Source organism: Gambusia affinis, linkage group LG17, assembly GCF_019740435.1.
Source record: "Gambusia affinis linkage group LG17, SWU_Gaff_1.0, whole genome shotgun sequence".
In the NCBI taxonomy this organism is placed as follows: domain Eukaryota; kingdom Metazoa; phylum Chordata; class Actinopteri; order Cyprinodontiformes; family Poeciliidae; genus Gambusia; species Gambusia affinis.
Window position 1 is genome coordinate 9,516,248 of NC_057884.1, and position 59,916 is coordinate 9,576,163.

General features: G+C 37.6%; 4 protein-coding genes across 12 annotated transcripts; 3 read left to right on the plus strand and 1 right to left on the minus strand.

The window, feature by feature from the left end:
- The first annotated feature begins 3,261 nt into the window (after nucleotides 1-3,261).
- On the plus strand, nucleotides 3,262-26,903 carry LOC122846850 (lysosome membrane protein 2-like). Of its 2 annotated transcripts, XM_044144064.1 has the most exons (13): nucleotides 3,271-3,729; nucleotides 12,289-12,446; nucleotides 13,196-13,343; nucleotides 13,509-13,694; nucleotides 13,884-13,975; nucleotides 14,993-15,112; nucleotides 19,950-20,128; nucleotides 22,446-22,564; nucleotides 23,205-23,278; nucleotides 23,377-23,428; nucleotides 23,574-23,726; nucleotides 23,880-23,921; nucleotides 24,732-26,903. In XM_044144064.1, exons 1-13 carry the CDS (start codon nucleotides 3,607-3,609, stop codon nucleotides 24,834-24,836), a joined length of 1,551 nt encoding a protein of 516 aa, XP_043999999.1. In that variant the 5' UTR covers nucleotides 3,271-3,606; the 3' UTR covers nucleotides 24,837-26,903. The 2 variants fall into 2 exon arrangements, with proteins under 2 accessions (XP_044000000.1, XP_043999999.1); XM_044144065.1 differs by lacking the exon at nucleotides 23,880-23,921 and having other exon boundaries at nucleotides 3,262-3,729.
- A 912-nt stretch (nucleotides 26,904-27,815) lies between these two features.
- Nucleotides 27,816-36,049, plus strand: nup54 (nucleoporin 54). Of its 2 annotated transcripts, XM_044144074.1 has the most exons (15): nucleotides 27,826-27,934; nucleotides 28,322-28,429; nucleotides 29,032-29,112; nucleotides 29,284-29,448; nucleotides 29,829-29,912; nucleotides 31,765-31,920; nucleotides 32,151-32,377; nucleotides 32,649-32,836; nucleotides 32,927-33,123; nucleotides 33,213-33,267; nucleotides 33,373-33,466; nucleotides 34,119-34,226; nucleotides 34,488-34,607; nucleotides 35,267-35,377; nucleotides 35,559-36,049. In XM_044144074.1, exons 1-15 carry the CDS (start codon nucleotides 27,892-27,894, stop codon nucleotides 35,685-35,687), a joined length of 1,866 nt encoding a protein of 621 aa, XP_044000009.1. In that variant the 5' UTR covers nucleotides 27,826-27,891; the 3' UTR covers nucleotides 35,688-36,049. The 2 variants fall into 2 exon arrangements, with proteins under 2 accessions (XP_044000008.1, XP_044000009.1); XM_044144073.1 differs by lacking the exon at nucleotides 29,284-29,448 and having other exon boundaries at nucleotides 27,816-27,934.
- A 996-nt stretch (nucleotides 36,050-37,045) lies between these two features.
- Nucleotides 37,046-44,717, minus strand: LOC122846851 (serine/threonine-protein phosphatase with EF-hands 2-like). 6 transcript variants are annotated; one of them, XM_044144069.1, is made up of 18 exons: nucleotides 44,443-44,717; nucleotides 44,120-44,189; nucleotides 43,998-44,015; nucleotides 43,589-43,716; nucleotides 42,649-42,703; nucleotides 42,347-42,522; nucleotides 42,106-42,223; nucleotides 41,954-42,000; nucleotides 41,714-41,880; nucleotides 40,861-40,897; nucleotides 40,622-40,771; nucleotides 40,193-40,540; nucleotides 39,751-39,957; nucleotides 39,503-39,645; nucleotides 38,750-38,856; nucleotides 38,515-38,648; nucleotides 38,337-38,424; nucleotides 37,046-37,554 (listed from the first exon to the last, which is right to left on the minus strand). In XM_044144069.1, the coding sequence occupies exons 2-18, from the start codon at nucleotides 44,169-44,171 to the stop codon at nucleotides 37,370-37,372; spliced, it is 2,160 nt and encodes a 719-aa protein (XP_044000004.1). In that variant the 5' UTR covers nucleotides 44,172-44,189; nucleotides 44,443-44,717; the 3' UTR covers nucleotides 37,046-37,369. The 6 variants fall into 6 exon arrangements, with proteins under 6 accessions (XP_044000004.1, XP_044000001.1, XP_044000002.1 ...); XM_044144066.1 differs by having other exon boundaries at nucleotides 38,515-38,678; nucleotides 44,443-44,713; XM_044144067.1 differs by having other exon boundaries at nucleotides 38,515-38,678; nucleotides 42,106-42,220; nucleotides 44,443-44,711.
- An 8,570-nt stretch (nucleotides 44,718-53,287) lies between these two features.
- gsdf (gonadal somatic cell derived factor) lies at nucleotides 53,288-56,605 on the plus strand. 2 transcript variants are annotated; one of them, XM_044144076.1, is made up of 5 exons: nucleotides 53,288-53,532; nucleotides 53,908-54,065; nucleotides 54,169-54,255; nucleotides 54,353-54,483; nucleotides 54,825-56,605. In XM_044144076.1, exons 1-5 carry the CDS (start codon nucleotides 53,411-53,413, stop codon nucleotides 54,972-54,974), a joined length of 648 nt encoding a protein of 215 aa, XP_044000011.1. In that variant the 5' UTR covers nucleotides 53,288-53,410; the 3' UTR covers nucleotides 54,975-56,605. The 2 variants fall into 2 exon arrangements, with proteins under 2 accessions (XP_044000011.1, XP_044000010.1); XM_044144075.1 differs by having other exon boundaries at nucleotides 53,289-53,532; nucleotides 54,172-54,255.
- The last annotated feature ends 3,311 nt before the right edge of the window (nucleotides 56,606-59,916 follow it).

Sequence of the window (59,916 nt, forward strand, 5' to 3'; positions counted from 1 at the left end):
CAACCTTTTGAAATTATATAGCATGACTACCATTTAATAACAGATATTCTAAGATATTTTAAGAAATTCAGCTTTCCACCTTTGTCCTTATTTAAAGCAGACAAATTCATGAAAAAAGCAATGTTTTAATGTGAATGTGTAAGAGCTGATTGCAACATAAATTAGTCACTCTGCTCATTCCTCTTTTTTTCCATAAAGAAGAAGTCTCATAGTTTGCAAAGGATTTAGTTCTAATGATTACAAAAACATATGCGACCTCACACTAATGATGATTAAATCAATAGCGTGTTGATAAAGAGGTGAACTTTGACCACTTTGAAAGTGGAGTTCTGGGCAGGAAAAATGTTAATTACATAACAACTTTAAGTGCGCGGTTGACCTACTGCTCACTAAAAGAGGGAACCAACTTATTTTTATCAAATAAATATTTTGTGCATTACCTCAACATTAAGGACATGTTCACTCCATCAGTTCTATCAGTGTCAAAGGTTTAGCCTGTCAAAAGGGCGTGGTGGTGGTCTAAGACTGGCTGAAACTTGTTCATTTCCAATATATCAGGAAATGGTGTCGACTAGCAGAGATGCATACTCAGCAATATGGAGTTTTTCATTTTATTAAAGTTCTTAAGCAATAGTTTTAAAAATTGTGCTTATTTTGCTTGAGGGTTTTTGTACCATGCTATTTCCATGGAAAATCTACAAATCTTGACATGCTCCTTTTAAAATGCCACTGTTAGGGGTTTTTTTGTCCTGCAGGGGTATTCAAGATCAGACCAGTTACCTTGAAACTGTGAAAAAACATGCACATGGCATACCATCAACATTTAGGAAGCATAATTTTGGACATAAACCCTTATAAAAGTGCTGCAAATGACCATTGTGTTGGTGTCTGATGAAAATATAAGTCAATGGAATTACCAATGAGATCAAAAGTGTATTTTCAAGAGAAAGGTGAAACCTTGGAGACCTGAAAATAACCCTGCAAAGGAATGGAGATCTTCACAAAATGAATGCATCTTGAGAAAAGTCCATTAATTGGATATTTACGCCATCACTGCTGCGATATTCTACAAGATTGTAGCAGTACAATTCTTCCTGACATTGTGCAGCCTTAACCCTAACCCTAACCAAGACATCCGACAAGAAAATGACCTTATTCATAATGCTAAATTAATTAGAAAGCAGTTTACAGACCACCATGTCAATTTTTCAGTCTATTTTATTTCTGAATTTACTGGAAACACAAGCAGAGGCACAACTACATAATTTCTATGCGAAAATATGCTTTAACCTTCTCCCTCTTCTGTGTTTTTGTGGGCACAAAATCTTTCTTTTCTGCCTCTCAATCTTTAGCTCCCTTTCAGTGATTCAAAAGAAAAAGTTGCGCCTCTGTGGGTTCTCAAAGGGGTGATGATGAAGGAGCAGAGAGACACCTAATAAATATTGTTCCACTGTTATTAATCACATAATGTACACATGCAGAAACAGCTTCTAAATACAGAAAATGTCAATTAGAAATTATTTTTGCGCCAGAAATTTAGAGCTTCCTCTGGCACTGTGCCCCATGTACAGTGGATGTCCACCATTTGCACCACTGCCTATGAACATGATTCACTTACACCAGTTCTGTCCCAGATGTTTAAAGTACTAGAATATTGCAGCTTTGTCCTTTTTTGAAAAAAAGGTTACAGTCCCATGGTCTAATAGGCTTTTTAAGGCCTGGAGTTTTGCCAGGGGTTATGTCGGAGCTCAAATAGTTTGGCATGCTGATTTCTGCATGGCTCAGTGGTAGTTTATAAAAAGATTTGGACAGTTGTCTCTGAATCACCAAACTTAAGGAACAGCATATTTTGAACAGATTATATTCAAGTGGAAATAAAGTGAACTGATCAGCAAAACAAACCTCCATAGCTGCAGGGAATAGACTTATTTTTGCATCCACAGGACACAGGCGCCGTGCACTCACTGAATCAGTCATGGCCTCCTCCGCTTCCCAAAGTATTCCACAGACAATACAAGGAAATGTAACTCAAAAATGATTCCAAACACACCATCAAATCTTCAATAACTCCCTTCATAAAAGTGTATAAAGGTGATGAAATTACCCACTCAAATTCCAGACTCTAACTTAAAAAAAAATATAAAAATCGGAACTATAGAAAGCAGTGATTTATCTTGTTCCCAATGGACACAACTTTCTAAAGTTGTAGAGAATGTGCCACAGTTCCATTAACATGACGTGTAGGATATCTGTCGTTGTTTTGCACATTTTCAGAACTTATTAGAGCATTGCAAACACTTTAAGCTGGGGGAAGATTTAGTTTGAAATGACAGTGATTGTGAATCTATCAGCAGCTGACAAAGTGGAAGACAAACATACAAACAAAAACTTTGAATAACACAGAGAGAATCACATCAACATTGGCCAAACAATTAAAAGTCTATAAAATGAGGACAATATAATAAAACAGACCAAAAACCAAGATGATGCCCAATTACATTTAAAATTACATCTGATATTACATTGTAAATGTTTTGAATGAAGCCTGAATGAGGATTTCAACTCACGCTGTTCTTTCTAAATGTACTTTTTATGCTTTGTACTTAGAAAAACTTTTTGTCTTTATAAGCATTTTTGTGTTTGGAAGACACTGAGATGTGTTGCTTTTTTTTTTTTTGTAGAGTAGTCTACATAATCTTTGAGTGCAGCATTAAGATTATGTATGTATTTTATTTCCTCTATTGTATAAAAGATATTCAGTTAAGAAAAGCAAGCCTTGCCACCGAATAAACCGAAAATGAGTTAACTCAGTTTTAACAGCTTGAGTGGAAATGAAGTAGGCTACTTGACTTCCTGCATTTACAAACTTATAGCACATATTTTTAGAGCATGACATGAGCAGTAGGCTACTTGCCGCTGCTGTTAAATGTTTTGACACCTTTTCAGAAAAGAGTCAAAACAAAACTCATAACAATGAATAAGAGGGATTCACATCTCAGTTGGGTACCGTCAATATTCTTTAATGAAAGCAAGACATAATCTCTAGATGAACTCCTGTTAACTGTACCAACTTAATAAAATTTTATTTTTATGTGTACCTCCAGTTCCTCTGATACCTTCACCTCTGTGAATCCGACCAGGGAAATTGTTACGGCGGATGAGGCGGGGGGATTGAAGTTTTAAGGTTATTATAGGTTGCGCCCGAGAGAGAGAAGAGCGTCCTCAGCCCACTGTGCTCCCACTGGTGGAACCAATCAGAGGACTCGTGGCTTGGAGGAGGGAGAAGCTCCCCAGTCCGCTACAAATACTCCGTGGTTCAGTTTTTAATTAATGTGATTCAGTCTGACACAGAAAAGGAACCGCGTGGTTTCTTTACTCATAGGAGGAGCTCCTTGCAAAGCCTGTAACTCGTGGTGGGACGTCTGTCGCAAACCCTTTTCAAAACTTTCCCTCAACTTTTCTACTGGGCAAAGTTAATTTTTAAAAAAGCAAGCGGCACATTTTCGTTGTGCTCTGGAGTAAGGGTGTGAAACTTTCTCGGTGAAAGGAAGTTAGCCTCTCCAACCATCCTTCCAGCGTTCAGTCTTGCTGCTTCATCTGCCAACAATGACGCGAAGGTCCTGCGCTATCTACACGGTGGGGGCCATCTGCGCCCTCCTGCTGGTCAGTGGAATCGCCTTGATGGTGGCTCAAGTATTCCGCAATTTGATGCACAAACGCCTGAAAAAGGTAGAAAACCTGAATCTTCTGACTTTCACGTTTATTTAGCAACTTTACAGTCTATATATAGAGGGAGAGTAAAGTTCACTCGTTGCCGCATGTGGGAAAAGCCTAACAATGATGTGATTGTGTGAACCAACCCTACAGATCCTGTACTGTCTTCAGTTATATACAGCTGGCACACAGGGATTTCAAATGACTAGATTGTAATCACACAATCATTATGATATGTTTAATTCTACTTAATATGAATTCCTTTTTAGTTTTTGGTTCAATAGATAGTCTTATTGAAATGAAAGCCAAATGTGAAATGATAGGGTAGCCTGACAAAACAAAACAACAAAGAAATGCCATATTTTCATCACCTTCCAACCCGAAACCTCAATATTTATCAATGGAATGAAAATTCCAGTCATTTGTATTTACAGAACTATCTTTTGTTGTGGCATGAAAGCTATAACCCACATAGGACACTTCTAGAGGCACATCGTGCTCGGCTCAGACTACGCCAAATCTTTAACTTTTTGGCCTAATGCCAAACAACCACACACCAATTACATTGGGAAACAAAAGGAGGTGGCTGCATCATTTGAGGGATGCTTTTCTTCCACAGGGAAAGCTGAGTATTTGTGGATAAATAGTGCACAAAATACCAGGGACTCCTGGACGAAAACCTGTTAGAAGTTGGAAAATTCTTGAGACTTAGTCAGAAGTTCAGCCTTGATGTACATCTAGAGGAGTGGTGCCCAAAGTCGGTCCAACATCCTACATGTTTTACTTTTCTCCCTGCTTTAGTGCATCTGGATCAAATGACGTCTCCTTAGAAGGTCGAAGAAGAACATTGACAGGCTGAAAAGGTTGTTATTACCACCAGGGAGAGAACTAAAACATGCAGGATGCCGGCACCTCTGATCTCGAGCAACAGTGGAAGGGTTAGGGTGTGTAATGTGACAAAATGTGGGAAAGTTCAATGGCCAGTAATATATTTGCAAAGAACTGTACTGTTTTTATCCTAAATTTATTAGAAAAAAAATAAACCTAAAAATTTAAATATCTCTGTGTTCTCTTTGCTTTCATGGTTAGCTGATAAGCATTTTGGCCAAGAGGTTCAACTTGGTTTAATAAAATGAAGCAGCAAATACATTAAACTTTTGCAACATACGCTTTGTAGCGACACATTTTAAGGAATTATAGTTGTTAAGCTGTTACCGAGTAGTAGAAGTTTTTACAAGAAGTTGCAGACGGGTGACTAGGAATTGTGGGTTCAGTGGCCAGCACAGCTCAACCAGCATTTCTTTATTCCTTTAAATGGTCTGATTAAAGTCCTATTTTGTACTCCTTTAGCACCCAGTGAAAGTGCTGTGTTGATACACTTTGCCATAAGCCTATTTTTGCAAAATAAGAGTTGTGTTGGCAGGTTTCTGCATGTTTTTTCTGGTGCTTCATAAATTTCTCATATTTCCAGGAGTTCAGTCAAACAGAGTCAGCAAATTGTCAGGAGTTTTTCTAAAAGTGGCTTAGTTGATTTTCTCAGTTCAACTTTTAAGATGCTGCAGTATGAATAACCACTTCTGTTACCAGTACATGTTTACTAACCATCAGATTACTTTCATGTGACAGCACACTTTATGGCATTTTGAATATCAAAGGTATTTTAGGGGCCTCTAATAAAATCAGAGATTAAACATACAATTACTCTCATTTATCCCATTACACTACAAGACAAGGTAAATTCACGTAAAATAAAAGATTAAAGACATAAACATTTCTTTCATTGTTACATCTGAATGGATTGCACCAAACATCAAACTACAGCTGATGAAATAACATTCTGACATACAATGGGTTCAGTAAAGGAATATCCTGAGCAGCCTCCTCTCCTGTATTGAGCCAAACAGACCATTGATTCTCCTTTGACTAGCTGACTAACAGACCTATGTGTGATTGTCCACCTTGGCCACAGATCTCACTGCTTCCCCATTACGGTCGTCAACCAAATGAGGAGTTGGTGGTGCACCTTCCATCTTTCCTACCTGCCTCTCTTTTAGTAATCAAGTGAAGAGGCAGCTGGAGAGACTGAACCAGAACAAGGTTATGGGTTCAGATGGTGTCATCCCAATAAACATGAAGACTTGTACAGAGTAGCTCTGTTGGATTTTTTTTAACACGTCTTCAACCTTAGCCTGAAAAGAAGAATGTTCCAGCACCATTTGCTTTTCTAAATAAAAGCCACCAGACAAGTTTTATTGTGTATTTGACAGAACTCGTATGTCACGTAATCACCAAGGAGTCTGTAGTTCTCATTTAGAAGATGTCACATTGGAGAGCCAAATCTAAATGTTTGTTTTTTTTATTTCTATTTTTATTATTTATTATTTTTAACACAACAATGAACACCATACAGAGACATTCAAGTCATACTTGAGTCTCCTACTTGAGACTCACTGAGTTCAGTATGAATTGCCATACTGAGTCCTACTGAACCAGAACAAGGTTCTGTCGGGTAAAAATTGATGAGGCGTGAATTTGTTCTAGAGCAGCTCACCATATCTCACTATCAATATCTATGTTAAGATCATCAGACCAAGTAGCGCGAAGATGACTTAGCCCAGGAGTCAAATTGGACTTAAAAGGTTGTATATTTTTGATATTGTGCCCGTTGGAGAGGGACTAATTTCTAGCAGTTGATCTGCCATAGTGGAGGCAAGAATTATTGGAAACCAACACTGTTGAACAGATTCTGCCTTGTTCCTGTACTAAATAAAGTTCATCCATTAGTCCTCCATGGCTGTTGTTACCCTGACATCCCAGATCCTGGAAAGACTCATGTTGGATCCTGCAGTTCGCTTAATGCCATGGAGTTAGAGCTGTAGACACCATCATACACCTATAATGCAAACCCATTACCATCTGGAAAAAGAAGAACTAAAAGGATTATGTCCTTTTAGTTCTTCAAAACTACTGACAGGGTCTACCAATGTTACAGATTGTCTCTAGTGTGTAATAGTTGTGAAAAGTAGGCCAATAATTAATCACTCATTAACCATCTTTTGTAAAGTTATTACAACTGCTTTGTGTTGTCTGCACTGCATGGTTTGGCACTTGTTTGTCCATCCATCCATCCATCCATTTTCTAATCACCCTTGTCCCTAATGGGGTCGGGAGGGTTGCTGGTGCCCATCCCCAGCTAACGTTCCGGGCAAGAGGCGGTGTTCACCCTGGACAGGTCGCCAGTCTGTCGCAGGGCAACATAGAAAACAGACAGGACAAACAACCATTCACACACACATTCACACACACCAAGGGAGAATTTAGAGAGCCCAATTAGCCTGACAGTCATGTTTTTGGACTGTGGGAGGAAGCCGGAGAACCCGGAGAGAACCCACCATGCACAGGGAGAACATGCAAACTCCATGTAGAGAGTCCCCGGGCCGGGAATCGAACCCAGGACCTTCTTGCTGCAAGGCAACAGCTCTACCAACTGCGCCACTGTGCAGACCGCACTTGTTTGTATTATTTAGAAATGATTCCTGATTTTAAGCAGGATGCTATATGGAAGTGACCAGTAGAGGGAGTCTAGCCGTGAAGCTGCTATATCCTTTTGTGATGAGATCATAAAATTGGTCAGACTCCTGTCATGTCTAATCTCTTCTCTGCCCCATCTTTTATTGTCTGGTTGCATTTTGATGTTGCTTTTGTTGTTGCTGTAATGCTTTACATCTCATACATTTCTAATCAGTTGTAAACAACTTGCTATCCAAGCTTTTCCTTTCCTCAAAGGCATTGAAGTAATGAACTCTCAGTTGTGATCCCCTCAGCAACTAACAATATCATTTGCTCATTGACAGGATCAGTGGCTGTAGCTCTAATATGAATTTTATCTCTGCTGTTCAAAGAAAAGAGAACATCAACGTTGCCATCTACACATATTTGCCTCCTTTGGCTTAACGTTTCCAACGCTTTGGTTCAAAGGGGTTTGCAGATGTTTGATCTCATTCCCAGAGGTGGCCGATTCAATGAACCATGTGTACAGAGCAATATAGGCCTCTTGTTATTGTTTTCACAAGATACTCAGATTCGCACACATGGGATGGCTGGTCCAAAGCACTTTCACAGGAAACAGCTAAAATCTTCAAAAATTATTCTTTCTGCAAAACAAAAGATTAAAATTATACAGAAAAGACAACAGATGTAACCCAAGCTATAGTCACCACCTGAGCTGGCAACTATGAAGGTACTGCTAAAATGCACTACTCAGGTGGAAGGAATCTGTCAGCAGAACTATTAGTTGTGTGTTTTACAAATTTTACAAAGCAGTCCTGGAATAAAGCCTCCGCCTCAGTGTTTTCTGAGGAGGAGGTTTTATTTTACAGCAGGACATCAACACAAAACATACAGTTAGACCTAATATGAGATGGTTTATGTCAGTGATCCTCCTTTAGGTGTTTCCCCAAATGTTTGGGAAACCCATAATGAGTAGTTGATTTACAGCCTACTAGCACTTGATGGCATGCTAAGAAAAAAAATACACTTGAATTAGATATACTGGTGCATCTAAAACATTTAGGGCAGTCGAGTTAGGCACCACAATTTTATTTTAAGGTATATTTATATGTTTGTGGGCTAGTCAGGAATGACACCTAAATCCAGAATGTGTGGCAAGAGGTGTTCTTCATGTTATGATAAGTGATCAGTGTCAGAGAAATATTTTTGTAAAATCAGAATAGTAATATTTGTTGAAAGTCATCAACCAATCACAATGGGCTGCAATGGAAATATTTCTTGTCATAATGGCCTAAAATTCCTTTTAAATCATAACATTAACAAAATTGTTACCCTCTGGGGGAGTGGCCTTAGATTTATGTGTAATTCCAGGAATAAGTGGAGTCATGGGAAGTTCATTCTGTTAAACTTTGCAATGTCTCCTGAAGTTACTGTAAATATGGATAAGAAAGCCTGATGGAATTTAAAATCATAGCAAAAACCACTAAAATCTTTACAGAAATGGCAAAGTGAAGTTGTGATTGTGCCTGCATTTGTAGAGGCTGAAAATTGATTCATTGCTTTGTCTACAGTTGACACACCAAAGTCCATGTTTTAGTTTCGTCTCCCACTAGGAATCAATCTTGATTTTCTGCTGAGAGACCACAAAACTAGTCATAATATCTTGAGGGAAAAACTGATACTCTTATACAATCTGTACTTTGAAGATAACAGTTAAGATGTTAAGTGACTCAGAACCAGTGAAACAAATACCTATTAATTGCATCCAGGCCGGACAATCAAGCAAATATACAATTTAAACTGTTTCTCTTACAGGTAGGCTTATGGAGCCACTAAAGAGACACAGAAGAAAAAAAACATAGGAAAATAAACTTTCTCGCACACATGAGATAGTATGTGGTGCACACATATCATCTTTATTCAAAAATGATACGTAGTTTTCATATAAATAAACGTTTCACTTAGAACACTTACCGGTAGTCATTTTCCTTACCCTTGATGAAAATTTTGATGACAGGTGTAAATATTTACGTCCTGAATTCAAAACTTACAATAGGAAGTAGAGGTGTTAGAATAAAGGAGGCGAATGTCACAAATAATAATAATAATAATAATAAAAAAACTTCTTCCACATAACTTCTCAAATTTTCTGCTACTGTATTGATAAATTGTCATGAACAGCTTTCCAATGTTCCTGACACCCAATCAATATTTTTTTAAGGGAGAACGTCCTCCCCGATAATAAAGTTAAAAAACAACTATATTTATGATATTTGTGTTGGGAATCAGTTCTAGATGGGCATAAATATGTTTGGAATCCTTTGGCATATATTTATTATCTATTTAAAATAAGAGTCCTCCCACCTTAAAAATTGAGCAGTTTCCCTGAGGTTAAAGATGCTGAAATGCCTTCATATTATTGTAAAACTTTCCCAGAAGGTTCACCTTACTATGATAACAGTGCAGCCAGGAAAATGACATTACTCTGATGTTAGTGTTATCACACACTACACCTTCATTTTTCGTTTCAAATCAAGCCTCCTTCTCCATTGCAAGGATCAGGTTGCTTTTAGGTGAGAAGTTTTTCAGCCATCCTTTGGAAAATAACAAAATACTAACATTTCCATAGAGTCAATAATGTAGGTTTATTAGCAGAATTATTTAATGAAATGAACTCAAGACATCAAGAAATGTATCTTTTGGTTTTGTCTTCAAAAGATTCGATTGGGAAATATTTTACTAGATAATTTTTATTAACTCTTCTGTGCCCCACAATTTTTACTTTTGGCAATACATTGGCTGTGCTGATATAAATGGCATACATTTTGGTTTTTTGTGCATAGGATGAATTTAAAATTTAAATTGTTCTGCTATTCTGTTTTTGTTTTAACAATTTTAATTCTACCAAAAGCTACCGGTTCATCTATATTATCTATGGGAGGAAATAAGATTACTTTTTCTGATGCTTTTTAAAAAAAAAAAAAAGAAAATACTTTTTATAAATAACACCCACATTTGAAGGTTAAACATTTTTAAGAAAAGTTGTTTTGTATGGTAAATACACAACTTAATTAAATATTAATTATGATATTAATAATATTAAATTATCTTGATAGCTGTTTTCGTGTCCAAGCGACAAGTGGAGCATAACATGAAGGGACCCCCAGTAGTTAGAGCTCTGTGTGTGAACTTGATGAGATATTCCTCAGTACTCTAAGAACAAAATGTGAGAAGAGAAAAAACATGGTAGTGGTATTTTCGAATAAGTGAAAATTCAGATTGGAAGTATTCAAATAATCACATTTTTTGTAATAATATATATATATATGTATATATATATAAATATAACAACAACTCTGACACATAACAGTGTGTGTAGGAAACTTGCATTCTAGCCCGTATGAAGTACTTCAACTGTATCAGGTTACTGCTTCACGCTACCAGGTGTGTAGAGGATTTCCTCCCACACGTGTCCTTCAAGCCCTAGTCTCTTGAAAGAAAACTGACTTTGTTAAAACATGCCTGCAACTCTGAAACACCAAATTGTGTAAAATAAAGCCTAATAAAACTCTAGGTTTCACTGTAGGTGACTTTTGTTCGGAAAGTTTTGTTCCAATACTCCTGCTCAATCTCTCTGTTGTTGTTGTCAGACCCCAAAGAGAAGAACGAATCTGAACCAGACTCATTATGAATTTGGTTATTTTACTAAATTTAATTTCCACAATGCTGTAGATTACTGTGGCTTGCAGGAAGAGCCAAACACTTTTAAAGAATGTAAAGCTTTTGAGGCTCGACTGGAATATTTTAAGAACTGCCTCCAGCTGTGTCCAGTGTTTTTCACATCTATGTATGTATTTGAACATCGCCACATCAAAGCACAGGTTTCTATGTGTGTTTGTGTATTCACCTGCCATGTGTGTTTATATACCGGGTGTGGTGTAAGGGTTGCGATGTACAGAGATGAGAGGGATTTTTTGTTCCTGTTTCCCTTATATTTCGTGTAGCATGCTGTGAGGGTTATACTACTGATTATTCAGAGTGTAAAAGGATGCCAGACTCTGTTCCTCAATTTTAAGCGATAACTTTGTAATCCTTGGCTACTCTGTTAAGGTTTTGTCCCATAGCGCAAGTAATAAGGGACTCTAAAAAGGAGATTTTTATTCTCTTGAAAAAGTTGCTTGGTGCCTACAATAAATTTGACACAATTAGGTCATATCATCTTTCTCCTTACTTGCTGTTTGGAAAAAGACCAATCCCAATTCTATTCTTATTCTTTGTGTTGTAGTTTGAAAAAAATACCTCTGTTTCATCATACTGTATAATCAAACAGGGTGGTCGGCAGTGCTCCTCCTCTGGGGCCTCAAAGAGCTAGATCCTGAGGAATGTGGCTCAGATAATCAAGGTCCCCCACAAACAGTGGGCATCAGGGTCCATGCATCACATGATCTGTCAGAGGCGCTCTCTCCAAGTGCCTGTCGTCAAGGGAAACGGCTGACAATGGGGTGGTGGAAGGGTCCCCTCTCACACCATTTATATTCTCAGCCAATGCTGCTGTCCGACACTAACGCAGCCATTCCCCCCTCCCACCCACACACACACACACACACACACACATTCCCCTGCACCCACCCAGAAGGATGTTTTTCTTCTTGGGGTTGTTTTTACTGCGAGCGTACTGGGAAAACTTCAGATTCAAAACATGTGCTTGCTGTGGCAAAGCACTGTTCATCGTGCAAGAACAGAATCGTACGATTAAAACACATCCAGTAGTCCAAGAATCATTTGTGTGCTTCAATGTGGAATCTCATTTATTTTGCTCAGAGGATATATGAAAAATTAAATGGTGTCTGATGTTCTGTTGAAAATGCATACCAAACTTGCTGCGATTGGGCGTAATGATCCAGAAAAGCAGCAGATGCAAAGCCATAACTACAAAGAAGATATTTTAAGCAGTTCAGGAATGTTTTTTTTTCCTTTTATCATTGGTTTAAACTTTCAGAAAAAGCTACAAAAAGCATAGTATAATTTCATTTTTGTGTGATTTTTGTTTATTCTTCTCAATAGGAAATTGTTTTAGTGGAAGGTAGCCGCGTGTTCGAGTCATGGAAAACCCCTCCCCCTCCTGTCTTCATGGAGTTTTTCTTCTTTAATGTGACCAATGTAGAAGAGGTGCTTAATGGGGAAAAACCAGAAGTCAACCAGATTGGACCCTACACGTACAGGTAAGTCAAAAAAGAAACAAAAAATCTTTTTTTGAAGAGCTTGAAATGTCTTTTTGCAGAGTGACATCCTTATAAATATTCTTTTTATTTTGTCGTAATAGGGAAAAAAATGAAAAGTACTGTGGACCATTTTATAAAACAATTTAAAAGATGCTGAGCAATAGTTAATGTGCAAAAAAAAAAAAAAAAACAGCAGTGATTTTTGCTTTTGTATGGAAGAGTTCCAAAAACAATCAAAAAAACAAAAAGTGAAAAAATAATCCGATTTTTAATCCCAGAATTCTAATCCCAGATGTCGATCTTCATTAAAGTTAGAATTCAGACTTTTGTTGAGGATATCCTATATTCTCTCCCATTGTTAGTATGCACTTCCTGGCATCAAGACGAATTAAGATGCATTTATAAAGATGTAGTTGACCCCTACATACCACTTCCTGCTGAGGTTCTGTGTCATGTCGTCCTGTACACCTTATGTCACTCTGTACATAATGTGTTAGATTAAAAGGTCTCAAGAATCACTGAACAACTTTTAAAAAAAAATAAAGTTAAACTGTAATTTTTATTATAGAGGCATTGTAGGATGTACTAATAGCTGGTGATTTTTTTAATTATTCCTAACTGAATGGGTTTTATTTTCTCTAAATTAATATTGATGTATTTGACAAAGGATTGATTTAAATTTCCAAGTTTTAATTCAGCAGAAAAGTAATCAGTTTTTTTTTTTTTTTTTTAAATGACTGTTTGTACAGAGAGTACAGGTATAAGGACAACGTCACCATGTTGGACAATAATACAAAGGTGTCGGCGTACAACGCCAAAAGCTTTGTTTTTCTGAGGGATAAGTCTGTTGGTGACCCAGATGTCGATAACATCACTACTATCAACATTCCCATCTGGGTAAGTCCTTATTTAAAGGTTGGAGATAAGTGGAAAAAAAGACTGGGAATCCAACTGGGGTAAAGGCGAGTGTGTACTACTCCCACTGCATTGCTCTGCTCACCACCAGGATATTCTGCAAAGTCGGTTGTATTTTCTAATGTCTATTCAAATTCTTGACTCCAGGCTGCAATGAACAAGGCGCAAGGATTCAAGAGCTTTTTTTTGAATTTTATGATAAAAGGCACCAATAGTCGTCTCTTCACCACTCGAAGTGTTCAGGAACTACTTTGGGGTTATGAAGATGCTTTGTTGGACCGCATTGCCTCATCCGGTACTGATGTGGAGAGGGTTTTCGGCCTCATGTACAAGGTATGTACAGGTTTGACAAAAAAAAAGATAATAATAATAATAACAACAATAATAATAATAATAATAATAAGAAAAGCTTTTCTGTACTTTAGCAATTTTAAAAAAGAGAAAGGACTTTTTTATAAACTTGCTCTTACCATCACACGAGAAAATGTCATTTTAATGAGCTCAATGTTTTGCTTGGCACAGAAAAATGAAAGCAGCGACGGAGAATTTGTCTTCCACACTGGAACGCAGAACTACTTAGATTATGCACGCATCGAAACATATAAAGGGGAAAGGTAACACTGATGCAGTCTCACTCACACCCAGGACACAATACAATTGCTCTTCTCATTGTGGCAGCATGTTGGGGTAGCTGGTGCGGCAGTTCTGATTTGTTCCTTTTGTACGCTTTTGTTTATAATTTCTTTTGTTGAATTTGTGCATTGTTGGACAATTATTCCCTCTGCTTTCGGCTGCTGTGCAGCTGGAAGAGGTTTTGCCTTTACGTTCTTACTTAGTGTTATGATGTGTAATCACGACAACTTTTTTTTTTTCACAACTCCAGCAGGGAACAGCAGAGGATCATCCAAAAAACTCAAATAATACCTGAATTACAACCTCATCCAGGAAGCCTATTTCCTGTATCCAGGAAGTAGAGCAGGACTAATGAGCAGAGAGAGAATGTGAATGTTCAAACATAACCCCAACCCAAACATCTCTCTGCCTTGCATTCTAGCCAGATGGAGTCAGAAAGAGGAGTAGGAAAGCAAGTGAGGAGGAATAGCAGATTTTTCTGTTGGGTAATCTCTGCCTTTCACTTTTTTTCTTGTTAGTCTTGCCTATAGCTCTTACCACAGAAAGCTGGACGGAACATCCTGCTACTTGGATTTTCTCAAAGGCTTTTAAATAGCCTCATCTTATCCAGATTTCTTATCCTTAAGTGCTATAATTACCCGTTCACACTAGGGAAACTGCGTTTTGAAGTGCTCTAGATAAAACCATTCTTGATCATTTCTAAAATGAGTATAGCAAACATGTTGACATAACAAATGAGGTTTTTGGAAAACCTCCTGTGCCTTTTCTTTTTTCTATGACCTCTTTTTGTCTGTGCAAAATAAAATAGCTCGATAAACCTTTCTCTATTGCTGGCAAGAAAGAGGTACTACATATAACTTCACAAATTCAACAATTAACTTGGAGCAATGTGCTGAATTTAACAAAAACTTAAGTAAAGAGGGACATACAGGCTGTATGAACAGTTGTGACTGGTTTGTTGGCAACAAAGAACAGTGTTAATTTAATTTGTGTTGTAGGATGCTCAAATACTGGTCAACTAATGAGAGCAACAGCATCCTTGGATCAGACGGAAGTGCTTTCCATCCCTTGCTAAACAAGAGCGAACGTCTTTATATCTTCTCTCCTGACCTGTGCAGGTAAAGTTTAGGACCACACCACCCTCCTGTGTGACCTTTTATGTTCTTTGATATAAAAACTTTGGCAGGATCTTTTCACGTTCACTTTCTATAGGGAAAAACAGCAAAGAAAATACATACAGTTTTTCTGTATGTATTGATCTTGAGCTGTGATGGTGATCATCATCACAGTTCAAGGTGATGTTTTCTAATGGCTTTATTCCGGAGTGAAATACAGAAGCACTGTACCAGGAAGACTTTCTATGGGAAAGAAAGATAATAGAAAAACTGGATTAGAGTGAACACTAGCTCTGGATAGATCCAGGAGAGATTCAAAGCTCATGAGATTCAAATCTCCCACCATCTCTGGTGGAAGAGCTGGTTCCACCAGAGAAGGAACCAGCTCTTATTTGATGTTTTGATGTTTATATCTAAACTCTAAACAAAAATGCTTTTTGAAACTGCAGGAACCATCAGTACACTTGCATTGTAGAGACATTACACAATATTTTCCTTTGCATAGTGACTTTTATTCCATTAAAAGCCACATCTCTTCTAATGACCGGAAATGTGATCAGCAGGAACAGATTAGGGTTGTACCCCATTGCTTGACACAATCTTGAGTTCAAATTATTGTTTGCGAGGAAATACCAACATGTTTTGTTCTTGGAACCGGTTTTGGATCCCATTTACAGCATCCTGATCACATACAAATAAGTCCACACCAAACCTCCTTTCATTGTTGGCATCCCATGCAGTGCAGGCATTTCATGTTTAATAAAATCCTAGTATCAATCAAAGATAATTTTTTTATGTGCTAACCTGACATTTACAGAACAAATGTTTTGGTAAACGAAGGTATAGATGCATCTCCGGGAGTTAAAATCTCTGTGTTAAAAGCTTGATCTGTGTGGAGAATAACATTTTACTTATTAACAGTCTAAGTAGTCCATTTAAGTATGATTTCACAACTGTTGGTCCTTGTTTGATGCAAAACATATGTGCCTTGTGCTTATTCGTGGTGAGACCCACATCTTCCTCTTTTTGTTTTGTGTGGAAAGAATCTGGTAGAGTAATAGAGCAAGCACCTTTGGCTCTGATTGGATGTATGCCAAAGACCCCTCACCCAAATTTTCAGAACTCTTTCACACACTTACTTTTTCCCTAATGGTGTCATTGTGTCTGACTGTGCTCTAATGACCAAAGAGGAGACTTGTTCCTGTTTTTTTTCTTTTTTTTTTTTTTTTTTTTTTTTTTTTTTATAATTTGAAGAAGAAACTTTTAGTCAACTAATGTTTTGACCCTTTACACACTTACTATGGCGTGACGCCTGTAAGTGAGTGGCTAAAACATGTGCTGAATGACATCTGAGACTGATCTGCTGGTTAAAAAAAGTGCCAGGATTCCCATCTGCAAGCTCACGGGGTAGTGACCCTTTGCTCCAGTAACTGACAGCTGACCTGCAAAACCTGCAAAGTTTTGACAAACTGCAGACAGGTGTTATTGTTTAAATACCATTCTTCCATCTGAAGTTAATCTTCCCCCATAGCCACTAAGGTCTTTAAAAATCCTGAATCAGAAATAACCAATTTAGAACTTTGTAAAGTGATGAAGTATGAATATTCGAAAAGAAATTCATAGTCCTTGAACTTGTTCACATTGTGTCAAGTTACAACCAACTTCTCCAAAGTTTTTTGTTTTTTTTCCCTACATCATAATTGTGAAGTGGAAAGAAACATTTTCAACATATTTGACTAATAACAATTTGAAGAGCAAGCGGGGGTGAACAACAATATTCAATTTGAAGAAGTGAGGGAAGGCTTGCACAGCTGCAAACTTAACAAGACAAGGTCCTTCACCTAAACTGACAGGCAAGGCAAGGAGAAGATTATACAACAGGGCAGCTTTTATCCACACACTTTACAGATCTGGACTTCACAAGTCCTGTTTAAAGTTTGACACAAGCCATATAGGTGGACACAAGCAGAATTTGCTCACAATTTACCCTGTTGAAACCTGGTGGTAGCAGCATCATGTTGTGCAGAAGCTTTACTTCAACAGAGTATGGTTCATGCTCCAGTAGGACAACGATAGTTGTGGAACCAGCATTGTCAGCACTGACCCTTGTAAGTGTTGTAATGGTGGAGTATAAGTCCAAACCTAAATCCAATTGAAAATCGGTGGCAAGGGTTGAAAATTCACGTTTGGAGATGCTCTCCTAACAATATGACTGAGCAAAGTTACCAAGAGGAATGGGCAAATATTCATATGTCTACAAAGCTGGAGATATGCAGAGCAAACAAGACTGCTGCAATTACAGCAAAATGTAGTCAACCGAAGCTTAAATGTTTACTCAGCTGATCTAAGCTTTCTTCAGATTGATGTTTGTTTCTCATTACGAATACAAGACAGAAATTCCCAGTCCAGTTCTGGATAGTAGAAACATTTAGGTGCTTTCCTTGGCTTCTCTCCCAAAGGTCAAGGGAAAAGGTCTTTGTAGTGTTGTTGCACTACTGGTATGCTGTGTTTCCTCCCAGTCAGTTGGCAGAAAGTGTATGGAGGGCTTTGTTCTCGCTGAGGATGGTCCAGATTCCCCTCACACTATATAACTGCAGTTATTCACAGCAGAAGGATGGGCCCCTCACAATAATATGATTCTCCTGTGAACTGTTGTAAAATCTTTAACATAAAGAAACAGAACTGAAATACAGATAAAAAAAAACTCTAATAAGATCAAGTAAAGGTTAAATATTATTCATTTTATTAAGAAACTTTGCTTTGGTTAAATAATTTTTGAGAATGGGCTCCGGCAAATGGTGTTTTTCTTTATTTACTTACGTATTAAATGCTAACTATTAAATCATTTTAAGTAATATATTCAAATATGTTAGAAATTTTAACTGAGACTCCAAAGGAAACCGGCTTGATGCTTGAGGACAAGCCTGAGCTTGAGAATGCTTGCAGGGTTTCATCCAAATGTACTTTTGGAGAGAATGATACAGTTTAGACATTTCAGATCCAGCAGGAATGTCACTAAACTTCAACAAATTCTTCTATAAAATTTGTTTTCTGGTGACACAACTATGTGTGGTGTCACACATTGTTGGGTCAAAGACTAAGTTGTATGCTTTATGGCTTTGTGAACAAGTTTTGGGAAGTGAATAGTTGCATTTGGTTTTGTGCTTTTTGTACAAAAAGTCACTACTCTGACAGAGAATAAGAAAATAATTTCATTTTTGTGGGGATGTTCCAGGCAGAGGTTTTTTGTTTGTCTTTTAAGCTCCTATACTCATCCAAGTCATTGAGGATGAAGAGTTTTCTAAAAGTGAGTTTTAGGTAAAGACTCTACCAGTTTTACTAATTGAACCACTAAAATTCTCCATTCTTCTTTGCAAAATGGCTTCAGTTCATGCAGATTGGATGGACTTTTTTTTTCTTGCAAATTTTTCCACAACTTCTCAAGTTAATTTAGATCTGGACTTTGACTGAGCCATGACGAGACGTGACTATGGTTTGACCATTTTATTGTAGCTAATGCTCATGCTAAAGCCAATATGAGGCTTGGAATCTGCTTTAAGTGTTTTTGGTCATTTTTACAGCTTCTTTGTTCCTATTGAAAAAATAAATATCAACAGTATGATTCTGCCACCACTATTTTTATTGCGAGAATGCTATATACAGCATTCGTTTTCAAACATACGGCTGATTACAAATGAAGGTTACAGTTTGCAGAGTTTATTAGTGGATAAAATTATACACAAGCCTTATCTTGTCTTCCACATCAGTTTCCCACTGTTTTTTTGCATAATTCCCCTCAAAACAAAAAATGTGTGGTTGTAACTTGGCAAAAGGTGAAAAAACTCAAGCCACTGCGTAGGATGTCATATAAAGATACGTATAATTGTTACAGCAATTCTTGCTACACATCACATTTCAACCCAGGTATAATGCCTATTCTGCTTTTTTTTTTTCCTGTGTGAAAGTACATCCATAAATAAATCGCACTGTTGTTACTGACCCTTGTATCTTTGAACCACTCGTTTTGTTGGAGCCCACACTAATGTCGCACTGAGCTTCTTCTGTTTAGTCTGTGTGAATTACCAAAAAGCTACAATAGAAGCTGATAAGCTGAAAGCATTTTCTGAACAGGGCTAAGAGAAAGGAAAGGAAGATTAGGGAGGATTTGGTGCTGTTGAACTCACTGCACAATCAGGCAACCCAGAGCATATTATCGATGCTAAGCTTTAACAAAGTGATTTTATTTTAATGTCACAGATGTATTTGCCTTCCCTCAGGTCTTAATAATAATCAGAGTAATTTTATCAGGATTACCTTGCTATTCTATTGCAGTCGCATGGAGGAATAAACCACATTTAAATCGATAATTAACCATACCTCTGGCAGATTGAGGTTTGAATGAATAGACACATTTAAATCCTGGTTAGAAATTATAGGAAGAGTTTGAATGCTTTAAAACTAATAAAGATATTGTCCATTAGTATTTAAGAAGGATATCAAAAGCTTCCAACATACCATATGAGTAAAATTAAACAAAAAGAACAATTTTGAGAAATAGCACTCATATCCTATCAGAAACAAAATTCTCAGCTGAAAGAAAATGATTTCAAATCTCAACCTATCAGGGGTATGAATGAATTTTGGGCCTATAACTCAAAATACCAAAGCAACATAATTGTTGTCATTTTATGTTCAGGCTGAATGCCTTAGAAATTGACTTTCTGATTACAAAACAGCAGGATTTGAAATATGTTGATCTTTAAAGCAATACAAAATAGACTTTAAAAGCATTATTTTCAGTTCTTATGTTTGAAACTTTAGCTTCTTCTCTACTCTCTAGGACTATCTACATGGAGTTTGAGAAGGATGTTGAGGTGAAAGGAGTCCCCGCCTACCGCTTCACACCTCCCCGCTCTGTTTTGGCCAGCAAGGAAGAGAACCCGGCCAACAAAGGTTTCTGCGTCACCCCTAAAGAGTGCCTGGGAACTGGGGTCCTCAAAGTCAGCCCCTGTCGGAAAGGTAATTTTCCCCCTGTGAGGCACATTTATCTTTAATAGTGTTTGAACTCCTACATGAGTCTGAAGAGCTTCAACTGTAGCTTTTGTTTCTTCTTTTATACTCTCCTTTTTGATTTTTATTGCTGTCAGAGGGGCTTAGGGTTCCAGTAATATCACCGGCAGTAAAATTAAGCATGAAGGACTCACGTGACGCAGCTCTGCAGCCCAGGCCACACCTCAGGCACCATCTGACCATGAGTGGGCCTGGAGCATGTGGCAGTAAGCTCTGTCACCTGATTGTACCCTTGAATCTGTTCAGGAATGACCTTACTGCCTTTGTTTCTGGACTCTTTTTTTAAAAAAAAAACAACAACAAAAAAAACCCTCTAAGTGACTTGTGTGTTGTCTTGTATTGGCATTGGCAGGCAGTCTATTTCAAAGAACAACTTACTTCACGGCAAAAAAATCTGAGTTAAACTGGACTTTTATATATTGTGTTCTTACGTTTCATTGTGTTCTCACATGGAAAGAAATGAAATATTGCTGTCAATCCCAGCAGTAAAAGTGGTGAAACATTAGAAGACATGTTGAAGGTTTACAAAAGTCAATGCGTGGCTGAGGTCAAGAGTTTTGTTTAGCCACCAACAAAAGGAGTTTTGGAGTGGAGAATTAAGGTCACCCATGGCTGTGCTGATTTAAAAAAAAAGGGGAAAAAAGTGAGTGCCGTGCTTGCTCCACAGTGACCTTGCGGCTTGTCACGGGAAGACTGCTCTCAGGTGACTGCGGGTGGGCCAGTGTTTTTGTCCAGCATCCACTGCCAAACACAAGAGAAGGAAATCTATCACCTCTGTCCCACTTTGTCATCGCCTCACCCTCTTCCCCCCGTTATTGTTGTCAGTAAACACGAGCAGTGCGCAAACTGTGAAATATATTCAGTTTGCTTAAAATTACGTCTAAGCAAAAGTAATACAGGCAAAAAAGATACCTTTCTTGTCTGTTCTCTTAACCTTGTTATCTAGTTCGGAACCCTGCTAACAATAAGAGGAAAGGGATAATTCTTTATCTAGACAGCCTTTAATTCATTATACAAGTTGATTTATGGCCCCTTTGTGTACTGCAATTAATTTTTTTTGTCTTGGACATTAACTTTCGAGGACAGATTTTATCTCTGACTTTCAAGTCTTCCAAGACCAAGTTACATTTTGATTTAATCAAGTGATAAAGAAGTAAGGAAATAAACACACGGTAATCAAGCTGTGTGTTTGTCTTTGTGCGTGTTTGTGCCTGTGTGCCTTCACTTTCATGATCTGTGTGCACACAAACATACAGAGCAAGATCAGCTTGGAGAGCATTCATATGACTTACATTTATCAAAAGACAATCTGATGCAGCTCAAATTTACAAATTAACAGTCATCATTTAGTCCATTTCTGTCTTAACCTGGCAAATACACTCACTTTATTAAGTACACCTGTTCAATTGCAAACAGAACGTGGAAGACTGATGTGACTTCGAATGTGGTGTTGCTGTCCGTACAAGACAAGTTGGTCTGAGTATTTCAACAACTGCTGATTTCCTGGAATTTTCGTGTATCGCTCAAGGAGAACGAGCCAAAAAAAAAGAAAGTATCCACTGGGCAGCAGTTGCGTGAATGATAGCTCCTTGTTGACATAAGAATGGGAAGACTTGTTTGAGATCATAGAAAGGGAACAATAGGTCAAATAATTCATTTGAATTAGACAATGCCCGGTTGGAAAAGGTGTTTCCTAGTGCTATCCATCCATCCATCCATTTTCTAATCACCCTTTGTCCCTAATGGGGTCGGGAGGGTTGCTGGTGCCTATCCCCTGCTAACGTTCCGGGCGAGAGGCGGGGTACACCCTGGACAGGTCGCCAGTCTGTCGCAGTTCCTGGTGCTATGGGTCTTGAATTCAGCTTCATAATTCAGACAGTGGGGATGGTCATAATTGAGTGAAAACAACATGAAAGAATGGATCTGTTCTGCCTCCTATGATCAACATCTTAGACTGACGGTGGCAGCATATTGCTGTGAGGATTATTTTCTTGGAACATATTGGTGTTTTTCGTGTCAAACAAGGATTGTTTAAACACCTCAGCCTACCAGTGTATTGTTGCTGAACATATCCACTCCTTTATGGCCACATTGCACCTATCCTATAGTGGCTACCTCCAGCAGGACGATGCACCAGAACTTGCAAAGTATACTGCAAAGTATATTGAATATATTGGATACCTTGTAATTAGTCAGTGAGTTTGCCAAAAAGCATTGTGGTTAAAGTAGTCCTTATTTGTCAAAACAATCATTTTTCCTCTTGTAGGTGCCCCCGTGGTTGCCTCTTTTCCTCATTTCTACCTGGGAGAGGACAAATATATAGCAGCGATTGGAGGAATGTCGCCTCAAAGGCATCATCACCAAACGTTTTTAGACCTCAACCCGGTAAGATACCAGCAAGCACAGCTGTCTTCTATTTATACCAAAAATATGTATTGCTACGCCACCTACTGGCTCAAAAGCAGTACTGCAACCATTTTATGAAACATCAGAGGCCATACCATAAAGCATTTTTCCCCCTCTTGACATAATTAGCATCATGCAAACAGGTTGAATTGAATACAATCTTTTGCAGGTTGGAATATCATTGAAAAACAATTTATTTCACTAATTCAATTCAATAAGTGAAAGTTAGATATTGCAGATTCCAGGCACAAATTTATTTCAAGCATTTATTTCTGTTCATTTTGATGATTCTGACTTAGGGAACATGAAACACCAAAGCTCAGATTTTTGGAAAATTTCAGTATTGCACAAGACAAATCAAAGGGATTTTTAATGGATCAATTTCATACTGAAATGTAGGTTTCTTTAATTTCTTTATATGATCTTACCTAACAGTCTAATTTTATAAAAAGATGAATATTAGGAGTTCAGTAGCTATGAACTTCAGTAATCTAGATTAACACAAAAAAAAAGTTTAGTCAATGACTGTGTGCAATGACTCCAAATAATTCAGGTTCACCTATGCATTTTATTTAGCATAATAATTATTATAAATATTTGGTCATTTTTTGGCCAACAGACAACTGGAGTGATTGTGCGTGCAAGCAAAAGAGCTCAGGTTAACATCTTGATCAACAGAATCTCTGGATTCCCGTGAGTATCTGAACCCCAGTTTAGACTAAACGCTGCAGTCTTTTTGCGCCTATATATTATTTGTGTGAATCTTTACATTATTTTCATTTTTTCAACAGAGACACTAAATCATTGAAAGAAACAATCTTCCCTGTTATGTTCCTCAATGAGGTAAGGGTACTGGTACTCTAGTTTAGGGTACCAGAATGAGCTCCCATCATGATGATAAACAGGTCATAGTTACTATCATAGATTATTTTGCCATATTCTTTTTTTTTTGTCATTTAACTCTATAACCCTACTTCTTGACTCTCAGAGTGTGGTGATCGATGATGCATCAGCAGCGAAGTTGCACAAGCTGCTCATGATTGTCAATGTGGGCTCCAACTTCCCCCTCATTATTGTGGGACTAGGCGGGATCATGCTTATTGTCTTCATCATCCTCCTGATCAGGGCCCATCAACAAAAGGTAAAACACAGCCTCCTTAACCAGGCATCTTTCTAACAGCTTGCAGTTTGCTTGATCCTAAAAAGTAATTTGTGTTAATCCTTGTTAATTCAATTTTTTAACCCCTCACCAATGTCTCTATGCATGTGTTTATCACCATTTATCTCTGTGCAGAAAAGAGTTAAGCGCATTGTGTTTACCAAGGCTGCCTATGCTGTAAGTCTTGCTGCATTGTTTCAATCCATTCATTTCTTTGTTGTATTACTTAATGCCTAAATGCATGATGCACAGTTCTAGTGAGAAGTCTACTTGTGCTCATTGTGGTGATAAATTTTGTGGTTTTATGTGGGTCAGTTACAATCTTGGAGTAAAATACCAAAACTTGAATTCATGGAACAGGTTCAGGTGTTTCATTCTGTTGCTAACATCTGTTACAACAGAAGGGTTAATTAATTAATAATTGGCGTACATGAGGATGTAACGTATACATAATAATAAGTAGATCGATATCTACATCCACAATCTATACTCGCTTACACAGACACACATAGGAGATACAATCATGCATGAAGAATTTAGAGAGATTATTGAATCTTTCATGTATATTTTTGGACTATGGGAGGAAGCTGGAGTACCCAGAGAAAACCCTCGGTCCATGAAACAGGGAGAACATTCTTCATGTACCACACTGAGAAAATCTAGAAAAAAAAGAAGAGTAGCATAAATAAAGAAGACCTAATTATAATTACATTTTTGCTCATGATGAGTGATAAAAAAAAAACTTCTCTCTGGAAATGCATTTCATTTTTCAGCACACAGTAAAGACCACCCTCACTCCTGGTTTTAACACTTTAACACAGCTTGGTTAACTGGAGCGTTGCAATAAATGTTAAATGCTTATCAGTGCAAAAGACAACATCAGCCCTTTGAGTCAAGGCACAAAGCATAAAATTGAAATTGAAGATATATATATATATATCTATATATATATATATTTATTTTTTTATCTTTCCATCAATAATGCAGACTGCAACTGAAGAGGACATCTCCTATTCACCAGCCAACACTAAGGAGAAGGACGATGGCCAGAATGGAAACTACATCGGCATGACTACTAAAACAGAGCAATGAACTTGGGAATGAAGGATCGGATGGAGCTGCAAGACAGGGTGGTGTGGCATCCTTTTCATTTTAAGCACAATGTATTAAATTTTCTTGGTTAAGCACATGCCACCTACAGTCCAGGTATAGCCATTGGAATCCTAAAAGCAGTTCTTTTTGGGTTATGTGCCACCAATCTGTTTTTAACTGGCTGGATTCTTGTCTTGGTCAGAGCTCAGTGCTGTCAGATTATGAAGTGCTCCTAAGCCAGGCACCAAGTGTTATTTAGGGAAGCAGCTCATTGGCATCTGTAAATGTAGTATCTGGAAGCCAGAGTCGTCACTCTCAGGGGGTCTCCTGCCAAGCTGCTGTGAAACATTATTAAAGCAGGAGAGACACAAAACTGCAAGTAATCTATTTTTTCTAAAGACATTTCAATCAGTTTAGTATGATTTTGTCCAATTTCCCTTTTATTCACTCAGCGTTGCAAAACATTTATTATTTTATATGTAGGTAGTCCATTTAGAACTACCTGCATATAGTCATGATGTGAAGTGAGTTTTTTGTGTAGGCTATGGGAGTTGAGCAAATTTTGTGTTGTTAGTGTGTGATCGGGACAAAACACAGACAAAACATTGTGTATTTGGATTGTTTAAATTTTGCAAACTTAGGCATTTCATGCAGTTTTTACTGTAAATGTTAATGTAGACGTATTTGAGTATAGAACATCTCAAGCCCTTAAAGTGAAAACTCAGGAGTTTTGCAGCAAAGTTTTGCTTAAAGGCTTTAGTTAATATGTAACCTGCAGTAGATAACTATCCTAATGTTTCCATTTAAAATTAATCCAGATTAATTAATGCAAAAAGCGAAAGGTAATGGCTAGCCCAAAAAACTCACGTCACTCCCTAACATTATTTTGAGAACTCTTAAACTGTCTTATATTTTACATCAGGCATTTATTTATAGAAAACTATACGATTAGTTTGACAAGAAATCAACCTAGGGATAGCACATTTGAAGCTTTTCAAGTAAAAATAGCTGTATAATAGAAAAGTCAGGCAGAGTGTAAAAACTTAGATTTGGTTTTTACCGTTACATTCTCTGTACAGTTTTTGCATATAGGGAGATCATTGTTGCTTGTACTTCTCATTCTCTAGTATCATTAAACTTGATTCATATTAAATGGAGACGCCATGAAGTATCTACTGCAGAAGCAGAGCTTCTCACTCATCCTGAACCATCCCTTTCATCAGAAAGTTTTTCAACTGCCTTTACTAACCGACATGTTATTCAGAAAATTATTTTAACTTCTGTAGTTGTGCCTTTATAAAGATCAGAACTGTTGTGTGCCTTCTATTGTATTTGTTCTTTGTAAATGGAGTATTATGCCATATGGATTTGTCTTCTTCCAGCTTCAAGCAAAAGTAGAACATGAGACTCATGGAAGTTTTTTTTGTTTGTTTGTTGTTGTTTTTTTGTAGTGAAATCAGAGACACGAGGCTGTTTTTATTTGATGTGAATTATGATGCAATCTTGAAAATGCTGTGGAATGATTCAAGTGAAACTGTGATGAGCCCCAGCTGTAATGACATGCCAGGAGGGATCTGAGTAGGAGTTCCCTATGCACATAAATGAAAAATTATGATGTACATATCAGACAACAGTGGAGAGCTTATGCTTTCTTCATTAGATTTTGTTTCTTTTAAAGGATAGATCAAACAAGTTACAAACAACTTAAAAAGTTAAATGGAGCTCCAATGCTGTTGCAATTTTTATTTCATTTGAGCAGTACATTTCTGGATAGACATGACAGAAATGTTGCTGCTTCTGCAATGAAAAATAAGCAGTGTTATACAACGGAAATCTGTCAAAAGGCTGAAGGAGTGTAAATTATTTTTGTTACACTTACAAAACCAAAACACTAACGATGTAGATACTAGTCTGGGATTCTCTGTGCCAAATTTTGATCACAATGTTCTGTTCTGTGAAATTATTGTTACTACTACAACTACATATTGCTCTGATTGTAAGCTTTTGAAATGTTGACTGTTAGCAATGTTTTTACTGTGTTCACAACAATAAAGCATAGTTTCAGTAGATGAGTCTCATTACTTCATGCCATTCGCTGTTTGCCTCTCAGTTTGGTCATTTTAAAGTAACAAAAATGAAGAGTCTATAGCTTACCAGATTTGAATGGAAATATGGAGAGATAAGTTGCATGGATTTGATGGATTGTTGCATAAAATGGATCAACGGATGGAAACATAGCCCTTTCATTTAGCAATGACTGTGAAATAGATAGCAAAATTGGGAGACATGGATTACTTTTGTTTGGGTATTGCCCACTTCCTCCGTGCTGTTCTTCTCTGAGTAGAACAGCATTCACAAGCAGTACAATTGAATAAAGATTAAATTATTCTTTAAACTATAATGGGTAAAAATGTTAAAGAAGACTATGAGTGTAAATCACTTTACAGAAAAAAATTGTAGATACTTGCAACATTAATAGACAAAGCAACAGTTTGAGGGCTGCGATATGAATAAATATCTCTGACAACAGAGCAAGACAAGTTCAAAGTATTGACTTTGTATTTTATAATCATATTCTATATTTTAAGAATAACCAGCAGAGATGTTCAGTGTCTCAAAGACAGAAACATTATGATGAATATTACAATGACAATTACTAACTCACAAATAAGAGATTGTAAATTGCATACAACACAACTATGACTTTTATTAAGAAATAGTTTGCAATATCTACATAACAACTCTCTCCAATCACAGGATTTTGCGGACTAGTGCCAGGAGACAGTGGATTTTTCTAAGTATATTGACATTTTGCATTAATGTGTTGTCATTAAGCCATATTAAATTACTGTCTATAATTTATTTTCATTACTATTCCCTATTTTATGTGAATCTGAGCGCTTCCGTATTCTGTTTCATTCTATTCTAGTTTGTTGTTATCGACTCATTTTTATCTGAGTTACGACCACAAGATGGCAGTACTTCCCCACTTTGTGGAGTGAATACTGACTGGAGAACAAGTCGAAGAAGAGTGCTTACAGTGACAGTCGTCAACATGGCGTTCAGTTTTGGCGGTGCCGCGACTAACACAGGGGCAGGTATGAGCAATATTTACTAAGGTTTTGAGTTTTTTGTTAAACTCAGGATATGTCACATGTGTGTTACGAACGCGGGTTGCCGTGAAACTAATTTATAACATGTTCATATAACTGATTGGCTGACCGTTGTAGCTAACTTACCGCTAACCCTCGACGTCTCTAGCAGTGTGATAACCAAGCTAACGATAAACCTTCTAGATATTTCTTGTGGCCTTTACACATATGGGTTGGAAAAAGTGTAATTTGTAGTAAAGATATGTATTGACTTCTGTTGCTGCTTGAGAAGGTTTAGAATGCGTCTTCATTTGCTCCGTACTAACCTCTCTTGAGTTTGTTCTCTCTTCTACCCAAGGTAATTGTAACTGAACTCTATTTGTTCTTCTGAAGGGACGTCCGGGTTTTCATTTGGTCAGTTTGGTGCCAAAACCACAGCTTCAACAACGTTTGGTTTTAACCCGACAGCGACCACTACCACCGCTTCTTCAGGGTTTGGCAGTAAGTCCCCAAAGCTCCTGAATTTTCTACAAAGACCTCCACACTTAAACTCATAATTAACTGGGGTTTACGTGTGGACAAGATGGCCAATCCACCAGCTTCTCACTTACATATGCATGCTTCCTGAACTTATTTATATTTTTGTCGTGTTCAAAAACAATTATTAATTTAGGCAAACAAAAAGCTTTATTCACACCTTTGCCCATATTTGTGTTCACCACATATATTGTGGCAAACAGGAGTTTTAAAGTTTTCTTCACTCCTCAATAAAGACATTTGCACAACAACAACTGTATTTGATATTGAGATAAGAAGTACACACTGGCGGACTTCTTATTTCTTCTTATCGCTTACTTCTAAAGCGAATTACTATTACTGGATTGTGAAGTAGAATGGCCGAATACAAAACCTTTTCAGGTTTTTCAGTTGAACAATTATACTCTGTGTTTGTCCATGACATAATCCTAATGCAACACATTTAATCTTACACTCTTAATGTGATAAAATTGATCAAATTTGTTATACGAGTTAATGAATCTTTGTCTTATTTTGTATTTACATCTGTGTATCATTTTAATTACCGACTTGTTTGAATTTCTCAGCTCTGACTGCTCCTGCTTTTGGCGCAGCCACGACTACAGCGGCACCAGCCACAGGATTCAGTTTTGGTGCCTCCAACACAGGTGATTTGAAGGTCCTATTTCAAGCATCACATGTGTTTATTGTTTCTTTATATCGCCCTCCTTGTAGGCATACAGAGGTTGTTAATAATACAGAGGAATTTTGAGCTTTGGCGTTGTCATTTATCTCCTCCGTGTTACTCTCTCTTTCTTCGCTGCCTGCTTTGGCTGCAGGATTTGGGGGGCTTGGAGCTGGAAACACCACAGCTGGTGGGTTTAGCTTTGGGGGGTTTGGTTTAAATGCAAACCCAGCAGCAATCGGCTTCAGTGCAGGTTGCTTCGGTACAGCAACCACAAGTGGCTCTGCTTTCAATTTTGGTAATAGCCTGGCTAGCACAGGTAGAGGATCTTTGTGATTCACTTCATTTTGTGCCTGTCAGTCATGCATTATTGTGTAGTTTTTCCACCTCAGTGCGGTGCAGTGATGTTTTATTTTCTTTCATCTCACTTGGTGATTCTACGTCCCAACATTTGCATGAAAAATTTTGAGTTATTCACCCATGCCTGTTGATGCCCATGAGGAATGTGTTTTTATGGAGGAAATTGATGGAAATCATTTGTCAAATTCTTCTCAAATTATTGTGAAAGTTTTGTCATGATTGCTCTTCTCTGCTACCCATCAAATATGCTGTGTTTTCTTTCTTGTTCTCTTGCTTTCCTTTCATCCCCTTTTTGTCATTTCTTTCATCTCACTTCTTCTCATTCCCATTGCTTCACAGGTACGTTTGGTGGCTTTGGGACGACTACAACAACTGCTGCCGCACCAGGATCCACTTTCAACTTTGCCCCCTCCAACACAGCAGGTCAGTAACGGAGCTCAAAACATCCAGCTTTACGTCTTCCAAATTAAAATTTGGAATCATAGCAATGGACAGTAAATTTAAGTTGTTTCTACAACGCTTTTATATTAAGTGGTCACTGCAGAGTAGGGGTTGAACCAATTAGTCGACTCTAGGACGTCTCGCGAGTTTTTACATTTCATGTCGACTAGTCGCAGTCACGTGATTGCCGGTGGTGACAGCCTGTGCTGATCTGACAGCACAGTATACGTCACAAGACACAAGAAAAATAAGTTAATACATTAGTTAAAATTATATGTAGATGGATGCATATTTGTGGTTTTACAGTGTTTTTAAAAGGAGATGGAGTTGCAGCTGCAGTCAACTACAAAACACGAGCCGTCTAAAACTCGCCCCCTTCCCGCTAAGGATGTCACTTAGCCGGCTCGCGAGTGTGTTTGTCACGATCTAACTAAAACATTAAGATGTTATGTTGCTGATTAAATAAAGATCTGTGGTAATGCCATCTAAAAGATGTGCGTTTCCTTTTGAATGTTGGTTTCCCAGCAACTTATTATTTATCATAAACTATCCCGATGTTTTGTTGTTTCACTTGTTGCTGTTCTGTGTAAATGCCGTATTTTTCCGTGAAAACGGGTAATAAAGCCTGTACGTTACTCCAAAGTTTGCGTCTTGCGTTGCTATGACATCACAACGACTAGACAACTCGACATCGACTCGACTTTTATCATGTTGACGTTGACTAGAAAATATCTTAAATCGTTCAATCTGCTGAGTCAGCAGAGCTTCCTGCCGCGCATCGGGCGGAGGAGAAGCAGGTAGTTTTGTTGAATTCAGCTGTAACCAAACGGGATCCGTTCATAACAAGTTTGGCTTGTGATGTTCCAAAAGCACCATGTAGTCAGTGTGATAATTTGACTCCTATAGTAACTATCCAGAGATCATCAGCATCAGCCAGTGTTTAGAAAAAAAAGTCAGACCCGACTTTGTGCAACAAAATTTTCCCCGCTGCTCACGAAGAATGATCTGTTTATTGCTCTTTTAATTCTCCATAACAGACTTAGTAAAAGCAGGAGAAGGGGAGTGTGTGTGTGTGTGTGCGCGTGTGTGTGTGTCAATATTTGCCGTGAAAATAGCTAATAAAGCCTCCAAGTAGTTGTGAAGGGTTTTTGCGCTTACGTCACTATGACGTCACCGCGACTAGTCGACATCGACTTGACTATTATCATGATGTAGTCGACCTTAAAAAATATGTAGTCGTTCAACCCCTACTGCAGAGCCAGTCAAAAGTAATGGAGCGGTCCCATTGAGCAGTACACCTGGTTTCAGTGTTTAGGCTACACACACACACACACTTCATTCACACATGTTTGGGTGGTGTGATGCTGTGGGCCTGTTTCTCTTCTGAAGGCCCTGGGAACCTGGTTAAACTGGAAGGCATCGTGACCTCTTAAAAATATAGGGAAATGTTAAATATATACCATATAGCATTTAAAATTTGGTCAGGGTAATAATCTAGAATATGTAGCTGTGTTTATACAAAAACGGTGCACTTGTCATAAAATTAGAGGAGCCAGTACTCTAATTTTGTATCCCTCTCTCTGAACCAGCCTTGTGAAATTATATCAGAGGAGACTATGTTGTTATCACCAATCAACCCTAGACTCTACTAAATATTACTAGCTGATGAATTACACTAACTTGCCACTAGATGTCACCCTTTGTCTCCCAGAACATGGGACAAAAACTTGACTGATCTAGTGATCCTCCTGCAAAGCTAACATATTTTCTAAACACTTCCGACCTTAAAGACGGTTCTCTTGTAGGTGATATTTTTCTTGATGTTGTTTTTCAGGAAGCTTGTTTGGTAACACACAGAACAAAGGGTTTGGATTCCCATCTGGACTCGGAGCTGGTACCACTGCTGGAGCGATGGGCTTTGGAACTGGATTAGGAACAACTGGCCTCGGTTTTGGATGTTTTAACATCCAGCCGACACAACAGCAACAAGGTCAATAATAAAATAAATAGGTTTTGAGAATATCTGTGCAAATGCAGTTATTATAGCTGCACCTTAACCGTAGCTTTTTCAAAATGTTAATTGTTTTTTTGTAAGAAATGTGGATAAAATAATTTTATTAGAATGTATTTATTTGTTCATTTTTTTAAAACTAGATTGCACATAAATGACTTGACTGTGGTGTCCCCTTTTTTTTTTTTTATTTACTATTCCTGCTACAGGAGGCTTGTTTGGCCAGCTGGCCCAGCAGCAGGGTCAAGCTCAGCCAAACCAGCTTTACCAGCAAGTGACCGCTCTGTCAGCCCCCACTCTCCTGGGAGACGAACGCGACTCCATACTTGCCAAGTGGAACCAGTTGCAGGCCTACTGGGGAACAGGGAAGGGCTACTATGTTAACAACAACCTACCAGTGGACTTCACTCAAGAGAACCCTTTCTGCAGGTTCAAGGTAAACTAGGGATAATTGGTTCACTCATTTTCTACTCCTTACTAATCATACGCAGTTTGGAAAAATCTAAAATTTAAGTGTTTTGCAGGTTCATATAAATAAAAGTAAAAAGGAAATATCCAGAGACTGGAGTGGGGAATGAAACGATATTTCAAAACACAATATGTCCATGTTTTTATGTATTTCATTGACCATTTTTGTCTAACGTATATAAAAAAAGGCCTATCTAGGCAGCCCTAGGATTCTGTATTAATCTTTGGTCTTTTTGCAGGCAGTGGGGTATAGCTGTGTCCCAGTAAGCAAGGACGAAGATGGTTTAGTAGTGTTGGTTCTGAATAAAAAGGAACCTGATGTTCGTGCTCAGCAGCAGCAGCTGGTTGAGTCACTGCACAAGGTTCTGGGAATCAACCAGACTCTGACCGTCAATGTAGAAGGTGTTAAAGCTCTGCCCAACGATCAGTAAGTTTCTCTAACTTTACATGGTTTCCTAAGTCCTGAGGACTGTAAAGCCATTCTGAACAATTACCTCCTGCTTCATCTGTTCTCCAGGACAGAGGTGATCATTTATGTGGTGGAGCGTTCCCCCAATGGCACCTCCAAGAGGATCCCAGCTTCCACACTCTTCACCTACGTGGAGCAGGCCAACATCAAGGCTCAGCTCACCCAGATTGGAGTGGTCATGTCAATAACACGCACAGAGCTGGCCCCAGCACAGCTGAAACAGCTGCTGCAAAACGCTCCTGCAGGTAAATATGTGCACATATGTTTACCAACAGGTTGGTCATTTTGTTGTTAAAATCTGCTAACCACGTTACCTTCTTTTTGCCGTCACCAGGTGTGGATCCCATCATTTGGGAACAAGCTAAGGTGGACAACCCTGACCCAGAGAAGTAAGTTGGAATGTGTTTTTTTTTTAGTTTTTTTCTTGCTTCTATCCAAAGAGCTCATAAATCATTCCAGGTTTTGTCCTTAAACCGCCTTCCATAAATGTTCAGGTTAATCCCTGTACCCATGGTGGGTTTCAAGGAGCTGCTCCGCAGATTGCAGATCCAGGAGCAGATGACCAAGCAACACCAGACCAGAGTGGATGTAAGTAAAAATATCCTTTGCTTTTTGTTTCTACATTTAGCAAAGGTTTAGAAGAAAAGGCAAGAAAATGGACAAAAAGCCACCTGGTTATCAGAAAAGGAATTCTGAGGCAGGCTTTTGGTGTCAAGGACGGTATGCAGATGTCCAGTCAATCCTCACTGCCATCTGCTTGTTTTCATCATGAGATATTAGAAATACCAGAGCAATCAGCGGGAGGGAAAGTGTTTCAGAAAATGTTTCCTTATTGAAGACTTCAAATGAAAGCCTTGGATAACCTTGGGTCCTTGTGTTTGTAACTCCAGTGTGGTTTAATTCGGATGCGACTTAAGGGAAAGAACTACGAAGTTGGGTTTAGCTACAGAAGATTTAGGTTTTTACTTTATAAACCTAATTTGAAGCGGAAAAACATTCAAAAAGCACCTACATAGATGGGATTAGAAAATTTTTATTTTTATATCCAAATCTAGGGAATTTTCATAGCAAACATCTTTCCAAGAGTTTTTCTGTAACTCGTTATTGCACAAGTCGAAAGCAGTGAAGGCCACAATGAGGGAAGGGTACAGATGCAGGGAGGTGGTAAAGTCTAACGGTAAAAAAAAAGAATACATCTCTTAATGAGATGTCTTTGTTTGCCGCCTTTGTGCACTTTCAGATAATCTCCAATGACATCAGTGAGCTGCAGAAGAACCAGGCAACAACTGTAGCCAAGATCGCTCAATACAAGAGGAAGCTGATGGATCTGTCTCACAGGGTGCTGCAGGTAGTTTCTGCATTCAATTTAATTAAAAATGTGTGTGTTTCATTTGTCTAGTTATAACAAAAACATAAAACCGTCTCCACCCCACTTTGCTGACCCATATTCTGTCAGGGAGATTTCAGATCCCTTCTTTCTCCCACAAATTGAAAACCGCGTCGAGCAGCATGTGTAAATTATATCAAGTTGGAATGTCCTGGCGCAGTCCACTTCTCTCGCAGCTCTATAAATTCATCTTCAATAACTCTCTGATATTTTTCCTGGAAGGTACTAATAAAGCAGGAGATTCAGAGAAAAAGCGGCTACGCTATCCAAGTGGATGAGGAGCATCTGAGGGTGCAGCTGGACACCATTCAGTCAGAACTCAATGCACCCACACAGTTCAAGGCAAGTGTGTCCTGTCCAATAAGAAGCCTTATTTCTTTAAGTGTTTCATTTTAAGTAGACTTTTAATGTCGCTTGGATACTATCACATTTGTAGGTTTTACAATTTGATCAGTATTGGTTTGGAACGATAAATCGTGATTACTCAATTACGGTCAACTAATTTATTGAATGATGAATCATTAACTGAAGTATCCAGACTCAAAAGAAGGCCATTTGCTGAAAGAACGACACTGTTAGAAAAGTAATTACGGCAAAAATCCATAATTTCCTATTAAGCATCTTTTGGCAATTATTCATTGATTTATGTTAATGCTCAAGTGTTCACTGAAGGAATGCTTTCTTGTTGCACTTTGAGCAATAAGCTATATGTTTTCTTATTGAATAAAATGAATTGGATTACTTATTTGAATCTCTTTAATGCATTTCTAATATTGTATAAAATCTTAAGTGAAAATCTGAAACAGAATGTGTTCATTTTTTTTTTATCTGATTAATTATCTGAATAATCGATAGAATAATATTGTTAGTTCCAGCTTTACAACAGTCAGTCCAAAGTAGTGTATTAGTCTTTCTTACTCATAGGGATCAAACGCCTGTTTTAATTTAGACACACTATTTTATTCCATGTGTAATTTGTGTTTGTTTTTAATCCTATCCAGGGTCGATTGAATGAGCTGATGTCTCAAATTCGAATGCAGAACCACTTTGGAGCCGTGAGATCAGAAGAGCGCTACAACGTCGACGCAGATCTCCTCCGAGAAATCAAACAAGTAGGATTTCTTTTTGCCTGTTTATAAGTCTAAGGCTTTTATTTATCAGATTGGTAAGAATTACTCAGAAATATTTTTGCCTATTTTACACCGACTGGATAATATGAGTTAACGCTAGATGAGATGTTTGATTTTTTTGTTTTTGCAACTGAAACACTCTTATCTTGCCTCACACTTCCAGCACTTAAAGCAGCAACAAGAAGGGTTAAGTCACCTGATCAGCGTCATTAAAGATGACTTGGAGGACATCAAACTCATAGAACATGGCCTAAGCGACGGCGGCCACATGAGAGGGGGCATTCTGAGCTGAAGACGCCCATCCACCCTCAACACGTGTTCAGACCCTCTATCAGTCTGAAAAGGGACGCTTCTCAACCAGACCAACCTTCATCACAGAAGGATATTAAAATCTCTTTTTTTTTTGCAGGTGTGATAATTGAGTGTTTGGATGAGTGGTCATTCTCTGCAGTCTGGGCCGATTTAAACAGCTTAAAGAAGACTCAACAGTGTCTAATAAAAGCAGGCTTCCCTCATGTTAAATCAGATTATGGAACGCGTCTAGCAAGTAAGCTGTGGGAGTACACAGCATGATTCAAAACTATGTAAATACATATTTGTATTTCTTTTTTTATGCTAGTGGAATATTAATAAATCTTTGAATTTAAACAACTATATCTCCTTTTACACACTGGTGCAGTAGAAGCTATTTGTTGTTTTGGGTTTTTTTTGTCGTAGAGATTTCTAGATGCGTTCTTTACTCGTGTGTTTGCATTTATTGATTTGGATCATTATTGTAATAATGTGGGTTCATTTCTTGTTTACCTTTTTAGATTAGTGCTTTCCTACATCTCATCAAAGCAGGGCTTCACTTGATAGGTTTATGTCCTGGATTTGCATCCTCTACTGGAATGAAAAGGCTGATTGGCAGTTGAACTTATTAGTCTCCTTCAAACCGATTACATCCCCTCATGCAACAGGGTCACCCACATGCTAAGGGTCTGTAGTGTTATCCAGCGCACACGAAGATGTAAACATGTTGTCAGATGTGTAGAAGAAGCAACAAATAACTAGAAAGCCTTCTGTGTTTATAAATAAAAACTTCTTTTTTTTTTACAGAAACAGATTAATAGCAACTAAAACATTTCCAAACAAAAAAGCTCCAGTCAATGAGAACTAGACATGAGGAAGGTCAATCTTTTTTTTTTTTTTTTGCATGAGTTGCTATTGATATGTTCAATGGTGAACCTTACAAATGGGATGTTTGACATGTCCAACAGAAAGTCGGTTCTGATCCTCGAGGGTAAGAATTCTGGATGTTTTATATGAATATTTAGCAGGTTATTCTAAAATGGTCTTCCAAGGTTGGGGAGAAGAAACGGGCCCACAGCATCACAGATCCTCCACTGTGTTTAATGGGTCAGAGGTTTGTTTCCTACTTGTTTTCTGAACTGTATACAGAACTGTATAGCTAGGTGTGCAGCTATTGTCAATGTTTCCTGATTTATTGGTGGTGTCTTGTTCTTCCCATTTTGAAGAGTGACTAAGAGAAATGGGTCTCTGTTATTGAATGAACAACGTGAAAAAAGTAAATGATTTTGAATAACTGCTGGCATGGGTAAACATTTTAAGTCATATTAGGCATCAAATATTGGCACACATATACAATGGTTGATTAGAGAATGTCTTTATTTTCTTTCACCAACTAAATAGGCAATATTTAAGTACAAAATTGTGGTAGAAAATCACAGTAGAATTATAGTATGTAGGAAACACCTATGATACAGATGGAGAAATAATAATGCACCCAGATAACCTACCCATTAGAAAATGTGGGTCCAGATGATTTAACTAACCTAACACTGTCAAACGTCCATTTTATTTACGCAGCACATTTGAAAACAACTAAGGTTGACAAGGTGTTTGGCCTGATCTTTAGACTGGTGGTTTTCAAAAAATAATAATAATCTAACCTATCACTCCAACTTCTCTCCATCAGGCGTGTGTGGAGAGGTCGACCAGGCGAAAGGCCTCCATGAACTCATTGATATCGATGCTGCCGTCCTTGTTGAAGTCCATGCTCTGGGCCAGGTCAGTGACGGCCTTATCACTGATTTCCATTTTAAGATGAGAGCTCAGGAGCTTCCAAGTCTGACGAAACTCCTCGAAAGAGATCAAACCTTTAAGAATGGGAGAAGTGTACACTTTAACCATTGTTTTGATCGGGCTGGTGTCTCGTTGATTTGTACTAGTAGGAGTGACTCAATAACATCAGGTTGGAAGCAGATTCATTTAAAATCCAGCATGTATATATCTGAAAGTTCTTTCAAATAACCTCTGTAGGATTTAAGTAAGTACAAATATTTCAGTATTTAAGAACATTGGTTCTTCTGCAGGGAGTATTCAAATATATCACAATTAAATGGTGATTAATTGTTTTGGAATGCTTAATTTTCTTAAAATTGCAAACTACAGTATAGTTTATTAAACATGTATTAAAAAAAAAAAAATCTAGTGAACAATTATTTTAAGAAAATTATGCATTTTTATTTCCAAACCGGGTTAAAATTTTGGTGATTTTGAATTGAATTTGATTTAGTTTGGGTATACTTTTTCAGGCGGTTTTGCTGGTTTTTCTATGGCCAGTTAAACAATTTCAGTAATAATTTAAAAGTCGTAGCTAGTTATACAGAACTTGATAGTGGCAACGCACCACAGAAACCAGGAAAAAAAAAACTGGTTCAACATGATATCAATGACCTTTATATTTCAATTTAGTGATCAGCTGACGAATGTAAATGATTGGTTACAGATCTATTTAGTTTATTTTACATGTTCATTTATTTCCTGTTAAAATTTAACTATGAAGGATCAGAGTAAGAATATAATAATTTATTCTTACATTTTAGCATTTCTTTGGCCCGCCACAGATGGAAAAATACGTCCACTGCGTCTTGCTCACCTGAGTGATCTGTGTCTATGATGCGGAAGATGGTCTCCAGGTTAGAGTGGTTTTTGTACATCGTCTCCATGATGCTGGTATCCGACACCTGCCAGGAGTTTGAAATTACTTTCTCGTGTTTCAAGTAATGGTGAGAACAGAGTGAGCAGCGAGTGGAAGATGTTTTTAAAGAGGACACCTCTGGTTTGGGCTCAGTGATGGAGAGCTCTCGTATCCACTGCTGGTAGTCCACCATGCCGTGCTGGGCCCTGTTGATGAGCTGGGGGCGCAGCACCCTCCAAGGCAAACCCAGCTTCAGCACTCTCTCTGTAGCTGTCGCCCAGTGGCGTAGAGAAATCACCCCTGAAATAAATAAGAGATACTTTTCGTCACAGTAGCTGGTACTAAGATCAGTGGCTCTGCTACTTCTGTACCGGTGTTGTTTGGGTCAAACTCCTGGAAGGCGCCGATAAGATCCGACTTGTGTACAAACAGTTGCTGCCTGAGCGCTCGCAGGGCTGATCTCTCTGTCCAGCCAACACTGGTGGAAGAACAGCCGAAAGCCGTCAAAAATACTTTTTTTTCAGTTTGCAAATAGGAGTAAAAGACTTGAGATGCAAAGAAACATAATTTAACTAAAACCTTTGTTTTAGTTAATTGAATTTCCTTTGGGTATTTGCTTGAAGATGCGAATCTGTTTAGTAAAATTCAAATGAATTAAATAATGAAAAGAATCCATAAAATTGAAATTTCGACACAAAAATAGTTTTGTTTAGCATATTACCACCGGCTTAGACCAAAGTCATTCTTAGCTATATAAAAAAGATAGTTGTTACAACTCAAATTCATGGATAAATATTTACAACACAGCATTTTTGATGTCAAGAGGGTTGTCGGACTTAATCTGATATTATTTCATAATATAGTATCAAATAATATACATAATAGCAAGAATTCTTGCTATTAGTAGTAAGAAGCGTTTTACTTTATCGCAAACTTTTTTTAAAGTTAGATAACGGAATAGAAAGCATCAAAGCCATTTTTACTACACTAAAAGTAAAATAATCTGCTTCTCTTATTCAGTGACAAAATAAATTGATTTTGTGCTGCTTAATAAGTCCTCATATTCATAAATTTGAACCTCCATGCCAAATAATCTAGTTGGATTATTTGCTAAAGCTGTTCACCTTTGTCTCAGGGTCAGCTCCCTGCATGTCCTGCTGGCCTGGTACTGAATGAAGTGAGGGACCAGATCGTGACCCATTCTGATGTAGGCTCCTCTGTTGCTGCCCACCTCGTAATAATTAGAGGCTGAAAATATGGTCAGCACCTGTGGTAACAACGAAGGTGGGGAGGGGGAGAACACTCTGAGCTCTTGTTTTTCCCTCCAGAACTTGAGTTTTTGCTTTTTTTTTTAATTATTATTTGTCTCTACCGTGTTTCTTTCTGTGCTCACCCTGCGATTGTGGCAGAACTCGTAGCCGTCCTGTTTGCACTCGTGGGAGCGGATGAGAAGCTGAAGGTTGTGTTTTCCCAGCACCTCCTCAGTCACATCTGGCCCCCAGTAGCAGCCGCCGCCTCGCACCTCGTTGGAAAAGCAGCCGTTTTGAGGTGTCGGATCGCTCCACAGAAGGTCCACTATCTGAGTGCGTACATCACTTGTTAGATAAAAACGCATTCACATAAAAAATACCATTGAAAAAATAGGACACCGATTAATAGACATATTTTAAAAATGGAAAAACAAAAATGAAACTCAGCATTTTGAAGCAACATGTAGTCTGGTGCATGCCTGAATGAAGACCATGCAGGAGTCATGGGGCCTTTAGAAAGGCGATTGTAAAACATTAAATTGTTGTATATGTCTACAGTCTTACTTGTTTCCACTCGTGCCCTTGTGTTTCTGTGGGTTCTCCAAACTCCGGGTCTGAGTCAGAGTCCAACGTCTTCATTTCTCTGTAGGTCTGATCAAACCCAGCCAGCCTGCGCCTCTTCTTCAGCTCGTCCTCCACCGAGCAGTTCAGCTGGGCGCCGCTGGTGGGCAGGTTGTGGAGGGAGCGACGCGGGATGTTGTTCCTCTGACCCGGGACCGAGGTGTTGGTCAGGGATCGCACCCGGCGGCGGCCTTCTGCTGGTCCAGACGCGTCTTCGTTCCTGCCGCTCCCTGCTTTGTTGCCGTTGAGTGTGGGACGGATCACTTTAGGAGGCCGTAGAACCGAGACGTACTGCGCAGTCACAGGTTCAAAAGTTTTAGCTTTCCTGGGTTTGCATTGTACAAAACACTCTAATCTGACTTAAACTCTCACTCTGTGTCTGTCTATCCTGGCGACCATGTCGAGGTCTGTTGAGTCAGAGATTCCTCCATGTACAACCAGGACCTTCTGGTTGATCACTGTGGCCAGGGGAAGCCAGCTGAAGATCTTTTGGAGCAGCTTTAGGATCTTCTTGCCGTGCACCTGAAAGTCAATTCAAAATAAGGGATAATCTGCTCTTAAATCCATGGTTTCATCATGCTGCTATTAGCTGTCTAAATTTGCATACTCACTCTGTATTTTCCCAAGACCTCCTTGGTAAAACCATACCTGGAGAGGACACATTAATAAAGTCACACACATAGTTCAAAGGACTATGAACTCTAGTCTAGTGCAAATTATATATGCAACGTATTCATTTAAAATCTTTAAAGGAGGTCAGAAATGAAAGTGTGGGCCTGCAAGCAGTAACTCCACAACGTCAGCAGCTTTCCTACAGTCATTGCTGAAGGTCAGCATCCCCACAACAGGATGCTGTCTCTACCATGTTGTACATGTGCGCAGGTAAACAGTGTTTTTGAAAAATATTCCATTTGTACCACAATACAAATGGAACCAGAGCACCATCTTCCAGCTGTTTCCTTTATCCCCTGCGTGACACGTGTCAACTTGAAAACAGGTCTTGCCATTTTTTCAACCATTTCTGTCCTCTTGCCACTACAATGGCCATTTTTGGATCAGGGCTTGAACAATTCTTTACGAGGTATACAAATATTAGAATATTGCTTTATAACACAACCTGGCTTTAAATTTCTTCACAACTTGTATCTGATTTGTCTTCAATGTTTCTTCACTAGAAGACCTCTGACCGCCTTCACAGAACATCTGTATTAAGTGAAGTCAGTTATGTGATTTAGTGAACTTTGTAGACTTTATTTGTGCATGTCAGAGTAAAGGGGCCACTTTTCAGACTTTTATTTGTAAAAAAATAAAATATATATAATTCTGAATTATTTTTCTTCTACTTCACAAATGTCTGCAATGTTGTAAAAATATATTGATGCTTATGCTTGCAATGTGACAAAATGTTGCAAGTTCAAGCAACATGAAGGTATTGGGAGTGTAAAGGTAAAGTGAAGATTTAACCTCAAGTTAACAATGTGATCTTCATGGTTCCCTCTGTTCAGATGCACTTCGTTGGGGTAAACGAGCAGGAACCCAAACAGGATGAGCAGAATCTCTAAAGAATTCTTGCCACGATCCACAAAGTCTCCATTGAAGATGTAAGGTTTCTCACATGAGGGTAAACCATTCTGATAAAAAAAAAAATAAAGAAATTAAGATGGACTTCCTGAATAAAGATATATTTTATATATATTTTTATACCTTATAGAATATCAATAAAAGATCTTCAAGCTGCCCATGCAAATCTCCTGAGAACAAAAAGAAACAAAAGACATTTGTGGTAAACAGAATGTTACTTAAGCAGTAAAATAAAACGTCAGTGGAAGATCCTAGAAAGAGCCGCTTCAGTGTACCACATATTGTAATTTCCTTAGTGTGGCAGACCGACACATGATTGATGTTTGGAAGGATTCTTAGAAGTCGCCAAGTTTCTCCAAGAATCTGCAGAACATAACGAGCGTGGAGCTGCTGCTGGGAGAAAAACGTATAAATCCTCCAAGAAAACCTAGAAACACCTACTTTTATCTTCTTTTCTCATTTGTTTTGTTTTTTTTATATATACTACCTTAGATCTTTGTGAACCAATGCACCTACTTGTTTCAGCTTGAAAGCCTCCATTAGCTTGGACACCCCACAGAACGTCATGGGGAAAGTCAGGTGGGGGCCGCAGTAGCTGTCCGGTACCTCTATGTCTTTGTAGCAGAAATATCTTTCCCAGTCTGCATCATGGCAGACCTCATTCTCACGAAAGATGTGAGATATTAGGTTTCCTTCATTAAACACAGAGAGGAAGTCAAAAGGAAGTGGATCAATATGAAAGTGAGTCTAAATCTTGGAATAAGGAGCAGATTGCACAGGAGGGTTAAATTATTTACAGCTGACAATTACTCTCTTACTTTCACTGCTGGCTGGGGTGAAATGGTCCATCAAGAAGCCAAAGAAATGATACAGCTGTGAGAGGAACCACATTTTTAAATGTTTTAATGAAGAAAATGCCAAAGTTTAGAGTTTATTTACATGAAGATAGCTCTAAACTTAAACTCACTGATTGTAATGTGCAGTCCACTAACATCAAGGCAACCAATCGTACAAAGAGCATGAACTTGTTTACAGAACACATGTTGCATACAAATAAAAACAGTTAAATGCACTTATTATTGTTTTGTTTCCTTACACGTTCATAGCTAACCCAAAACAGAGCATGAAGTAAGCTGCTGCTTGGGTTCTCCGAACCACCAGGGGGCCCCAAAGAGTGCTTTACTTCTTACAACAGACATCTCAAAATTTATTTATTTATTTTTTTATCAATGCTGAGCCTTTTTCATTATTATCCGTTAGGCCAGAACTCGTACTTCCACGTGTCATTCATGTGGTTCATTGCAAACTCCAAAAATGAAACTTTTATGACTTTCTTTCAGTACTGCCATTCTGTCTTGCTATTTCTTTCCAATGAAGTTCAGATTTTTGGAGTGTAGAAATTATAGTTACCATCACAGATTCTCCAATCTAGGTCTGTGGATTGCTGCACCCTCTCAAGAGTAACTACAGGCATTTTGGCTACTTCTCCAATGCTGGGAAGCCATATTTTAATTGGTTTGTGATTGTGACGTTCCCCTTCCATTTTCTGAGGATGGATGTAACGGGCCGCAGATTATAGCTACAAAATTACGCACCACTTTGTGTTTTTCTATGACATAAAATTTTGATAACATACATTAAATTTGTGGTTGCACAGTGACAATGTTCACAAGGTTTCTTCTTTTGCAAGGTGCTTTATAAATATTTTTACTCACACGTTGGAGGCTAATGTTTTCTGTGGAAAAAGTTTGACCTCACCTTTATTTGATCTTGCTCGCCTGCATATTCAATAGACTGGAAGATGTTCCACGTGCACCTGCGTCTCATTTCCAGCCTGGCAACATACTGTCGATACCAGCGCTGGATCAGCAAAGCTGCTCTAATTGCTGAGAAACAGCAGAAGGTAACATCAGGAACGTGTCTGTGGCATTGTTTCACTGAAATTGAGCCAAGGGGATGTTCTTCAACTAGTTGTTCAGGATATTTAAAGTGTTAGGCTTCAGAAGATAAAACAATAAAAAAAAATTCTGGAAAGAAAATGACCTACCCGTGGCAGCTATTCCGAGTGCATGGAATTTGGGTTAAGATTACAGCAATTAAACACAAAATAAGAAATCTGAGTACAGATTTGAAAAATGAAGGTTTTGACAAAGGTAAATAAAATTACCTGGAACAGAAATGCTCACTGAAAATGTCAAAAAGAAAAAAAAAATTATTGAGGTTCAGAAATAAAAGAGAGGACTTATTTAAAGTTGTGTTCAATTAAAAGACTAAAGAAAAACTTTGCACCTCTGTCACATTTGTTCGGCTGGATTCTGGATTTTCCCATGGTGCATCCCATGATCTTTTGCTGCTTTCCCTGTCAGAAAAATCAAGTCTGAGATATGTGACCTTGGGTTTTGCAACCTCAACTATTCAGCAATAAATTATCTACACACAAAGTAGCACACTCCTCTACCATTTCCAACTCATTAAACAGATGCTGAATGAAATCTCTAAACAATGTTAGGACCAAAGATAAAATTATTATTTCAATGCATTCAATGGACATATTGTTTCTCATGTCTTGCTTAAAACAGCCAATATGACTTAAAAAAATAAAATAAACTCACCTATAGGAGTCACCCGTTTTTCATTACCTCCCCTGACTTCCTCAGCTTGTAGATATGTCCATTTTGTTTAAAAAACTCCTTGGCTGCAACGATACAGCCATAAAAAAAATTGATATTTGATTAAAATATGTTATCTCATTGTTCGCTTCCTCTGCAGGTTTGGTGTCTGTAATATTGTAACTCTTCTCAGCTACACATCCATGCATCAGTCAAAGCCCTGGGGCGTATCAGAGCCAGGTGTCTCGAACAGGCTACTGTAATCACTCACTCAAAATGAAATGCAGATGGATTAGGATTAAACTTTACTACAGCTCACATCCACCCTGAATAAACAGACGAGGGCTCGGTTAAAGGGCAGCAAGCTCTTCAAAAGGATCTTACGTGGTCTCATGTAAGGCTGAGTTATTATTGTGACTCACTGGACAAATCTGGGCACTGATCCCTGACTTGTCTGATACGTAAATAAAAATAAAAATGAATATAATAAAAAATAATATCCATATGTGTTTCAACAGAAAAAAAAGCTGCCTTTTATTATTAAATTATTTTAATGTGTCTTGAAGTGTTAGTTTTTGTTGTTTTTGCTTTTTTTTTCACCCCGTTTTAATTATAAAATTCCCACTCTCCCCGGATCTCTTCTGCACTTCAAGTTTCATTGCGATGCACCGATGAATACTCCCCTCATTGGGAATGTGTTGAAATACATTTTGGGATCATCCACCGCTGGATCCGTTAAAATATTTTCTCTCTGTAAGTCACTCCTCAGCCTAGAAAGGCTCTCTGTGACCCCAGACACCGGCGGCTGGCCGTGCTCTGACTCCCCGCTAACAACGGTTCTGTGGGAGGCATCTGGCCTTCAAGGACTTCGTTTATTCATGGAAGGCTGCAAAAGGCAGAAGGTGCACTATCCCTCAGAGACGTGCACGTGTCTGATTGTGTGTGGGCAGTCTGATGCATTATGTGGGTGGTTTGTTTTCCTTATATGGTCAAAAAAAAAAAAAGAAAAAAAAAAAAAGAAATATATATAAAAAGAAAATCAAGTCAACCAAAAGTTTAAATATAGCAAATTTAAAAACAACCTCCACTGATTGAAGTAATGTGTAAAATGTGTACTGGCCCGCAAAAGTATTTGTGCATTTTTTTTTTTTACATTTTAAATTTATTTTACATTTTAATGCATTGCAACAACAAACAGTTTATTTTATTTGGATTTTATGTAATATGCAACACAAATAGAGCAACAATTATAAAGTGGAATGAAAATGGTGAATTGTTTTTAAGATATTTCACAAATTATAATTGTAGGGTGCCTTTGTCTTGAACCCACTTTAGTATGATGCCCCTAAAGAAATATTCAGTGCAATAAATTTTCTTCAGAGCTTGCCTAATTAAATGCAGTTGTGCATAATTCATTGTCATTATGGCTGAAGTTCTTTCGGGGAAGGCTTCAGGGCTCCGTCAGTGGATATGAGTGAACAACCAGTCTTGTGAACAGAGAGGACAGGTCAGGCATAAAGTTGTGAATTTAAGGCAAACTTAGGTAATAAAACAACATCTCAAGCTTTGAACACCTCACAGAACTTTGCTCAATCTATTGTTTTAAAATGACAACACTACGGCACAATTAAAAACCTTCGCAGACTGAGGATATCCGTCCACTGGGCAAGGAGAGCTGAGAAGAATCAAAGATTCCCGTTGTAACTCTGGTTCCAGAGATCCACTTCTCAGGTGGGAAATATGTTGACAGGATAGTTATTTGTGCATTCCACAAATCTGGCTGATAGAAAGAAGGCCACAAAAAGTCCAAGTTTGGATTTTGTTTACTGGAGAGCACTGCAGACACTTGACAACACCTGGACTGAGTGGTCAAGCCAGATTGAATCTTTTGGCTGACAAAACAGATACATCTTAGTAAATTAGCGTATGCATTCCCATTCTGCTTGTTTGTAATATTAATAGTACGATTTGAAAATAAAACCCCTGAAGCCGGTTTCTCAACATACTTTTCACTCTGTTTGTTTTTTTTTTTTTATTTGATGTAATATTCTAAACTTCAGTGTCGTGTTTTTGTGAGTTGGAAGCAGAAAAAACATCCTCATTAAGAGAAATAAACGTTTCAAAACATGTTAATCTAAAACAAACAAACTGTTCAATAACATTCTAATTTATTGGTGCAATGAGTGGAGCATAAGAAAAGCTGCTCATCACTCTAAACACTTCATCGTCATCCGTCAGGATGTAGGAACTCCTTTCTGCACAGCACGAACTGGTCCGAGTTGATGAGAAGATGGAATCCCAGAAGAAAATATGTTACAGGCTGCAAAAGCCATACAGGCTGAGCTACAATGGAATGGTTTACAAAACATAGTCATGTGTTAGAAAGGGTCACTCAGTTCAGGCCTAAAACCAGATGAGAGTCTGTTTGAACATTGCTGCTCATAAGATTTCTCCGTGCAGCCTGAGCTTTATCTGTTCTGCCAAGAAGGATGGGAAAAATTTATTTCTCCCAATGTGTAGCGCTGATAGAGACGCAGCTGGAAACACTTGTAGCACAAGTGGGACATACAAAGTACTAACTCAGGGTGTCTGAAATTCACGCCACTTTTTTTGTTGCAAAAATTAAAAACATTTTAAAAACATATGCTATATAATTTTCTTTCAACTTCACAGTTGTGCATAACTTTACGTTGGTGTATCGTACAATTGCGACAATTGCCTTTATACTACACTTTGATATGGCACTGGCCATATCAAAGTTACTAAAAAACTCAAAACATACTATACAGTTTTCATACTGTATGAAAAATTGAAGTGAAAGATAGCAGCTATGGACCATTATCTTAAATAATCACCATTAGTTTTTGCTCGTCAGAAGACTTACTGCAGAATTTTGAACGTCTTTCAGGCACCAAAGTGACAACAGGTCAAGACCAGGTTACAAATACCTACAATGATCAGAACAAAATGTAATTAAGGCATAAATAACTGCCTTAAAGTCTTGCAATGGGATGTGGGCCATAACTGTTTACATGGTTGGACTGTTAAAGCAAAATCTATTTTGTTAAGTTAATGATGTTTATGTGCATTGATATATGTACATGCATTCTAAAACAATCCAACAACGTCTGAGTAGATGAGTCTTTGTTAACTGGAAAAGGCAAATAAAGTCTAGATAAACCAGCACAACAACAGAAGGCGATCTTGTGCTTTTTAAAAATGCACTTTGAAGAACAAATACTGAGAAAAGACCTAATATGGAGCCCTGAAGGACCCCATGGCAAGGAGAGGACTCAGAAAAATAGCTCTATGTGTAACAAAATGCAGTTTTTCACTATTACTTTTTTTTTTTATAAACTTCAATTATAAAATCATTTTTAATAAAACAGAAGACTTATTATTCAGTTTGTGTCAGATCTTAGGATTGCTAAACTTTATTGATCCATTAAAAAAAAATTTTTTAAAAACCATTGCGACAAACAACTTGCACTTAAAACGCAGACAGACCACCCCTGTGCCCATAGACAAATACATTCAATACATCAAGGTCCCGGCTGGAATTCGAGCTCAGTATCTTTCCGCTGCAAATAACGGCTCGGACGAGTTCAGAACATGCATAACTATTGCAGGAGCCTGTTCCCATTTAGAATCACTTTTCACTTAGCGGATTCTCACCCTCGAGCTGTCAAGGTTTAAGGAGGACATCTCAACATAGGGGAACATTGGAGTTATGCAAGTGAAAAATAAAATAAACTTTAATTACTACCTTTCAAGAGCAGAACAAAAGATGCTGCAGGGGAGGAACAATGGAGGCATGGATCTGGCAGGAAGGGAAGCATCGGGTTTCCTAGACATATTTTTTATTAAAAATGCTGTTGAAAACATGGCTTTGAATCTGTGCAAAATACACAAACAGGCATAGCTTGAGCAAATAAAGGAGAAACTATTTTGAAAAAGAAAAATAACATCAGTACTTGCAAAACAAATATTAAATACATATTTGTAGTATTATTCATTTGCCATGAGCTATATAGATTACATCAGATCCTACTTGAGGCATGTTACACAAATTATGATGTATGCAAAACAGAGCTCTGCATACAATACTGATGTCTGATGACAGGACTATTATCACTTTATGCACAAGAAACTGAACAGACAGATTTTTGTACTCCCTGATTAATGTTATAAGAAACATATCCATCCTAAAATTGCCTTTTATGTTATTTTAAAACCCCTCTTTTGGTGCAGAGAATAATAAATATGTAACAAAGTATGCAATTGTAGGAAATGTTACCAAACCTAAAGCAAGGAGTAACGCCATCACACGCACTGTTTTGTACATACGACTGAATGGAATTAAACATATCAAACTCACTACTAAAAATATTAATAAAACAATATGTATCCAAGTAAGGATTGTATATATAGTATGTATGATGTGCAGGGGCATTGTATAATTATAGGTGAATATATGGGTATCTGTACAGATGCAGATCATACACATGTACATGTATGTATGTATGTGTGTCTATTTGTATATCTATGTTTGAAACGTGATGTGTATAATTTTACAGAATGTATAAAATAATGATTGCAATTTGTTGTGTAAATGGAAAGTACATAAAGCTTTATTTTTTGTTTTGTTTAAGGTAGGTGTATACATTTGTTTCTTTTCTGTAAATATAATTCTGTTGGACCGCAGTAAGAATAGCTGTAGTTCTACTGCAGCTAACGGAAATCTTACTAAACAAATAAACATCTCTTGTATTTTTGTATGTGTGTACGTGCTAACAGTCATACAATTAGGACAGTCATGCCAAAGCTAGGAGAAGTTCAGACCTGCAGATAATGGGACATATTGATACCTGTGACTGTGACCTCAGCAGGTATTGTTGAGACTTGTTGAGCATCTCACAAATGTTTTATAGTACAAATCCATGAAACAGGTTAAGGATGTCACATTAGCTAAAGGATTTATTCTCTTTAGATGGGTAGAAATGGCAAAATAGCAGCTTGAAAATATTTCATTAAAAGTAAACATCAAAAACTGAATACATACAGCTGTGGGGGGAAAAACAAGAGACCACTGTCCTGAACCTCATTGAAAACCTCATGGTTATTCCAACTCCTTATTAGTATTGTTGTTCCTAAATGAATATGAACTTGTTTTCTTTGCACTATTTGAGGTCTGAAAGCAACAAATATTTTTGTTATTTTAACCAGTTTTCATTTTCTGCAAATAAATACTAAATTTCAGAGACATGTTGTCAGTAGATCATAGAACAAAAGAACAATGTTAATTTTATTTACAAATATAGCTATAAAAAGTTAAATCAAATAAACTGATCCTTTTAAGAGGTGTCTTAATTTTTTCCAAAGCTGTATGGATAACAGATCATATAAAAAGCATCTCAACTGTCCCAACCTTTACTGAATACTAAAATAACTTGATCAAATAAATGCTTTGACATTGGTATATAAAATATGCATTGTAAAATTTACATTTAGATAGAATATGTGCAATAAGAGTATGCCAATAATTTTTTTATACTTAAATTGCCAATCACAGAGTTTTCTTCTTCATCCAAAATACAGAAGTATTTTGAATCTTGCATTTTGAGTTATTTCTATATTTTCTATATTTAGCCCTGTTTTTATTTGATAGATCTCATCAGAAAAGGTCACTTTTTGCTGCAGTTACATGTGTAAGTATTTAGAGCTATGTCTCAATCAACTATACATCTCTAGAAAATTATGTTTTTACTCATTATTCTTTCCAAAGTTCAAGGTTCTTCTGCCCAACTCAAAGCTTTTGCAACCTGCAAAAGCATCCCCAAAGCAGAAAGCTGCCACCACCATGCCTTAGAGTTGGGATGGATTATGTACAGTGTACAGATGATGTATTCCTTCATTGTTTGTGGCAAACTGCAACAGGACGTCTAATGGCCTGATTGCTATAGAATACCTTAAGATTTGAGTAAAAACAAGCTGTTTAATTTAATGAATTGATAACTCTGAAGACAGGATTTTATTTAGGGGTGTCAAAGTAAAGGTGTCTGACTACAAATGCATGCTATTCTTCAAATATTTGTTTTAGCCTCACAAAATGTGTACATTTATAGGGCATAAACAGGGTATAGCACTGTGATACACAAGTGTTAACTGCTGCAAAGCTTCCGCTGGTTTTATTTCTCCAGGTCCAAATCTAACACGCAACATTCTGATCTTGGTCGGCACTTAAAATTCCTCTCATGGTTTCTTCTGTCTTGTTTCTGCTTGTAGCAGACATTCCTCTGGCTCTCTGGCGAAATATGGTTTGATATCAAGTGCACCTGAGAAATGCCTCTTGAGAAAGTTTTTACTTGTGCTTCGTTTTTGGCAAGGGGACCTTATTTGAGGGAACCTAAGGACAAAGCGCTACTGTGTACTGCAACTCTTAACCCCGAGACGTCTTTTTTTTTTTTGTTCCCCACTTCCAGATAACATCACCTGCAGCAATTTTTCGGATTTGTTTGTTGCGTTTTTACCATGTCCTTGATAAACGACTGGAGAGGAAAAAAATGATGTTGTTGTGTTTTATCATGTGAGGCAGCCCACTGTTATTTCAAGGCAAGAAATGAGAGACGCATAAAAGCAGATAATTAACCATATGCAGACATCATGGTCCACAGTTTTGTGCAATTCTTAGCATATTTTAAATCTAGATTGAATCCATCACAACATTATTTTATATTTTTGGTTTAACCCAGACATATACAAGGGATCTGGTTGTACATTCACACAAAGGTGCACCTGCAGACACCCCCGCTCAGGGTGGCACAGCTGCCCCTCAGCCTCTGTAACCTCTTGCGTGTCTCCCATCCAAGTCTTGCACAAGTTTGACCCCGGTTAAACTCTGAGACAACACAAGCTCGAGCTTGTTCAAGCGGTGTGGCTAGGAGCCATCATCAGCACATCGGGGTGGATCCCAAACTGGAAAATAAGAAATTAAATAAAGCTGTTGTGCTTCCTGTATGGTCGCTGTTTTTTTCTTCCCATTTAAAAAATATATAACCATATGTTTTCTGCATTGTTAATCGAAAATCACAGCATCCAATTGTGAACTGAACTTTCTCTTAAGTTCCATTTGAAATATAGAATTTTTATAACACCTTAATTGTGCACCAAAATGGCACTATGTGCCTGGAAAATACTAAATATTGCCTCTACTTGAGTTATCTTTGATTTATTTATTTTTATCAGAATCTTACGCAACTTAACATGATTTTGAATATTTGCTATTGGCTAAAAAATTCACATATAGATGTAAATTCAGTAAGTTATTAAAATACAACTAACATTCTGAGTTAATAATCAATCAGGAAGTTCAGATAACTTAGGCTAATATACAAATATGCCTTTCTGATTTAGGAAAAAAGTGCCGTAAAGCACAAATAACTAGAAGGAGATTCAGGATGGACGTTTAGCTGCTAATGCTCCTTAAACAAATCAATCTCAAATTTCACAACTATGACCACTCTCACCTAAACTAAACAAACTCCAGGTATTCTTTAATCTTTAACTCCTTACATAAATATATGTCACAATAGAAAACCCGAGCTACTGTTTTTTATCTGTATCTTTTTTTAATCTTTTTTTCACCCACCCACACACACACACTAATAGTATGTATTTCTCTCTTCAGAAAGACTTTACATTGACTTACATTCATTTTTCATTCATTTCTGTAGTCTAACCCCGATACTTACCCTAACAATTACCATTACCATCAGCCTAAATCTAATCTACACTCAAGTCACATAACCACTAACCCAAAAACAGCACTTCTTCTTATGGGGCTCCTTAAGGAGCAGTTGGTACCCACAATATACCAAATACAAGGCCAGACACGCACACATCCATTTATACAGCTCTGGAAAAAATTAAGAGACCACTGCTCTGAACCCCATTGAAAACTTTACAGTGATTCCTCCAAATATTGACTTCTGGACTCCTCCTGAGTGAAAACATTGGTACTATTGTGTCTAAGTTAATGTGTACTTGCTTTCTTTGCATTATTTGAGATCTGAAAGCACTGCATGTTTTTCGTTTTTTTGACCATTTCTCATTTTCCGCAAATAAATACCAAATTTATAACTAGAATTTTTGGGACATGCTCTCAGTAGTTCATAGAATAAAAGAACAATGTTCATTTTACTCAAACATATACCTATAAAAAGTTCAGCTGATCATTTTAAGTGATCTCTTAGGTTTTTCCAGAGCTGTGTGTGTAAGTAAGTGTACATGTAGTACATCACCCCAAGCACATGAAGTCAGCATCATTCTCTAAGGATGCTTATCACCTTATAATCATGTTTGTGGTACTTTGCTTTGGTTGTAACATAAAAATTTTATTGAAATATATATGTATGTGTGTGTGTGTGTGTGTGTGTGTGTAAAGCAAGGGGAAATGAACTTTTGCTTCATTCCTTGCTAAACTGTGAATACTTTTGCAAGGCAGTGTAATTACACTAATTTTGGCAGAACAAACTCCAAAACCTCAAAAGAGCATCACTTGTAAATGTGACTTCAGGAGCTGATATTATATTAAGTCACTCAGCTGGAACGGTCACATCTCTGTTCTGTGACATTGTTGTACTTTCAAGTGCATACTGCAACATGTGTGGCTTTGTTAATTTTGTCTTCTTCCCACCTTTCTTTCTGGTGTGTTTGTCTTGAGTCTACTAGTCTTCCTCCTGTTGGACCGTCCTCCTTGCACTTTTTCACACAGAGTTGGGACAAGACAACAATGTTAAATATCTCAAGGCCACACTGGCTTGAATGAAAATAAAAGCTCAGGTTCCCAGACCCGGTGTAACAGTACCTTGCGCAGCATCCTCGTCTCCACACCTCGTCCAAGAAGACGTCTGTGAAGAACTGCCATCTTTATTCTTTTGGAACCAGCCTTGGCCTCACTCCACATCCCAGCATGTCTTTTGCATTCATTGGCATGATGATACTTCTTGGATTTTTGAAGACGGCTGCTTTTGTCTTGCATCCATCCCATGAGGAGCCTACAGCCCCTGCTATTTCTTCATTGTCTTATCAAAGGTCAGTTATAGAAAATATGATTTAAGTCTTTGTGATTATTTTCTTCTGTGCACATAGAATATGATCTTCTATTAGTCTTTCTAAAATGTGAAACATTGTGTAAGCATTTACCATAAATGAATAACAGATTTTATTTGTGATTCAGGGTAATTTCTTTTTACATTTTTACAAACATTTTCTTTTCTCTAGCTTCAACCCTCTATGATGAAATACCACACCACTCCCCTTTCAACCATCTCCGCTGTGCTATTTTGTTTCATTTATTGCATAAGTTCACTTAAGCAATGAAATAAGAAAATAATTTAAAATGCTAATCAAAACCTTAGTGGATACATTCCTTTTGATCATATTTAACATGTTGATTTTAATATTCAGGTGCAAGGACGAGTCATTGCAGTCGGTCAGGAAGGGCCTCCTTAGGGCTCTCAGCCTGCAGGCTGAGCCACAGCTGCCAGCTGGTTGGATAGATAGCGTCCGTGATCAGTGGCAGAGAACAATCGGCTTCATTCCTCAAGCTGCAAAAAAGACGGCACGTACGTGAAATTCATATTACAAAGAATCAACTCCAGGTGGTCAGATCTAATCCCATGTGACAGCAGTTTGTACCCAACGCTGACAATGTCCCTCTTTCTCCAGCAGCCACTGATTACTCTGTATCGCATGACAGTGGGAACAGAACAGGCCTGAAGTGTTGCTCTGTAGCCTCTGAGATCTCCATGAAAGGTACTGAACGAAGACTAAAAATTATTATGCACTCAGGACTGTTATTTTGTTTTTTAATGTTATTCAATTGTAATAATTATATTTTGTAACCTTTCAGATCTTAGCTGGGACAGCTGGGTGATCCATCCTTTGAGCCTGACCTTTGTTCAGTGTGCCCTGTGCAACCCTGCAGAGGGCACCGTGCAATGCCCCTCATCCTCCTCCGGCGTCCAAGATGCCAGCTCACAGGTAGGAATCGTCAAGAGCAATTCAATTCGCGACTTCCAAAAGTAATAAATGTATTTATTCACATTCCTTCTGGTTGTAACCCTGCATTTCCTTGTTTGGTAAAGACGTTTTTGGGAAGCACAAGATTAGAAATGAATTAAATATCTGATGTGTGTTTAGGCTAAACTATTTAAAAATGCTTTGCTATGAAATTTCAAAAACAAAAGTAGGATGATTTTTTTTTTTTAGAACACCATACATGTTTATATAATCAAGTTACAATTTCTATTTTAAATGTGTACTATTTATAGGGTGCTATAGTGTGGTATATGGACTGACTTTAGATCCCTTTGTGCATTCAGGATCCTTTGCCATGTTGCCAGCCCACCATGCAGGAAACATTGAATATTGTCTACATGGATGAAACCAGCACCATCGTCATCTCCCCAATTGAGGTGAACCGCAGCTGCGGCTGTGGTCCTGGAAACGCCCCACAGCCCAGCACAGAGTGAGCTGAAGTCTGTCCTGCAGGCTTTGGCATGAGATCTGAGCCACCTGGCATATCCAAAATATCTTTGTACACAGACCTGTTTTCTCAGATGTTGAATCACCCACTTGTACTGCCCTCTATCTTAAATTGTGTACTCAGGACTGATCGTGGGAACCAAAGCAACGTCTCAGTTTTGCATTCCTGCTGCTCCCTTATACCAAAAACAGATTTGTTGAGCCTGAACTTCTTGAAAATTAGACCCTGCTCCTGGAAAAGACACAATTGTGATGTTTAAAAAAGAAACAATATCTATGAGATAGGCTTGGATGAGAAAATATTGTCTTTTTTTTTTTTTTTCCAAATCTTAGATTTTTCAACATTATTAGCTGGAAAAGAACTGTGGTTCAGATGTCTTCTATGTAGTTGGTGCTCTCAAGTCATTTATTTATAGCTGCTAACGGTTACTCTGTGTTCCTTCTAAAAATGTGTGAGAGAGTCTTGCCAAATACTTGACTGGCCAGTTTTATTTCTTAACTGAATTGTGAGGCCACCATGCAGGATGTTGATTTATTCTTAGCCGCCAAACGAGGGTTGGAAAAATAAGAGTGTAAATTTTATAGTGCCCGGTGAAGGCTATATTTAAAGTCTGCACGCCTACAAAGCTCCAAAATTTATTCGCCTTTCAGAAACCTTGCAAAATTAGGAGCCTTGGTATTTGATGCAGCTTTAGCAATAAAATAATTGTACTATGCACCAAAAACATGCAGTAAAGTACTATAAAGGCAATCTAAAATGCAAGTGTATTTATTCACTTATCACTGACTACATAAGAATTAACAATTAAGTTAAAGCATCATGTGAATACACTTAACTTGATCAAATCTGATTACACATACCACAAAAAAATCAACAAAAACAACAATGATTTTAGTCGGTACTAGGTAATCTATAAAACGCATCCAGCTTTCTAGGAATTCTCCATGTTTTTTAGAATAATTACACTGCGTTGATGGTACGTCCAGGATGCTTACGGGAAAACACCCTACCATTAAAATCTAGTTTTAAGGTTCACTCCCATCCTAGCAATATGTAAAACTTTTCCTCCTCTGGCAAAGCACCATTTACAGATTTAAGCTATCCTCCTTGAATTTTTTTCTTAAACAATTTTTGGTCAGTTTGCCGTCTTCACCATTGTTGCCAGACTTAGGATTTGGCTTAGTGTAATTTTTAATTATCAAATCTTTCAAGCTTATCTTAATTGGAAAGACAGTTCTTTCTCTGTTTGAGCTCTAATGACAAAAAAAACCCCACTTGTTTTAATATTTGTATTCACAAATTTTAAATAGATTTAATGTTCTCTTCTGGGTACTTTTAAAAACTTATCAAGTAGTGACAATTCTTAATAATTTCAGATTTTTTTTATTTTTATTATTATTATTATTTTCAAAATTTTTATTGTATTTTTGTACTAACTTCACAGAGTTACCTCACAGTTTGTTTATTTTTATTCCACAGTGTGCAACAACTTTTAATAAACACATTTAGATCCAATGTTTAGGACTTTGCTTTGCCTTTGAAATCCTTTGTATCAATTGTGTGATTTCTTGCCCTTGATTATTTCAATAAAAAAAAAATGACTACAATGCTTTTAAACAGATTCTGGTTTTTATTCATCTGATTTAATTATATATGACCTCAATGTCCTTTCACAAAAAAAAAATAAAATAAAATTTTAAAAATACAAGTAAATATTATGAAACTCTTCATCATTCCACTCCTATGCCTGCCTGACAAGTAGGAATTTGTGAAGTCACGCCAAGAAGGAGGGAAATCTGAGCTGGAGAAACGTTGGCTGTGTGATTCAAAAGATCAGGTGGTGCTGAGGGAAACGATGATACGCTGCTGTCTTTCTGGGTAGCAACTGATGTTTTTACTTGTGGTGAAGGCTTTTGTGCATAGTTTCAGAGTCAGCCGATTAGGACCCAGGTTCACAGCTGAACACTGCCAGTTTTATTCGTCTAAGCTTGTTAGTGGACAGAATGACAGGATATCTTACGGTGTGCCTTTTGGCCTTTGGCTTGCTTTCCCATCTTTTGCTGGCGACTGGCGCGGCTAAGTGCACTGAGAAGGAAACGCTGCTGGTGCCGAAGCCCAGCTCCATGAAACTGCCAACGGACTGTTTGATAGAGTGCAGTTCAATGACATATGCTAAAAAACTGCAACTCCGGGACAATCACAACATACGGATTACAGACTCCACAGAAGGTAAGAGGCCACAAAGTGACTTCAGCTGAGTTTGATGCAAAAATAAATCCTGAGTTGTGTTTTTTTTTTAACCTAAATTAAATGCAGAATCAATATGAACCAAACAGTCTTTAATAAAGGAATGTCTGACATGTCTAAGCTTTCTTTTTAATCTACAAAAACCCTCAGTTTAGCTTTTATTTTGATATATTAAGATATATTATTTAACAAGGCCAATTTATCTCATTCACATGGTTTTGCAGACATTGCACATAATAAAAGATAAAACTCATAAAAAGTTAAAAGCTTCTACAAGCCAATGCTGCAGACTGACTTCTCTTAGATTTTTATATTTCATATTTTTACTTAATCCAACTCTAAGCAATCATAGCTGTATAAAACTGGACTTTATCATTATTAATATTTGACCACGCAGGGGTTTTTTTTGTCTCTATTTATAGAAACATTGTTAAAATGACAATGTAACTGTAATTTATGAGCTCCCTGCATCAGATGATAATATTGCAATGCTTTGCATCCAAACTGATTTATATAAAGATTTAAATCCCTCATAATTTTAATTCTCCATAAACAGGGGATCCCGGGGAATACTGCTGGTCTACCAAGCTGAAGTGCCTCGAAGGAGATAGCTTCACAAATGCATATGTGGTGTTGCCTGTGGACGTATCAGCAATGGAAAATGAGCGACTGGAAGTCAGAACCACCGGTCCCACTGCCGCAATGCTGCATGCGAACAACAGGCCAACCACAATTGCAGAGAGCTGCGGACATATTTACGAAGTAACCCCACATTTCACCACGCCAGTCACAGAGACGTCGTTCTGCTTGCAAGTTGTTACCCAAGAAAACGAGCCGGGGGACAGATTTCTTATTTGTCCACCCTTTCTGGTCTCCTTCTGGCAGAGAAGTCCAAACCAACCAAGTCAACAAGATCTTGGATAAATCACAGCTACATTTAATTGGATATGATGATGCTATTGTAAAGGTTCTCATTTTAGATTGACTGTATAAACCGTATGTAAATATATAATCAAGACATTATTATGAAAGAAATAAGAAGAAATCTTGTTCAAATATAACATAAACAACTTCTATTTGTAAATTTTAAAAAAATTAAGATGATCAAGAAGGTCAGTGTAACAAATCATCAACAATGATTTAAATAACTGCCAATAGTTCAAGGATGACAACTGAGAACATCGGCTGACAGTGAAGAAAGATGTTCTGCTCCGATGAGCAGTCAGGTTCAACTTGGTCGGCAAACAGTGGACCAAAACCAGCGGTTCTGATTTAAAAGGTCATGCAAGTCTTGAGGCCACAAAAATAACGTTGACCCTACTGATAATCCAGATCTGCCATTTTGACCAAACAAGATATATGTAAATGTAAATGTGTACTGTGACAGTCACACATTTTCAGAAAAAACAAAACAAAACAAAAAAACAACTGTTCTATAGAGACTAATGGGGCAAGATACAAAATAACTAGCTAATAGTAAGAACTATTATAAGAACAACTATTATAAGAACAACAAATAAAACAGGCATATTGAAGTACCCATGACTATGTTTGATTGTTTAAGGTTAATTAAATTGTGCTTTAACTACCTAAAATACTCTGTGCACTCCTTCTGAAAATGCAGAACTGAACAAGTCCTTTATATGCATTAAAAAGTCTGTAAATTTAATGGAATTTTTAGATTAGAAACAATATGTCAATAATAGAAGCTGCTCAGCTAAAAATAAAAAAGAAACTCAGTGTGATTTATGCTTCATATAATAATCAGACAAGTTATTCCAAACTTTACTGTGTATGTAACTTCAATAAACTAAGCTGCTATGTGAATGCGACATATTAATGTTGTTTAAAAACATTTTATTGACAGATTACAATAAGTTGCTTGTATGTTTTAATTTTGATTCTTCAAAGACTGAATAAATTAGAAGACTCGGTTTATCTTTTTCATCCTCAGCCTCTTCGTTTGTAAGATTATGTGATTTTCAGAACATTACCTGTCTTAAATTTCCTTGGTGTTATTTCAGCTGTTTCTGTCTTCTGTTTAAAGCCTGTAATGTCACTGTAGCATTGATGTGAAGAGAAACAAAAAATATCCATTTATGCTGTTTTTTAGAATTGACATAAACACAACAGAAAACTAAGATATGACTCCTGGACTTTGGTACATTGATGGTTTTGGAGCTTTGCAAGCAATTATTTGTCCTTCAGCTTATTCTTCTGCAGTGTTTGGCTGTTTAGGCAAGGTTTATTGCAAGGATTGCCAAAGTAAACGTGGTGATTAAAAAAAACAACAATTGTAACGTAAGCAAGCCTAATTCTCTATAGTTTTGTCACTAGTAAACAGTTATTTGAATGTTATAAAGAGGACATTGACCAAAGTTTTTCTGCATCCCAGGTTCAAATAATTCAGTCTATAGTAGAATGCACACATTTGCTGGTGTATTCTGCAATATTGTAATTCAACACAAGCAATAAAATAGGGCCACCTGCTGGACATAATGTAAACTATTAAGGGAGCTTGAATTTTACACCAAACCATGTCTTGATAACAGGGATGCTACAAAGCAGCCCAGATTGTTTGTGTATTGAGTTAACATAAAAAAAGACCAAGTGTAGACAAGATATTGTGTTAAGAAGAATGTATAATTATGTGCCAGATCAATTACTTTCCTTTTATTAAA

Excerpts from the sequence above, each read along its gene's own strand:
- LOC122846851 (XM_044144066.1), bottom strand. The coding sequence starts at position 44,171 with ATGGGATGCACCATGGGAAAATCCAGAATCCAGCCGAACAAATGTGAC. Across the intron at positions 42,224-42,346 it reads AGGCTTTCAAGCTGAAACAA|CAGCAGCTCCACGCTCGTTA; the intron begins GTAGGTGCATTG and ends TTTTTCTCCCAG. Across the intron at positions 40,772-40,860 it reads AGGTCTTGGGAAAATACAGA|GTGCACGGCAAGAAGATCCT; the intron begins GTGAGTATGCAA and ends ATTGACTTTCAG.
- nup54 (XM_044144074.1), top strand. The coding sequence starts at position 27,892 with ATGGCGTTCAGTTTTGGCGGTGCCGCGACTAACACAGGGGCAG. Across the intron at positions 33,467-34,118 it reads AACACCAGACCAGAGTGGAT|ATAATCTCCAATGACATCAG; the intron begins GTAAGTAAAAAT and ends GTGCACTTTCAG. Across the intron at positions 34,608-35,266 it reads ATGCACCCACACAGTTCAAG|GGTCGATTGAATGAGCTGAT; the intron begins GCAAGTGTGTCC and ends AATCCTATCCAG.
- gsdf (XM_044144076.1), top strand. The coding sequence starts at position 53,411 with ATGTCTTTTGCATTCATTGGCATGATGATACTTCTTGGATTTTTGAAG. Across the intron at positions 53,533-53,907 it reads TCTTCATTGTCTTATCAAAG|GTGCAAGGACGAGTCATTGC; the intron begins GTCAGTTATAGA and ends TTTAATATTCAG. Across the intron at positions 54,066-54,168 it reads AGCTGCAAAAAAGACGGCAC|CAGCCACTGATTACTCTGTA; the intron begins GTACGTGAAATT and ends CTCTTTCTCCAG.
- LOC122846850 (XM_044144064.1), top strand. The coding sequence starts at position 3,607 with ATGACGCGAAGGTCCTGCGCTATCTACACGGTGGGGGCCATCTGCGCC. Across the intron at positions 15,113-19,949 it reads TTCTCTCCTGACCTGTGCAG|GACTATCTACATGGAGTTTG; the intron begins GTAAAGTTTAGG and ends TCTACTCTCTAG. Across the intron at positions 23,922-24,731 it reads TTACCAAGGCTGCCTATGCT|ACTGCAACTGAAGAGGACAT; the intron begins GTAAGTCTTGCT and ends TCAATAATGCAG.